Source organism: Oreochromis aureus, linkage group 23, assembly GCF_013358895.1.
Source record: "Oreochromis aureus strain Israel breed Guangdong linkage group 23, ZZ_aureus, whole genome shotgun sequence".
In the NCBI taxonomy this organism is placed as follows: domain Eukaryota; kingdom Metazoa; phylum Chordata; class Actinopteri; order Cichliformes; family Cichlidae; genus Oreochromis; species Oreochromis aureus.
In genome coordinates, this window is record NC_052963.1 from 41,136,289 (window position 1) to 41,208,377 (window position 72,089).

Consider the following 72,089-nt stretch of genomic DNA (forward strand, 5'->3'; position numbering starts at 1 on the left):
TGCTCCTCCTACTATGCCTGTCTCTGGTGCAGGTGTTCCTATTGCTGGGGTTGAAAAGCAAAGAAGTAAGAGGAGGCTGTACTGGTTTCATTCAGCTATTGAGCTAATGGTTCCTCATTCACCACCCACACTGCTTATTAGGCCCGCTCTAAATAACCAAAAAAGAAACAGAGAAGCAGCAGCTATTCACAGACTCCACACTATGTATAACTCTGATGGCTGCATGAGCGGCATTATCAACTCTTCGTGTCATTATGCGATCAAGTGGTTCTCAGTCATCCAGTGGCCTGTGTAGTTAGTACTTGAGGGAATGAACACCCCTTTGGGCCCCTCTAAAGTGTCTATTGTCTCTGTGTAAAGAAAACCCAGATGGAGCAGGGGGCCCTGTTGTAAGAGAAATTGTTCATTTATTAATTCATGCTATCAGGTTGCTGGGTTTCATGTTTTACAAAATGCGCCAGGATTGGGCAGATTGGCTATCAACACCAGCTGTCCAGACTAGACTGACTAGACTCCGTCCCCTCCTACAGTTCCTGATGTACCAACCTATCTGCACTGATATCTGTTTATCTCTGCTTTGCTATGCTTTTCCACCCTCCCCATCTCTTCCTCTTGTGTGCTCTATGGCATTAAGGTCTGGATCAGGCAGATGGACTGAGCCATAGATCAATCCAAGAGATCAATTCCTCCCAGACTGACTGAGAAGATCTGTGCAGACTGACAGACATCTGACAGGTCTGATCCGGTCCAGTCTGTGCTAGTTTTCTCTTGTTGTGTATCGACTTTGTTTATCTTGGTTTGGTTTAAGTCCTGCCTGGTCTCGTTCACGTCTGACACATTGTTGTTGCTGAACAAGTGCCAAGTCATTAATCAATATTTCAGAAAGAGCTGCCTAGTTGAAAGAAGGTATTCCAATTTACATACACCTTTGATGTGCTTTTCTTCCTTTTTTCAAATTCATGTCTTGTTTTTGGGCAAACCATTTTAATTGGTTCTACAGGTTGTTATAAACATAGAAATCAACTACAAAATGACAGATAGCTGCACGAATTGAATGAATGCAACAATAATCACACAACACTACCTTGTCTCTCTCTTCATTCACAAGTCATTAAGTCAAAAGACAGCTCTGCTAAATGTCAAAAAGCTGCAGGGGGGGAACCGCAGACAGAACCTGGTTTCATTGTTATGCTCTTTGATTATACACAGGTCAAGTGGAAAGTCTATCTTCATCCTCTGAAAATAACCTTTTCCTTCAGAAAATTGGCATGTACTGCAGTTTGCGATTGCTTTGTACAAAGAGAAAAGACTGCAGATAAATGAGGATACTTTTGCCACTTATCATGAACTCTGATATTCTCATTTTCTCTCCATTTTCATCTCTCCTCAGACAATGCTCAACAAAAGAAAATGCTGACAAAAAAACAGCCTGTATGTTGGATTACATTCTTTCCCACCTGCCGGACACCCCCATTTCTGCAGCACTGCTTGTTCTAGGTCAGTTTTTTGATGATAGACAGTGACAGAGTTGAGTAGAGCTTCACGGTTCCTGCCTGTCTTCCGGCTGCAGTGTCTGGTGCACGTTTGATGTAGTCCAGGCTCACTGCCGGCCTCGTCTCTGACTGTTGGCCTACGACACCAAACTCAGACAGAGTTGAAATCTGGAGGGGAGGAAGGAAGGAAGCACACTTCCAAGACAGTCAACACAGTTAGAAAAACAACAGCCAGTCATCACTCAGTCAGTGCTTATACATTGTGGCATAGTCCAAGGTTTTCGCTGTTTTGTTTTCAATGGATTCCAAAAAAAGAAAAGAAGAATTAACATGATAAATCTTCCTTTTTAGCCACACTAGCAGTAGGGATGACATCAATGTCAGTCTAACAGTTTGTTCAAGTGTGGAGCTTACTGATGGATTACCATTTAATTTGGTAAACCCATGTGCTGCAGATGAATATTCTTATTGACTTACAGTACAGGTCAAAAGTCTTCAGCCACCCCTATTTTCTTTATGTTTTGCTACCAAGAAGACAGACTTTCTAAAAGCAGTTTAGAGCAATAGTTCTCCAAGCTTTCTGGAGGTCTTTCATAGTTCTTCTTTGGACATGCTGCTTTTTCACTCATTTTCCATTCATTCTTTCTACCTGATGATTTTCAGAGGAACGTTTTTGTTTTATTAAGCAACTCAACATTGACCTATGAATCACTGAAGCATAAAAAGACATCTAATTTGTATCTGCACATTACAGGCAACTTAGCAGTGAATTTCTTTTTTTTTTTCAATCTTTGTTACTTGCAGCCTGTTGCACGAACAGACAATTTGTTTGATTTTATTTCATTATTTAAATTTACTGAGTGAATAATTTATTTAGTTTCCAGAAATCCCAAAGATAACATAGTTTGAAAAGGTTGAGGTATGCACAAGTAGACACTAGACTGAAGTGGTTCTTGCACGTTGTTGGCAAATACATCTTTTTGCTTACACCATTTGCAGGTTTCAGCTTTCTCTGGCTGGGGCAGCACGGTGGCACGGTGGTTAGCACTGTTGCCACACAGCAAGAAGGTCCTGAGTTCAATTCCAACATCAGGCCGGGATCTTTCTGTGTGGAGTTTGCATGTTCTCCTCGTGTTTGCGTGGGTTCCCTCCGGGTTCTCCGGCTTCCTCCCACCGATCCAAATTGCCACTAAGTGTGAATGTGAGTGTGAATGGTTGTCTGTCCCTGTGTGTTGGCCCTGTGACAGACTGGCGACCTGTCCAGGGTGTACCCCGCCTCTCGCCCTATGACAGCTGGGATAGGCTCCAGCGCCCCCCGCGACCCTGAAAAGGATAAGCGGAAGCGAATGGATGGATGGATAGCTTTCTCTGGCTGCTCACATGTACCACCCAAATACCACGATTACTGCTGACTGAGCTCTACTCGGGTTGGCTCTTCCAGTCTAATTGCTGTTGACACATGGGAGTGTGTCAAAAAGAGGGGGTATTCCATGTTACTGCTAATACATGGAGCCACAAATTCAGCAACTAAGTTTACTAGAGACTTTATTTATTCCAACAGAATGACCACCAAAACCCTAAAAACCCTAGAAACTTCCTCTGCACCCCGCCTACTTAATAATAACCAAAATGCAAATACAAACAAAATACAATTAAAATGTTTTAATTATATAAAAAAAAGGAGGGCAAATATAACTGCACCAAAGAGCAAAACATTTAAATGTGGACTGTTAAGCATTAGATTGCTCTCATCTGATTCCTTGCTAGTATAACATTTAATAATTGAGCTAAATATTTTTTATAATGCCTTAGAGAAACCTGGTTTCCAAAGAATATATATACTGAAGCACAGTCCGAGGAGGAGGAATGGATGCAATCTTCCACTCTGACTAATCAATCAAACAAAGGCCAAGACATAGTTTTAATTCATATGAAAGCTTAACTCTTAGCATTGCACACCCCAATTAGAAAACACAAAAAACAGGTTTACTTGTTGTTAAGTACAAGTAAAAGTAGGCCAGCCCTTACTAAAAGTTTCTATCTGATTTCTTAGACCTGTAATGTGATTTAGTGGTCAGTTTAGATTATATAATTACAGTGCGTGATTTTTAACATTCGTCTTCAGTGCCCAAAGACTATCTTGTTAATAGTATGACATTCTCACTCTGTACGACTGTGGATACTGTGGCACCTCTGTAAAAGAAATCAAATCACACTGTTTTGACTCCCTGATCTAACTCACAAATATGCACTTTAAAGCAGATGATTATGAAGAGAAAATGACATTGCACTCATTTAAAAGATCTTTGTTTGGCCTGGAAAAATAGGTTATAAAAAAGCCCTCCATAAAATTGGTCACTGATAGAGGAAAACAGGAACAAGTCCAGGTTTCACTGTAACCAAGCTGACAAAGAGTCATTTCTGTTGAGCCAAGTATTACTGCAACTTTAACTAATAGTGATGTTATGACTTATTCACAAATAAAATTTTAACCTTTAGGGAAAAATATTCAGTCATCCCACAGACATTAAGTACAATTTTAATAACTGCTGATATTTATTAAGACTCTTAAATAAATATCAGTTTTTCTAATTTCAAACTTGAATAATTTCTTCCTCTAAATTATCACTGTGTCTATTAGACCCCATTCCCACAAGACTGTTCAAAAAATGTTACCATTAATAAATACGACAATTTTAAATACTAGTAATTCGTCTCTATTAAATTGATACATACCACAGGCCTTTAAGGTGGCAGAAATTAAACAATTATACTTTAAATGCCATCACTTAACCCAGATGTCTAAGCTGAGTATAGCCCATTTTTCAGCCTTCCTCTTATATAAAAGAAAACCTTGAAAGAGCAGTTGTAAACCAGCTAACTGATCATCTGTATAGAAATAGCTTATTTGATGAGCTTCAATCAAGTTTCAGAATTCATATTACAAAAACAGGACTTGTGAAAATTACAAGTGATCTTATGGCCCCTGAAAGTGGGGTCATCTCTGTGCTTGAATTGCACAGCAATTAAAATAAAATTTTTAAAATAAATTTTTCTAAAAGTAGAATCGCAGGTAGAGACTTCAGCTTCTAGGTCACTCTGTCTGGAACCAGCTTCCAGTTTGGATTTGGAAGACAGACACAGACGCACTCTTTTAAGATTAGACTCAAAGCTTTCCTTTTACTATAAAGCTTATAGTTAGGGATGGATTAAGTGACCCTACCAATACTTGCTCGTAGTGGGTTGTTTGATTGTTAGGGTTATCTCCTTAATACTGTAAGGTTTTTATCTTACAGTATTAAGCACCTTGACATGAGTGTTATATTGCATAAATTTACCTGAATTTAATTTCTTTTTCAAAAGATGGGTAAATCAGCTTTAAATTTGCACAATTTGGACTAAATTTAAAGAAAAGCATCATTACAGGAAGCATAAGAAATTGCTCCTCCCTAGGACTAATAATGTAGTTTTTAAGCAAATAAGAAATTAGTAAGAAATTATGTTTTAATGTTTGCCAGCGGCTTGAGAATCTACATATGCTGTTATTGGACGGAGACCAAGTTTTTCATTAGGTCCTTAATGAGCCGCATACGTCTGAGTTGCCTGTAGCACTAACCTTTAGAAGTAAGTAACTGCTCTTGCTCTGTGTATTTTATTCATTGTGGCTCCAGTGAACTTTCTTCACAATTTTCTGAAATTTAGTGTTTGTGGAAATGTTTTACTTGCTAAAAGAAGATTAATGTCAGGCTTCCAGGTTTACTGATATTTAAAAAAAAAATAAAATAAAATAAAACAATTTTCCAGTTGTATCCAAATGTTAGAGCCATGACAGCTCATTCCTCACACAATGTCTCTTGTGTTTGTTTTTTTGTTTGTTTACTAAAAAAAATAATAAAACTGGGCACATAAAAGGACTTTAGCTGAAGCAGTAATGAGAACACATATTACTTGTAATTTCAGAAAATTAGCTAGCTTAGTGAAAAGATGGACACCAGATGGATTCTTTGGTAAATAGTCTTCACTGAGACTAGAAATAGAAGAACCAGATAACACATCTCCATAAGTACATAGAAAGCAATATTAAGATGCATTATAAATCCTAAAATCTTTGTGTGTAATAAACAGTCAACGTCTACAGCATTACTTGGTGAGCTTTAGAGATGCTGATAGGCGTATGGCCTTGTTTGTTTGTCCTTTGGGTAGTCCTCATGATCAAGTTCCTTCTGTTTTCAGTCTTTATGCAACGCTAACCTAACCAGCTGCTGGCTGTAGCTCAATATTTAACCTACAGCTGTGACAGTGATTTAAAAAAAATCTAAGAAAAAGAATTTTACTAAAAATGGTTTTAAAAAAGGCACGTGTACTTGGAGAAAAAAATAAAATAAGAGAAGGATTGCTTGTTCCTTAAACACCAGTGGAAATGAATAATGGTAAAATAAACAAACTGAAAAGATTATTGCTAAAATAAGGCACAAGAAGTCCATGTCCAGGCACTCAAGATAGGTTTAGACATATAATAAAGTATGTTTATTTTAGTGTGCTAGAGTGTGCTTTACGATACACAGGTTCTAGCTATATTTTCCCTGTTGGATATGGATAGAACCAGGATATGTCCTTCAATGTTCATATTAAACAAATATGTAGAACTGCTTTCTTGCATTTGCGCAACATCCCTAAAATTAGAAACATCCTGTCTCAGAGTGATGCCAGAAAACTAGTTCATGAGTTTTAATTGTAAAGTTGTAATTTGTCAATATCCTTATGGCTGGAACAAAATATTTCTCCATGCTAATAAGCTCAGAAGAGAGGGGGGAGCAAACTTTTGAATGATCTCTGTAGAACAGAGGGCACAAAACTAATGAAAAGAAATAATAAAAGAAAAGTTGCAGCTGCATGGTGTCATCGAGGTTAACAACACATATTGTACTGAGCAAAAGCTTTACAAAAGTGTCACAAACTCAGTTTTTTAATTTTTATTTATAATTAAATGCTGGCAAAGTTAAAGCAGATGTATGAAGAAATCCGGTTGTCTGTTTTTGCAGTAGCTACAGTACTGTGCAAAAGCCTTGATCTCCAACACCACCACCATGACAGAGCCTCTGCTGTGTGTTACTCCTTTCCTGACTACCTCCATACACATTGGAAAACATTTTGAACCAAAAATGTTGAATTTGGATTCATCATTATGTAAGTGACTCCATAGTGTACTGTGTCAGGTTTTTGCTGCGATTTTTTTCCCTGTTTCTTAAAGACATGTCTTTCAGATACTGTTCATGTGCTGTAGATTTATTTTTACATCTGCCACTTCTTCTTTTTTTGTCCGCCACTTGTCCAGTTTCCTCAGTTTTTTAAGGACTTGTATTCAATGTACGAAATAACAATGCACCTTTATGGAAATCACTTTTTTGGTGCAAAAATATAATTTTATGCTTGTCAAACTGTTATTGTTGGTGTTTTTCATAGACTTGTGTTTTGTGGCAGGCTCCAAGTAACAAAGACACCATTTAAAATTGGTTCTTTGCTAAGTTGTCTGTTATTGTAGTCACAATAATAATTCATTTCTCAAATTAGATACCTTTTTTATGCTTGATTGATTGGTTGATTTATAGGCCAGTGTTAACTGGCTTAACAAACAAAAAATCCTCTGAAAAGTTTGAAAAGCCAGAAAAAATTTTGCTCAGGGCCATTTTTTCAAAAACAAAAATGTAAAAACTCCTTCAAAGCAAAATATGTAGAAATAAGGGGTGGCTCAAGACTTTTGCACAGTATTGTACATTTACTCTTTTAGGTGTTAATGTTGTTAAAGGCCTTGGCAAAAATATATGTTGCGCACAGTAAGAGAGATATAAGTATACTGTAAACATGAACACTTGTATTCTCGGCTCATTTAAATTTTCCCCGCAGTACAGCTAAAACTGTCATGTGATGAAGGTTTGGCTGGAGGTCAGGGTGAGTCACAAAGCAGAGCAGGCTCATGTTTCCTGCCAGGGGAGTCAGAGAGTGTTTCATGCTTCCTTACTGGGACAGGAAGTTGAGGGGTAAACAGAGGGAATCCCAAACACTGACGAGGAAACTCCACAGTGCCGTCCTTTACTCACCCCACAGGGACTCTTGCGTCTACCTCCTGTTTTTCTTTTTTTTCTCAGTTTCTCCCCTAAACACACACACACACATTCACACACTTGCACATGGATGCATCACTAACATCTTAAGTACACATGTGCATGCACTGTCCCTCATACCCTCAGTTTGAGATGAAGGATTGTTGTACACCGTCAGGCTGAGATAAGAATTTAAATCTCATTTGTTGTTTAAAGATTTTTTGCTTTGTTCCACTATGTTACTTCAGTGTATTTGCTTGAGATTTATTTTGAAATGCACATCATAAAGCGTGGTAATTTGAATAAGAGTTTGTTGTGACCATTAGTGGGCACAAGAAAAAAAGGAGAGCTACAGCGATATGCTTTGAACATGATCACCTCATGATGCAATTATACGCAACGTGCCCTTTCTAAATTTTCCGGGGAATTAGCCAGGTTTCTGAAATGTCATAGCCATTGTCCACCTTCGTGGAGAGCTTTCTCTCCCCTGTTAGCATGTGACCTTATTTCTCTTATCTGTCGCAGCCATGCAAGCCCTCTGCTCATCTGTTTATGTGTCAGTTGCTCATGGTGCACCATAATGTGTTAGGTAGAGTCCGGGGCTAAGGTTTTTTTTCTGGGTTGAATACATAATTGCTTTTTTATTTTAACAACATTGTAATACTGCAATTTGCAGGAAGGTGATACAGAGCCTCCCTCATGTTTGATAATGATGTAAGAGGTTAGTTATAAATGTTTTATATATCTCAATGTATCCAGTCAAAATAGTCATTGATTTAACCTGAAAATTTGTAGATGGGCCTGTGATAGTGAATATACATACCCGTAAATCACACACCGAAATTAAAGTATTTTTTCCCGTAGAATTTATATTGTAAAGGATTTCACAATCTCATCTGAATTATTTACCTGTGGGTTTTATAGAGAAACAGGGGAGCAATTATTGATCTCAAAGATTTAAAGCCTCTTGGCTAAGCTAAATGGAAGCACAAGATGGTTAGTAGAAGGAGGTCTGTTATCCATTCTCAATAAAGAATGTCCTGAATAAATCTGCAGGATAGAGGAAAACACGTGTGTTTTTCCATTTAAGCCATTTCTCAAAATGTACTGTTACCAAAGGCCAAACACTCTGGACTAATTTACCAAAGAAATAAGATCACTTAAGCACTGACAAACCTGTCACAAAAGATTTTTAGGGAATATGTCTTTCATGTCAAGCTTCTTACACTCTTCTGTGTTATCAAGTACATCTTGGGCAGCAGATGTTAAAAAAATAATCACCCTTATTAATCGCCTCCAAACATATAGTAGTAATGGTTCAGACTGCCGTGCTTACATGATGATGATCTAAGGAATCATGCATGTGGGTCAATGAGCGCCTGCCAGGGATTCACAGAGGGTTGGAAGGGGGACAGGACAGAGCACAGGGATCAATACATAATATCTTACAAATTGAATTCGACCGAGATCGACCCAGAGGGCGTGTGTGACCGGCTGAGAACTGTGGACGAGTGCACAGTAAATCCTACTGATCAGTGCAGAGAGGTGGAGAGGAGGGGGTGGAATAAGGGTGGGGCAGCAGCTCACAGGGGTGTCTGCTCAAGGGAAGGAGGCATGAAGAGTTGGGTTTAGAGGGGTGATGGAGAGCAGCGAATATGGGGCATGAAGGGTGATGTAGTGAGGGGCAGAGACAGAGGTAGTATCGGTTTATCACCTCCAGTCATGGGGGTCACTCACTTCTCCCTGTCATTATCTCCAAGAGGCTCCAACCTCAATCTGTCTCTATAATGGTGGGCTTGTTTGGAGTTTTATAGTCTCATCCGGCTATTCAAACGTCTGTTTGTGTCTGTGTGTTGCGTTGAGTCTTTTCATGTGTGCTTAGTTAGAAATAGGCATTAATCTTGTATTTCAAATAGTCAGTCAGGGTTTGGGTAAAAGTGTTAGATAAATACCCTGATACCACATTTATGTCTGTCCATTAAATAGAAGGCTACAGTCAGCTGCTATCTAGTTTAACTTAAGCTAAACAGCCTATTCAGAAACATATACTTTATTATGTTGTGGAAAAAAATGCTAAATGCTAAAAAATAGTGTTTTTAGTATATTGATAAGTGGTTGCTAGGTATGCATAATTTTACTTTTGTGGGTACAAATGAGATGTCAAAAAATAGGATGCTTTCATAAGGTGTTGCTTATGCTTTCAAAGGCTAAAAATAATAAATTTTATTCAATTGCTAGATAGTTACCTGGCAACGTAATGGTGATGTGCCAGGCAACATAATGGCATCATGATATATCATGGCTAATTCAACCATAATTTAAATTTTGGGTGCGTAAATTGGTTGAAAAATTTAAAATAAAATGGCTTTTTGAGGTGTTATAGCTCAATTTGAGCAAAAATGCTCATTTTAGGTGGTTGCTGGGCAACATTATGATGTGATAAGAGTCATCAGCCTTCAACCAAAGTTTGGTTGCATCATGGTAAGTTGATGGTGATGTGAAAATTATTTGAATCAGTCTGAACTGTCTCTATATGTTTAGTCAACATGTGCCAAGTACGACATCCCACAATGAAGTATGAAAAACTGTTATAATAACAGGCTTTTCTCAATTTCAATATTTGGAATTTTAATGGTTAAATTTACCTCTAAGAATTTTCAATAAAAACAACTTTTTCTGAAACAAAAGTTATTCTCACTGGAGCAAACAACTTCAGTTTCACTGTGTTATTCTACATATTACCTTTTTTTAAATTCTAAAAACAAAAACAACCTAGCCTGCTTTCAGTTTTGTAAATGTCACTTGTTTTTCACAGAAACCAAAGGGGAAGTGAGAACCATAAAAGGTAATTTACCTGCACAGCATCAAACACTGTCTGACTGCTCATGAGCAAAGGCTGGGGTCAAAGTGAAAAACAATCTGTGCAGCGGAAAAGCTTGAGTTCAGTTTTAACCCAGAGAGCCTATTTGGTATTGCCCCGGCTCCGGTGACACGAGGGTTGATGTGTGAGTGTCGTTTACATGGGAGGCTCTGCATACAGCGGGCTTGCTAAGGTTGAGGGCACATTTATTTGAGTCTGTCTAATTGACATGTTGGGATCGATGGGGGAACAGAAAGCCTCTCTACAGAGTCTGCCAATACAGAGCCGGTCCCCTGGGCCTCCACATGCTGGGGCCCGCCACCCTATCAGTCACAACCACAGCACTGAACTAAAAGACACCGCTCACCCTCCAACCACTCACCCCCTCCCTGCATCACTTAACACACAGATGGAAACAGGTACACACATACTGGGAAATAGAAACCGAACCAGACACACATACGCACACAGACAATCAAACACACAAAATCCCTATTGATCATGGCCCCCCTGTTGTACCCGAGGCCCCACGCTGTTCTGGAGGCGGGGGAGGGCGGGCAGCATAGCAGGAGGGTCCCGGATGATCCACTGATCCCACCATGGACAATTGGATCACACTCAGTGGTATCTACTGGAAGGCTGCTGATGTGTCACTCATAGAGAAATAAGAATGTCTCTATTTTACACGAATGTATAAATCTGACAGTCAAAAACATAAAATCAAAATAAAGCATAGGATCTGTTTAGTGGTAAGTATAAATAATATTAAAAAGCAAACCAAAGAGAGAATCTGTGAAATGTTCACACAAGAAATACAAAATTTCATCACATTTAATGTTCATACCTTTCTAAATCCATAAACCAACTGGGTTTAATCTGCAAGAACAATCAAATAAAGAAAAAAGTCGTGCATTTCTATTTGCAATATTTGCATTTATGATATCAAAAGATTTAAAATTGCCCATCCATGACAATCTCCTTTTTATCAATCTTCTTATCAGGCCTATGCACTGCTAAACAACAAACCTTTTGGACAGGAGAAAAAACATAATCTGTGCAGTAATATATATTGGCAAAGGACATGTAGATGATCATGATCGGCTGACACACTGATTCAGATGTCTTTGAATTGGTTTTTCAGCTGGCTTTCACACTTTTAATGCTTGCCTACACAGAAATGTAAATCTGCACATTTCATATCTTCTGTTTTTAATCTACGTCACTGTTCAGTTTATGATCTCCAGCATGACATTTCTAAGATGTACGCAGAAACTGAGGAAAATAAAATTCATTTTAATTTTTCTTTCATTTAATATTTTCTGTCAAGAAACTGCTTGACCGAAAATATGTGTGTATATGTCCTTAGTATTCACTATAAATTTGACTTTCCTTTTTTTTTTTAATGACCCTAAGATTTGAAAATAGGTTTCAACCAAAAGTATCTTTTGACTACTGCTGACCTGACAGATTGTGTAAAGCCAGTCAAACAAAACCACAATTTGGCAGCTCAAGTGCTGAACCTCCTGGATCCTATGCACACTGCCACCGAGACAGATGTTTCAACGTATGGCTCTTTTCAGAGATTTACCATCATAAATCATAACCTTTGACAAACATGGAATTATAATACTGCATATCCAAGGCTCCAACACCTGTCTGTCACCTTTTGGAGAATTATAGGAAGGAGGGTGAAGGGTTTGGATGATTATAGGTCCGAGAAAGGCAGATGTTTGTCAGGAGGAGTAAATGCGTGTGTAACCGGAGCTCAGCCTCCCATTATACAAGCCACCCGTATTTGCACTCACATATATCTTCTCTCAAGCCTCTTTATTTTCTATAAACACACCCACCGACACACACTTATGTCCCCTCCCCTTTTCCTTCTTAAAAGTCATCTGTGGATTTAGCATTGAGGGCCAAGTGAAATCAGACCCCCACCTTTTCTTTAAACCTCCAGCCTAATAAACGCCAGCAGCATTAAAAAGCAACAGCTAATTACAAAGGATAAGGTCACAGCTCAGTTGTACAGACGAATGGAGCTCTGGAAATCTGTATGGATGCAGAGTCTTTAATTAGGTGGCGAGGGGGACAAAGAGAGGAAGATGAACGAGGCCATGAGGGCTCGGGATTCTTTGATTGGCAACAAATCACCTGCTTTGACAGTGGGTGGCCTTTGTTGTTGCCTTGAAGTTTTAGTTTTATAGTGTTTTTATTTCTGAGATTCATTTTAGGAACAATAATGACTGCTGAAGCCAAATGGGTCAGCAGAGTGAGTAACAAGATAGTTACTGCTATAAATAATTTAAAAATGGCTCACCAGCAGAGATGGTTGAAAAAATAGGATAAATGTCTAAGCCTGGAGGGCATTGAGGACTATGACATACTGCATTTGTGTCCTGACCTGAAAACTGACAGCATGTGTGCTTCTGACATTTTTTTTTAACTTTGTCCATAAAGTGTACATGCACACCCACAATTTCCTAGTTTGCATCATGTTTAAACTGCTTTTTTCCTTGTTAGTTTTTATTCTCTTTATTTTTATATTTATTCGACTGTTTTCACAGTCTCTCTTATCATTGTGATAAAGACATGCTGGCATCATCAGCATGAACTGAGAAGCAAATGCTTACTGAGCTACTACTTTTGTAAACAATAAGAAAAAAGAACCAGTTTGCTTCACACACCACTAATCTGTAAAAGTGAGAGATGCTGGAGTTTACAAAGGAGTTGTAACTATAAATTTGCCACTTGCACGTGAACCATATGGTCGCACTTTTGATAATGTGCCATTGTTACAGCCAGTGATGTCAGTGCTGCTTTATAATCATTGTCCTTGATAGTGGTGAACATATGGGGATTTTCCAGTACAATAACTTTCTTAAAAGGGCATAGGCCAAATGGGGTTTTTTAACATTTTTTTTTTTTTTTTTTTGCCTTTTTGAGGGTGCTGGGGGTGGGGGGTGCTTGTGTTCTTTTTTTTTCTGTGAGCATTCGAAAGTTCTCTGTATTTTTCTTTTGCACTGTGTCTGCTTTGCAGCTGCAGCGTTATAGTCGTAGTGTACTAGAAATGACGTCAAGACAGTGAAAGAGGCGAATCTCCCTCTCTGATTCGGGTTTCAGTTTGTTACCATGGCAGCAGCTGCCACTTCCTGCCAGAGTGAGTCTTCCTGTGTTCATTCATTTTTGTGTGTATGCTCCAGAGGCGTTACGAAGCACAGTGTTTACATTACCATATATGGGGTTTTATGAACAATGGGCACAGGGCTTCCCCCAAAGCTAAATAAACACCATTAACTGCATCCACACAAATACACAGTCAGAACACATATGCATGCTCAACGGTGTGCACACACATACACACACCAATAGCCTTTTGCATGCTCCTTATCAGGCATTCAAAACTGCACCCATTTGTGCACAATTATCTCCACTTAGAGCTAAATGGAATGTAAATGTGTATCCTACTTGACATGGTATTTCAAGGGACTGTGGAACTAAAACTAAAGCATAAAGCAGTTTAGGTTGGGTTAGAGTCTGTTATTTGATCTTAATGTTAATTATCCAGACGTTTTTGTAACCACATCAGGGCAATCTATTTTTCTGCCCCTAGCACCCAATAAACAACCATAATGTCAGCTTTTCTCCTCCACTTATTCATTGTCGCTCCTGCAGTTGAGTTTGTTGCTCTTTGGGGGAGGTTTGCAGTTCACCTTTTCTCAGTGGAAACTGTCTTGAACCCACGCATACAACCGGTGTTTCCTCACTACATGCTCTGCAAGGTATCAAAACACGACTGGGGTTAGAGAGATGGCTGTCAAAAAGTATTTGGGTTTAAGAAGAAGCTTGAATCCCTCGGAAGAGTCCTTTTCTACATGTTAACTACTGTCCCATATACTTTAGAGTGATTAGCAGGATCCCTGCCTTGGCTGTTGTCTCAAAGGAAAGGGTAGACAAGATCTGCTTAGCTTCTGGCTGGAGAAAGGCCAACTCATTTACATTCAACGCACGAGGCTGCACGCACTCTGGCAGTATCCATGACCTCAGCTGTTTCAGCGCACTGTAAAGCCATCCCATAACTCATAGGGCCACATTCACTAATGGGGGCCAAGGGTGGATGGATGGGATGGTGGTTCAATAAATGGGGCAAGAGGAATCGAGGGTGCATTGCAAAGAGGAAAATGCAAAAATGCCCTGCCTGCTCTGGCTGCAGTGAATACCTGTTGGAGGGCATCCAAACCACCGGCCTGCCCTTTTTCATTGAGTGCTTAGCATGAGAAATCACTTTGTTTGTACAGGAAGCATGGCCACAGAGCAACAACAGTATACCTTTTACAATTAACTCAGACACAGGTCTAATTAGGCAGCTAGCCCGGGCATCTACAACATGTGAGGGTCTGGAGAAGCATGCTGAGCCACAGAGGAGACATAGTTTGTACATATTAATGCTGAACTGTGCATGCCAATTACACAGTCACTGTCATACCTGTTAGGATTCTTTAGGATACTGTGCAATGCTTTTTTACCATCACATGAACAGACTTGCTAAGTGCATGACTTGTGGTGCATAGGTTGTATTTTACTTTATAGGCTACAGTCATTTGCAATGCAGACAGAAATGAGAACTAGAAGCAGAACTAGAAAAAACTAGAAGTTGAGCCAATTTCACCCCCACAGCTGCTAAAGGTCACTAGAGCAACTGCTGAAATGTATGTGATCTTCCTCTTAGAAGAAAAGGAGGTGGAGGACACCAACAAAAGGAGCATTTGACATATGACACCTGCCAGAAACCCCCAAGTGCTAAATCTGTGAGTAATAGCAATGTCCAAGGTGAAGAGAGCTTCTGTGGGATTGCCCAGCTGAACTCTGGGAAAGAAAAGAAAATGTGCTTGATTTAAATAATTACAGACCAATGCAGATGTCTCCTGCTTGGTCTTGAGCTTTGATTTAAATATATTTAGTGCTTGATTTGAGTTTTCCCTTGGCAGAGGAACAATTTAACAGGATTGAGAATGAAAACACAGCAAAAAAAAAAAAAAAAAATGCAAGGCATATCGCGGATAAGTGATCAACAGATCTATTTCTTCCATCTCATTATCGGTAAATCTTAGCTGTCTGTCGCTGGTGACAGGAACTCCACTCTGCATTTAATACCTAATTCACTCACTTACACTAAGTCCTCTCATAGTCTTTGAATAAATTGCAGAGAAATTTGATAAGAGAGTGTCCTCTCTGAGCTAAGGGAGCTGGTTTTGTAGTTAAGCAGCTTGATCCATGATAGATCAACAATTTCCAGTAGTTTATTTTATTTTCTATTGAAGTTACTGGTAAATCTGTTGTTTGCATATTTTCGATAAATTTTTAAAATTATGCATTATTATGAAAAAGGTTTGTTTTTATTAATAATTTCACATTTATGAGTAAGTTTTACTGCAATGTGTCTAGTGGCTAATGTTATGTATAGCTTTTGAAAACAGTTTTGGGAAACTGGAAATTTTTGGAGAAGAAGACTTGTGCACAAAAAATAAACAAAATGACATTTTCTCAAGACATATTTTGATGGCGACAAAGGTCCTAGTTCCAATCAAACAAGTGCCAGTCCCATGCTGGGGGGTCTTAGACTGTTCCCGTAGGATTGAGCACAAGTTGTACCATATGCCTGGCTGGGTGTACACATCCTGTTTACACAGTTTCCAGGGTTTGTTTCAACCATGACCTCTGTGCCAGGAGTCCCCCGGGGTCACGAGGTCTAACTCTTAGGTTGACTCCACAGCGATGAGGAAAAACAGCTGAATGCTTTTTAGTGTAAAGTCTGCATGTGCAAGGCAGTTACGGCTTCTTCAGAGTTTCACAGAGTAATCATTGTGCATGTATGTGTGTGTGTGTGGGTGGATATTACTCATATTGTGGGGACCTAAATTTGTTTACACAGTAGCACTGTGGGATGTAACTTACGAGAAATAGCACAAGTCTCCATGTAAATTTTGAAGTTGTCCTGACATTAAAATGTACATATGTCAGTATGGTTTGCTATGCAGATGAATCCATTGTGTGTGTGTGTGTGTGTGTGTGTGTGTGTGTGTGTGTGTGTGTGTGTGTGTGTGTGTGTGTGTGTGTGTGTGTGTGTGTGTGTGTGTGTGCACGCGCAAATCCTGAACAAGATATCAAAGGTCCTCTTCACAGCCTCACAGCTGCATAAATATCCATCAGGTAATGTTCCAAACAGAAAGCCATTCTTCTCTTCAACTGTGCAGGGAACAAACAAAAATAGGCAAAAGACAACAAGGTCCCTGCTGACCATGTCAATAGCGCTGGGTCTTACTGCGGAGGAGACATAGTGACGAGCTCTGATGTTTGTGCCCTGACCTGACGAAAAATGCATCTTCAGTGTGTTTGCTCCATTACTCTCGTGTGCAGATGGTGCTTTCAGCAGAGCAAAGAGGTTGTTTGTTTTCCTTATGTAGAAATGATAAAAGCATGCACTTAAACGAGACAGCAAAATGCATGAAAACTAAACAGAGAGAGTAGAAAGAGAAGATTGGAGGAAATATTAGCTTTGAAATTTATTCCAGTTCAGCTTTCATCCTGTTGTTTTGTCCAGGCATCTTAATATGATTTACACTAATTGCACTGAGAAAAAAAAAGAAAACTGAGTTTTTACATTTCACTTTCTGGATAACACAAACTGGATGTGGCATGTATGTGACATAGGTTAGGTTTAGGGCTGGAGTCAATGTCAGAACAGGCTAGATATTTACACCCGTTTCCAATTCACAATCTCTTTATCAAGCTCCAAGCACGAAATTCAAAATGCCTACAAGATCTTAAAGTCGTACACAAATTGGCACATACTAAAGCCACATGAACAGTATGTGAAAAGTAGTCATTAAGTACTTTCTGAGCTTATGGAAGTGTATGCATGCAACACTTGCGGAGATAAGAACACATATATAGTATGAACTTTCATTATGACTGCAGGCTATATGATACTTGCCTTCTTACAGCATGACATCCTGGAATATTTTCCGTTATGCTTATGTGTGTGTGTGTGTGAGTGTGTGTGTTTGCGTGTGTGTGTACGTTTCTTTTTATGTCCATATGTGTGAGTGTGTATGTCTTTTTTAAGTGATGGGAGGATACAGCTGAGCATGTCTTATCTTAGATCACAGAAAAACGTGTGAAACCCCAACTCTGCGGAACTCCTCTCAATCCCAGAGCCACAAGGTTTCAGTTTGCGGTGGCAGCTGAGGCCCTGTCTCTCCTCTTTCTGTCTGCCTCTGCCTCTCTCTCTCTCTCTGTTCTTTTCTATCTCGAAAAAGAGTGACATCCACAGACAGCAAACTTGCACATAGCAGCAGAAAGGTGTGGAGGCTGAGACTGACAGTCAGATGCAGTCAGAAATAGGCAGTGACTTCTCAGAAGAGGCTCTTGATAGTTGCAGTATGACTGGAAGCCATGAGAATTTATCAGCGCGCTGCCACACTTCTTGCTCATGTTATATCCAGTAAGATGTAAATCAGTAAACAGTCAGAAAGAGCAGAATCAGTATGAAGAGTCTGTTAGCTACACCTGCAATATTCTCTGTAAATTTGTGTCAACATTCTCACTTGCGGTTTGTTTTGTTTGTCTCACCTAACTGACAGATGGCGGGATAACCTTCGCGTCAAAGTTGCACTCGGCAATTATAAAGTTTGGTTCTTTGTATTTTGCTTTATTTTTAGCAGCTATGAGGAAATAACACATCGACCCTTTTATGCAAAGCTCAAACCCAATTCCAGAACCCAATAAAAGCATCAAAATCTGAGATAAGCCACACTGACTGTTGTACTGTTGTTCCTTACTTTTACCATGAATATGAAAACTGTTGCTGTCTTTAATAAAACCCCAAAAGCTTTATTTTTGCTTATTGTAACACATGGGCTAAGAAGCTCATAGAACTTTTTAAATGCTATTTTTGTATACTTTTGTTACACAAATAGCCATGACTCATAGATTATTTGTCAATCATTAAACTAAAACTTGAAACTAACACCTTTATCGAAAGCATCTGGTTATATTGTCATCATAAATGAGTCAAAGCCACATATAGTGTACCACCCCGCTGTCTCTCTGCGTCTAATCCAGGCAGGGCAGAAAATATATTAACACAGTGCTGGAGATGGTGTCCAGTGAATGCGTCACTTACTCATTTGTGAAGTAACACTTACATAAAGCTGCCCTTTTTTTTTTTTTTTTTGATAAAAAATGACTGACCCCTGAATATTTGTGAACCTACCCACACCTCAGCATGCAGTAACAATGGTTAGGGCCTCCCTTTGGTCCCAAACAGCTTCATTTCTTGGATGCCTTTGTTTTGTGGATTCCACACAGTGAAACAGTCCTTGACATTCAGCTCCATGGCAACATGACTGCATCAGTAATTTCTTCAAGTTTTCAGCCACAAATTGCTCATCCCAAAGTTGGAACCCCTGATGTCAAGTGGGAGGAGCTACTGCTAAAAAGTCACAGATTTACAAATGGGATCTACATATTCTGTCCACATTTCCTTCTGGTGGAAATTACCCCTATAAAATGTTAAGTAACATTTGGGTTTTAAACCTCTAGGAAGGGGAGCTGGTCGTTTTGTGATGAAACTTGCAGTTTGGGAATCTGTGAGATCTGTGCTTTCAGCAGAAACAACGTTTTGCCAATTGCACGCCATTAAGTGAACGGGGGAATCTGTACTTTGTGTTCACAACTTTTCGCTTAATCTGTTTACCTGCTCTTTAATTGTTTGTTGTTTTAGCTGTGTTTGGTGGTCATGGAAAATGTCTTGTGGGCTTTTGGCTAAGATTCTGATGTTTCTGTGGATACCATGGATGTCTATTTTCAAATAGCAGACCCGGGGGCAAAGCCTGTGAAAGCAGATGTTTCCCCTGTGAACCCCAATACTGGGAGAATTGGGGTTCTCAGGTTAAGAAGTATTCATGCTTCTGAAAATGCTCTCCATAGTTTAGGAAAGGGAGCTTCCTCGTTAGAATATGCAGGAAGCAAAACGTGGCATGCATTTACTTGTGAAAAGTGTACCAGACTATTACTTGGTCTGTTCCCACCATGTGACAGCAATCCAGCCTCAAATGGACTTTGTACTAGGAAGCTGGCAGGTTTAAGACTGGCTTTTATCTGACCAGGCTGACTCAGATATTTGCATTCTCACATGCAACTCTGTTGGGTGAGTCCTAGAAGAGTTCAGGGTTGCATGTATGAAACCAGCTTATGTACTGCACTGCTGCAGCATGGCTGGCTGATTGCATGGATACATTGTTGTAAAAAGGTTTCTAAAAAAGCTTACAGTGTCTTTGCTGGTTACATATTTCTTAAGAATTGCAGACAGATCCGTGTTAACTGTGTTGACTCAGTGCTGAAAAAGTATTCACTGCTTAAAAATAATTGTGGTTTCTGTTTCCCAAAACAGGTTGAGTGAGAGAGTTTGGGTTTGTCACTTTGAAGTTAAAAAGCTATGTAGACTTCTGTGACGCTCAGAAAATAGTTTGCTTCATAATAGCCTTGTGGGTTCAAGACAATGCTTGGATCACCTTTTAAAAGTCTTATTTTATCAAACTATGCTGTCCCTGCATTCACCCCAAGCCATAGACGGAGGTGTTTGCTTTTACTCGGAAGGACACTAAGTAGGAGGATTTTTTTTTTTGTTACGAGAAACATATCTGCAGAAAGAGGAAGGGAGGCAGACAATTAGAAAAGGTCAAGGGACAGATTTTTAGTCCTTATCACTTTTAGAATGAAGGTGTAAACAACACAAAGCATCATCTCTCTGACTGGAAAAAAAAATTGCTTTTTAATTGGAATTACTGGTTTTGTGTGTTAGAAATCAGAGATAAACATCAGTCTTTTGCACAAAGATCCCTTTTGCCTCAGCAAGCATAAATGTACAAATATGAGTTACCCCAATTTCATTTCAATCATTTTGACTTATGATGATGTTCGTTATAGCATCTGAAAAGAAACACCATGCAACATTTCACAGCAGTATGCTGTGTTATTGGGGCTTTGACTGACAATAGGTTTGTTCTTTCATCTTCCTTTTCTCTTTCAGCTTTTTCTTAATGCTCCAAGTCAAGCTCAGTTCTCAGCCTCACTGTTTACATAAGCAGGAAGCTGCTTCAGAACACCTTTTGTTGTTAGTACATGTGTCAAGAAGAAGGCTTCACACGAGGCAAGTCTCCTTCCACAGTCTGTCACTGCACTTCCATATTCTGTCTCATCTTGAGCTGGGCGATACTCACAGATGTGGGGAACATTTCTGTAGGCTCCCTTAGTGAACCTCCTCACCACTTCAGCTGCCTTCCAGCCACAAATTCAGACCCTTGGTTCCACTGTCTTCACTGCCTTCAACAGTGAACAGTGAAAAAATTAAGCCAGTGCAAAGCCCAGAAACCTATAGTGTCTCAACTGGCTAATTGAGACTGGCTTCAAAACCAAGTCCCGTGTTAGTTTGCATAGATTTATAGTAGAAATGAACATACCTACACCCTGAAATGTAAAGAAGTTTTGGTCTCTATGGATAAGCATAGCAACTACAGGAGTTCATTTTTTATTTACACATAATTAACACTTAATGTTAGTTGTTTTTAAATAATGTTACTGCTTTGATGGATAGCAAGACAATTGTGTATACCTGCAACTGGTTAGCTCGACTTCATCTTCGCTTATCTGAGTCACTGAACGGGGCCTCTCGAGGTGTTTGTCATGTTGGTTCTGGAGCATATATTTACCTGATAAATAATATGGCTTCCTCTGTGGTTAAACAGCAAGTTTAAAAAGTCGGCGTTCCAATTTCAGCAGCACTTATTTAGGATGTCTGATTCCCCTATAATGTCTATTAATGTAGTTAAACAAGCTTGCTAGATAGCACTAGTTGCACTCCAGTTTGTCATCTACATATGGTCAGCTCTCAGGTCAGTGGGGAGCCCCTGAGCACTGACAAGCTTTATACTACAGCAGTGGCAATGTGCAAAGTTTGTAGTAGTAGGCAGCAATAGAGAGCTGAACTTGCTATGGAAAGTTAACTTGCTTCTGGGAGTTAACAAAGAACTAAGAAACAAGAGAAAGAGGAGGAAAAAGTAAGGTCATGACGATTGAAGCAGGTAATAAAAATCAAATATAAATATCTAAATCTATTCTAGCTGTAAGGGGAAGAGATGCTTGAATAACACAACTTCCATCACATGATTTCTTTTGTTTACTTTGATGATAACATTAAGCAGTGCAGCCTAGAACATAGAAGCTAGTAGTTCCAGTATTAGCACTTCATAGCCAGTCAGCTTGGTCTTTGGTATCAAAATGAACACTTTGCCATTTGGAGGGTAACTGTTGTTTTATAGCAGCGTTGTTGCTGCTTGTAGCGTCATATGTTTTATCACACAGTGGTGATGAATCCTGGTTGGTGGGTCTCCTCTTTGAAATTTTGCCCAGGGCCCCAACAAACTCAAGAATCACCAGTGTAACTACTTCTGGCTCTTTAAAATGGGCAACAACATATATGATATATGGGTCTTCGGGTCAACCAGTTGCCAAAAATGCTGTTGCTACCTGAACACTGCATGTAGACTTCCCTATTTTTGCACATTATGTATACAATACAATAAATAGAATAGTATTTATATAGGGGGGGGGTTATACTTTTACTTACACACTCAAGGTGGTTTAAGACTATAAGGGGAATTCACCCACTAAAAACTCAGATTAACACATAGAAATGCATTTGGATACACCGGTAGCAATATTTTACCAATGAAATTCCAAGCTTTTCATATTTCGTTCACATCAAAATACCTCATGAAACAGATCTCAGATGAAAATCACTGATTCATATTGAAGGAGTAAGTAATGAATACTCATGGAGACAATGTGATGTACTCATTTTGTTATTTATTTATTACCTAAAAAAAGAAAATGTTCTATCACAAGTCACACTGAAATGTATTGCTTAAGAAAAAAAAATATATTCATATATTTTTTTCGCTTTTTCCATTTTTTTTCTTTTTCAGAAACACATTCTGTTTCCATTATATTCCACCAAAAAAAAAAAAGTTTCCCTTTCTCGGACATGAACATCAGCTGCTGCCATGTCCCAACAACCTTTTCCACTGATTTTTTTTGTCGTTTTTTTGTTTTTTGTTTTTGTTTTTTTAAAAATGCACAAAGAAATACATAATTCACAGTTACCATTTTGGTTTTATAAATTAATACAGTCACACATGTGCTACACCGGTCTAGAGCTAGAACATTGTAAATTGTATTCTTGAATCCTGTTATTTTCAATAGTTGGCTACAAGAAAGAACAGGCAACTTAAATGACGTGATCAGAATTCCACCAACATACTGTTTTTAATCCTCTCTGTAATGCTTTTGTCATCTTTTTTTGTTTTGTTTCATCTTTTTGAGTTTTACACAGAAGTGAGGCACACACAGAGTATAGTTCATACATATACAAAAAAAACAAAAAAAAAACAACCCAAAATGAACATTTGGGAGGGGCAGGGGTTTAATTGTCCTTTAAAAATGATGGATCCAAGGAAACAGGAAGTGCATGTAGTCTTGGGAGTCCTTATAGGACCTTTTATTCTGAATCTGGGCTGTTTCTTGTCATCTACGTTCTGTGGTGTAAACTTCCTCAGATAAAAGTTACACAGATTTATAGCTTTTTGCAGCTTGTTGGCAGCTGGGGACTGGGTTAAGAGGGATGTGTGGTTTGAATAACAGAGACCAACAAGCATGGCAACACAATGAAATGGGACAAAGACCATATCTGAGGAACAAAATCTACTTTTGAAGAGTATTTGATTCACTCAAACAAGCTTTAACCCAAAAATCTACGACTCTCATTGCTGCAAAATACTACAGTCATGTGTATCAACCAACAAAGTGGGGAAAAAAAAATGAATAACAAGCTCAAATCTGACACTGACACTGCAAGGGCAACATTTTAAGGCACAGAAGCCTTGACATAATAGAGACTCCACCAGCTAAAAGCACTAAACGACAGATGCCCAGTGTCCTCGGTGACAAAAACGGTGTCCAACATCGATATGCACAGAAAGTTTAAAAAACAAACAGGAAACATTCCCACCCCCATGTGTCCCCAAGTGTCTCATTTTTTTAGTGAAAGGTAAGGCCACTTAAAAAAAAAGATGAGGTTCACCAAAAAGGTAATCTCTCACTGCAATCTCTGGGAGTGCAATCGTGGTTGGGTGGTCAATCAGACAGACAGATAAGAGAGACAGACCAGATGCTTCTCTTGAGTAGGTTTGATAGACAGTACTGTAAATCCTCAGGTCTGTTGTTTCCCTGTGAGAATGCATCCACGCGAGCCTCTGTTGGCATTCAGGCTGGGAGGAGGGGAGGCGGTTTAACAGTTTGCAGGCTGTTTGGGTCCTTGAGAGTCATGGGGGATAAGAACCAGCTTTTAAGGAGTTGAGAGAGAGAGTCAGTTGCTCTTTGCTCATCATCACATCATCATCTTCACTGCGCGCAACAGAGTTCAGTGCTGAGCAACAAAGCTTAGCCCACACTTAACTTCATCCGTTTTGGTTTTGCGTCGTAATACTTTAGCAGGACACGGTTGTTCTAACATTGAAAAAAATTAAACGTTACAAAAGAACCTAGCCAACAAAAGCAGCATTGTTTATTTTCTTCACAAATTCATGCATGTTGTTAACCTTCATTTCCACAGCACCAGTTTCGTTTTTTTTCTTCCATCAATAGAAAAAAGATCAGCGTAATTACACACTTCTGCATGCAAAGGAAAGTCACTTTTCCCTCCCGTGTTTTTTTTTTTCCCCCACATTTTAAGTCCCCATGTGTAGCAGCAAAACTGTGAAAGGCCTAACCTGATATGTCAATGAATGTACTGGTGGAGGCACTAGATAATGATGCTGGATAAAGACCCCATTTCGTCTCCCTCTTGGCCAGTAAAAAAAAAAAAAAAAAAAAAAAAAAAAAAAAAAAAAAATATAGAGGCATCATTATGAGAACTTGTGATAAAAGGGACACATCAATTGGGCATCAAACTGGGAGCCAATTTGCTTTTTCATACAGTCATGTTGCAAAGTAGTGGCCCATGCGCTCACGGCAGCTGAACTTCACAAATTTGAGAACGTTTGAGAGAAGACAACTGGACAAAAACATAGGATATTCTAAAAATCAATTTACAACAAACTTACACACACACGCCCTAACAAGCATTTGCCAATTGTCACATTTATGTACACAAACTCGAAATCCCTCAGTCCCTTCAGGTTTGTAACACATGAGGTTGGCTGCATGAAAAATGATCTTTCTGTAACTTTTGTTGTGGCTAGACAAAAAAAAGAAAAAGTCATGAATGAGCTAATGAATGATTGAATGGATGCACATATTTGTTGGTAGTCAACGATTTGACTAAAGCCACAAAGGGCTGCTGTTTTTTGAAAACAGCAGATAGGAAGAGAAATAAAAATAGATTTTTTTTCATATACATTTTAAAGATTTTAAAATCCTCTAAAGCACTTTCTGTTAATATTCATTTATTTTGTGTATTCATTAATCATTCCTATCAATACCCTATGTCACTGAGGTTGATATCAATACTTCCATATTTATTATTTATTCTATTTCAGGCCCCACCTCCTCCTCCTTGCACATTTTGACCAGCTGTTATAAATCAAGAATATGTGCAAACTACTTTGAACTGGTATATGAAAACCTGAATGCTTTGTGAACAATGCTACATATTTTTTTGTTTATAAAATATAATAATATGCTTAAAAGTGGAAAAAGAAAAGGTTTAACCACCCCGTAACAGGTAAAAACTGGACTCTTGTTGATGAGTTTTGAGATCAATTAGAATGCCCACTGAAATAATCCATAGTCCGGCAGTTCTGCCCTTCTTCTGATTAGGAAACACTGAAGCCTCTGGTGCTCCTGTCCTGTTATGTCCAGTGTGGATCTCTTCATTTCTCCCCAGAGTGCATTTAAAAAGAAAAAAACAAAAACAAAAATTCTGAAAATACCACCACCACCACCCACTGAATTCTGCTATACTCAAGTACAGGTATGGTCTCTGTACTCATACCCCAAAAAAAGTCTTGCACACTGTTAAGTCCAGTAGTTGCCAGTCCAAATCCAAGCATCACAAGAAAGTTCTTTTGCTAATGTTGCTGTTTTATTTTTTTTCACAAGGTCACCCACGAAGGGCAGAATGAGATTAGAGTCTGCAGGGAGCCTGTTTTCATGTGACAGATGACTGTTGCAAGGACAACTTTGATTTCCTCTCTGAAGTTACATGTCACCTCCTGCAAATCCGCTCCCTCAAAATTATCTCTAAGGAAATCCCAAGCAATGCTTTGCACATCTTTGAATGCGTATGTGGGAGCAGTTGGTTCAGGCCATGACGAACTCGGACTTCAAGTCAGCCTTTACATCGGGCTTCCACACGGAATCGTCAAAGTCCAGGTCCAGGGAGCCCTCGCTGGACATGCTGCTGTTGCTATTGCTGCGTCCGGCCTTGCGGTTGGGCAGCCACTGATAAGGAGCCCGTTGGTCCCGCCTGGCCTTCCTGCGCAGACGCTTCTGCTGCATCAAGAGCTGCAGACGTTCCACCTTACACCTGGTTGCGCGGTTCTCTGTCTGACGTATACGATCACCTGGACACAGCAGAGAAGAGTAGAAAGACAGTCAGGTATTTTTCTTTACATAGCAAATGTTTTTTTGTTTTTGTTTTTATTGTCTTTTCTCTTAACAGCTCTGGAGGAACAGGGGGTGGGGGGTTAATATGTGTGCCTGTGTAGCTGATGATAATGCTAAAACATGCTAGGCTCTTAACCTTGGCTCACAAATGCACACAAACACACATCCACCATTCACACAATGTAACATTGGAATCTGGTGGTTAACCTCCCCCACAGAGTATAATTAGCCTCCACAGTGCTATTTCATCCCCTTATCAGTGAATGGGGGAGACCTTCTCAAGGCTGAAATACCTACTAGGGTCAAAAAGATGCAAACCCCTGACAGACATGATACTTTCTGATAGCTGCCTATGATATTTACAAACGTAATTACCCATGGCATGCTTCAGTGACTGGATTTGCTCCTAAGTGCATTTCTAGCTGTTGATGTGCCTATAGGAGAGTCTAGTCTCAAGGGAGCGGCCTTGCATTGCACCGTGAATGCTTTCCTACACCGGCCAAGTCGAGCCTAATTCCATTTATACGTATATTCAGGGCCTCAGAAGGAGGGGAAAGCAACCGCAATCTATTAGCTAGCTCCATTAGTATCTGTCTGGGAATTAAATAATTAAATAATGGGCTAGAATGTCAATAAACCGAAGCACAGCGGCCATCCCTGCGCCTGCTGCATGCACCGCAACACACACAAACGTTCACATCCGTATTTGGGTACATCATGTATTCACACAAAAATACATACACTATGTGCACACCCGTGCACTGAACTACACACAGCTGCACACAATCACAGGTGCACAGACAGACACACACACACACCCCCCAACAGCCGCAGTAGCTTTTAACGTGGATCGATGGCAAATTAAAAAGACCTATTGATTAAACCTTAGCTCTAGTGCAGCCATCCATCTCGGGTCCAGGACAACGCTATTGGCTTTCAATAGAAAATGCAAGCGAATGGAAATTGTAAGCAGGGAGAGAGGGAGAGAGACGAGCGGAAAGCAAAGATTGTTTTTTTTTTTCCCCTTCCATTTTTTCTTTATTATGGCTTTAGCTTCCTACTCTCCACTCATTGACCTCCCCCCCACTCCATCTATTCTACCCCTTCACCCTTTATACACACACACACACACACACACACACACACACACACACACACACACACACACAGAAAGCCCCTTTTCTACCCCTCCCTCTTCCAGTTCTTGCCCCATATCTCCCTAGAGACAGCTAGGTGGGGCAGTGTGAAAAAGAAAAAGGAGGAGGGGACAGGCAGGGGACTGGCGGTGGAGGTGGGGGTTGGTGGTGTGGGTTAAGGAATTCCTACCCCAGGGGCAAGGGGGATAGAGAAAAGGACAGAGGAAGAGGGTGGAGGGTAAAGGATCAGCCGTAGGTGTCAGTTTTCCAAATCGATTGTGCCCTCCTCTGCTTCCCCCCCCCCCACCCCCTTCATCGGAATGAATTCCGGACTCTGTGTGGGCTTAATTTACCTCTTTCCCTCATTTGCTTATCGGGTCGCGCAGCCCAGAGCCTTTTCTCCAGCAATAAATATTCACCACTGTCTACCAGTGCATACTAAAGTAAACTGCCACTAAGCAGCCTCAATGGTGCTTTTTGAAAACGAAGGATGTGAATAGCGGCTCAGAGTTAACAGAAACATGTACGTCTTCACACAGCCACACAGGCAGACTTGGTTTTTCCACTTCCTGTCAATATGTTCTGTCCTGATATAAATGTATGCGTGCATCCAGATGCTCTGTACGCTGTGCGTGAGGGCAATGTGTCATCAGCAGAGAACGGGGGGGTACACCACAGGGTGGGTGGGGGATATGGGGGGTGGTCTTCTACATTAAAGCCATTGTTCTGCTGCCTCAGCTCCATGTGACATCCATATATTCTGCCACAAGGCTTTGTTCCCTCTCTGGTCCCCCTTCTACACCTTCTTCCCCTGCTCTGACTAGTCAAAAGTGAAACCGCCCTTCAGCTTTGTCAAAATATGGCCATAAACAATGAAATGGCAGAAAGCCAACACATGCCCACATAGAAAATCTGTTTGTCTGGAGTGTCTCTGTTTAAATCCTGCCTGTATTTCACTAAGGTAGTCCCTCAGTCATGATTTTGTTTTTTCTAAAAGGGGTAATTTACCAAAACGGCTCAACAATATGAAAGAAAAAAAAAAACACATGCGTGCACACGCACACGTACACACACACACACACACACACACAGTGTAAAGGGCAGTTTGGTGGTGAGGCAGGAGGTCTTGGCCTTTGGCTTGGCAAGAGCTCTGGGAATGCGCTTGGAGCTACACTAAGTGTGTGTGTGTGTGTGTGTGTGTGTGTGTGTAGCCATTCATCAGCGTCACTACCGGAGCCCTGGGCGGCTAGGCCGGACACAGCTGGCCACAGGGATCTCCAGACTATGTTTATGACACTAGGGCTATTATTAGGGCTGGCTAAGAAGGACAGACTATACACACACACATACACAAAGGTTGGCCTGGAGCCTCACTGCAAAGACTAGAGCTTGACGTGAGCACAATAACCTTGGAGAACCCAAAGAGGTGACTAAAAGACATAGGGAATGAATTGTAGAGCAAGAGAGAGAATCCACACTCGTACACAACCCACCGTGGCACAGAAAAGACGGATGAGGAAGCAACTACGGATCTTTTCTTAGACACAGTGGAAGATTTCAAACAGAAGATGGGTCAAGGGCACCCAGAGGAAGGAAACACCAGGCTCTTTTTTTTTTTCCTCCTCTCTGTTTTTAACCACTCCCCTGCCTGCCTTTCACACTAAAACTCAACCTGAAGCAGCACATTTCTCCCTCCCCAAACTCATCTCCAAAGACTTTGACACAAGCCTTGTAGTAAATAGAGTGGGCACTGCAGAGAAAGGCAGAAAAAAGACAGAGAGATAGAGAAAGAAGGGGTGATCTATGAATAATCGATGCGTCAGTTTTCCTTGCCTTTGAGCCCAGCCCAGCAACACAGCAAGGACTGAGATAGGGAGCAAACAGGAGGGAGGGTGGGAGGAGTAGGTGGGTGGAGGAGGAGAGGCAGAGGATGGAGGAAGAGAAAAAGGGAGGAGGGGCTGCAGTGTGCAGGACGGAGAGGGAGATTAAAGGAGCTTCTCCTTTTATTGATTGTATAAAGATTGGCCTTCATTTGCAGTTGTCTTATTGCTGTTGTTTGTTTGTTTGTCTTGATAAGTCTTGTGATCTTGCAGAGAGAACATTGTGTTTGCTCAGCATCCAGGGAACCAGGGGAGAGAAGGAGGGGTGGACGGACACAGAAAGAAAGAGGAGGGAGACAAAGAGAAAGAAAATCACATTGCAGCAAAATCACTCTTGGTTTCTTTTAGCATCTCTGTGCTTGTTTGAAGCCAGTCTTCATTACAAGTGGGAATAATAGTGGCACATTTAACATGCAAAAATACTGTAACGATCCTGAATCAGAAAGTAAATTTGTTTTTACCCTTTTATTGTGTGAAAATAATAATATGTTAATAAACTGCCACTCTGCCACTACTGAACATCACTAATGTTGCACTTTTGCTTCCTCTTTTACCTGGAGAAGGTATAAATTAGTGCTTCTAACATGTGTATGCAGATGAAATGCTCCGCATCTCCCTGACCTACCAAAGTCAAGCAGTAGCTCAAAGTCTGCAGAGCAAAGTTCAGCCGTAAAACCAACCCATCTGGAAATAAATAACCTGCCTAGCTCTACTTACTAGAAAGCAAAAATTAAACAAATCGGACATATTCTTAAGCAACCAATCAAAGTGGAGCTAATATGAGCACTTTGACAGCTGCTGAAAGGGCACTGACAGCCCTGCAGGGACACAAGCTCTTCAATGACTTTTAGACTTCATTTGCATTCTCTCTCTCTCCCTCTTGCTCTCCTTGTCGACAATGAAAGGGCACCTGATGTGCTTGGCTGGCTTTGCTAGGTATCTCTGTGCTGTGCTGCATCGCTGGGGCATTTGTTGCGTTACTGGTGCACGTGTGTCCCGGCAAATGTCTGTGTGTGACGAGAGGAGTTAAAGCCTGCCAGTGGATAATGCGCCATGCCTCGGCTAAGCAGGTCAGGGTTTAAATACAGGACGCAGTGAGGTTAAGGGCAAAGACTCCTTCTATGCGTCTCCCTCATTCTCTGCCACCCTCCCTCTTCCTTTGGCTTGCGCAGTCCCAGCCTGCACAAAGCTAACATGACCTGACATGTCAAATCGAAAAGGGTTAGGAGGTGGTGAAGGGATGTGGAAGAGACACAAGAGAGGAAGGGGGTTCGGAGAAGCTTCCAGAGCCAACTTTGCCCCCGCTTTGCCCCTCTCTGTGTGCCTGAGCTAAGCCAGCTGCAGTGGGAGTGAGACTAAAAGGCAGCCCTATAATCCCATAGCCCTCCCCTCTTTTGTCCCACAATGGTTCAGGCTGGTGCCCTCTATACTGCCCCTGTCCCTGGCCCCCACACAAAGGGTTAGACTGGGCAGGGGGCTAGTGGGCTGTAGGGGGGATGCTGGGGAGGTCCAGCCTACTCAGCAAAGGAATTTAGCTAACAATCAACCTGTCAGGCCATTCTAAAACCCTCCTGTTCAAATTCAACACAAGTCCTGGTCTAAAAAAAGCCCTAGAACTCAGCAATACTATATAGCAAAACCATGAAACCAAGCTAGTCGCCACAGCCTTTAACCAGGAAATTTGTGATGGAGTGTGTGTTTATATTTATGTTCCTCTTCTTCACCAAAAGGTAAAGGCTCTCAGGAGACAGAAAAGCTATGTGACATTTTCAAGAGGTTCTTCAACCCAAGTTTGGTTGCGCACACATATTCAGGCAGCTGGGAAGCATGGGTTTTTGTCCTGTAGCTGAATGAAGGCAGGTTTCTGTGAAGCAGAGTTAAGCTGCGGTGTTAAGTCCAGTAAGTCTTCCATCAGGTGTCGGCTGATAAGACCGACTGAGACCTCTTAGTCATCGGCATACTTAGAACACCAACTAGAGCAGGATACAAACAGGCACATGGCCCCTGTCCACACAACACACCAGGACATTCACTGTCTCACTGTGCTTAACCAGGCTTAGTTGGACAGGTTACCATTCACGGCTTTCTGGAAGCGCATATTGTGAGCAGGAAGTTGGTTCAGGCCAGTTAAATTGGAAAATGGCAGTAGACAGGCTATTCTTTCACTCTTTGCCTTTGGTTAATGAGTGGACAGTTGGTGGACTGACGGACAGGATATAAACACCCATATGATGAATGAATGAATGGAGGCTTAGTGTTGTGGTTTTAACAACCCCCATCTTCCGCGTTGTCCTCCTCCTCCTCTCTCTGGCCTCGAGTTCACAAAGCAAATTCTTTTCAGAGCTGCATTTTGGAATAAATCTATTTAAAGGCCAAATGAACACAGACAATGTATTGATGCACAACACAGACATGGAAAAAGAAGGGGGTGATTAGGAGGAAGACAGAGAGATGGATTTTACAGACTGTTTTTGGATAGCAAATCGGGTGGGGGCAGTGGCATTGGGCTGTTGAGTGGAGATGATGAGAAATGACAAGACCGGGAGAAGAGGGGAAGGGTGGGGGTGAGTCAATAGGTGGGGGCAGTAAAGGAATGGTCTTTCCTGAGTTAGGAAAATAAGCCTGTGTTATTCCAACTGTTCACTGAACACTTGTAAATGCACTCAGGGTGATGCAGTGAAATACTGGACATTCCCAGCGAGTCAGTGTTTAGAAGCGACAACTGAAATACTTCATTCTGCTCACAACTAAAGGTCAGAAAACGAGGAACAAAGCCAGCCTACAACAATAGGTATGTATGCTCTTGCTTTTTCCAAACAGAAGAAAACATTAAACATTAATTAATAATTTCTACAATCCTCCCCACACGACAATTCTACTAACGCTGGTAAATTTTGTGCAAATTTAGCAGCTCATTGAAGACTAGCTTGAGATAAGGAGGCAGAGGACAATGATGTTTTCCTCAGTGCACTCACGCCAAGCTTACAATGCTGACTGGATGTTATCAGCGCTGGACATCTGTTTGACACACAACATCCTGTGTCGCTGTAAGGAAAGGAGGTTTTAAAACATCCCAGCCCAGTCCTTAAATGGCATCATCTGAACTCTTGCACCTGCCTCGACCAAAGTCTCATGGGTATGTTGAGGTCTGTACATGCCCAAGCTGCAGCCCGTATTTAGGAGGTAGGCTACATCACCCCAAACCTCTTCTAATATAAACACAGCCCAGCCCAGGCTTGAAGGGGTAAAACCTATCCCCTCAGCTCACAAAGACAAAAGGCAACTCCATTGCCTGACAAGTGAAGCCTGACTGAACAGGTCTGGAGAAGCTAGTATTGCATTACTAAGAAGACCCCCCCCCTCCCCCTCCGCTCTCTTCCTCTTCTCTCATCTGCTTCAAAACCCCAGAGACACATATGCATGACTGTTTTTGTTCTTTAATCTGACTTTTCTGTTCTCGCTTTGTCAGTATTTTAGAGATGAAAATAAGCACTTGAAAACAATGATGTAAAAGCATCCCAACAGAACTGAGCTAAACATGATGTGATATGAGAACAGAAACGAAGACAAAGATAACAATGAACTCTTCAGTAGGTTGCAAGGCAAATGCAGAACTCACTGACGGGGTCTAAACTGCATGCAATTTTACACACATATGCGCACACACATTCTGCCAAAGCTGTGGCAACTGCAGGAACATCTGCTTCATAAGGGCTTCAAGGGATGCACAATGACTTAATGTGTGAGGGGGTGTTTTTGTTTGTGCTCATGACATGTTTGTATGTGCAGAAGGGGAGTGGAGTGGAGTCACTCACCAGGGGGTTTGCACATGCGAATCTGGCTCTCGCACTGCACAAGTGGATGCAGAGCTGGAGGAGGGCTGCTCGGGCTGCCGGCAGGCACGGAGGTAGCTTTGGCAGAGAGGCCCGTCATGCCAGCAACTGGAGGGGAGGGAGGCGGCGAGGGGGATGGGGAAGTGGGCGAACCACACTGGGTCTGGTAGCGGAGCTGGGTGAGGGAGGGGGGCATGCCCTGGTAGTGGCGTGTGGCGCTCAGGAGGTCATTGAGAATTTGCAAGATGGTACCAATATCCCGTCTGGGACGCCCATTGCTGTCCTGGCAGTTTGGGTGCAAAGTGCCTGTGAGAGGAAGCAAAACAGACCAAAATAGTATTATGTTTGTGTGTTATATTTGTTTGTATAATGTTTGTATATCATTTGATTTTTTTTTTAATCAAAACATTTAAAACTGGCAGGCGTACAAGTCTAAAACAAAGGCCCAGCAGAGAAGAAAATGTAAAATTTTTGTGAAGTTCTACTAAGAGGCATTAGCTGGATCTCACTATGTGAGATCCAGAGATGCCAGGTCTCTCTTGGAAATGAGATTTTAAATCTCAATGAGATTTTTACCTGAATAAATAAAGGATTAGATGTGCAAGGTTTATGCGTAAAGTAGCAATAAGTCATAAGTCAGTAATGGGAGCTCTGTTTTCTCACCTGAAAAAGTCCCTGAGAAGACTCCGGGAGCATGGTTGACAAAGCTTTCAATGATTGCGCCGGGTTTACGGGAGCGTGGTGAGGAACTGGTGCCACTGTTGGAGCTGTTGGTACTGCAGTTAGCCTGAAGGGGGGGGGGGGAAGAAAACTGTTATTAAAAGAGCATAAAGTGAGACCAAACCCCAAAACATGTTTGAGGATACAAGGGCATATGATCTATTAGAGTAAAAGCTGTGAAAACTCAGAATCACTGTTTCAGGAGCTCCGTCAGTGACCTTTACCCTTTACCTCTGGGTGTAACTACCATTTGCACAGTGTAATTAACCTCTGCAGTTAAGGCTGATGGTTATAAGAAACCCCAGACAACAGGAAATTTGAGCTTGCTGCCATGCCATATATTTTAAGACTTAAGGTATTTGGTTACTTTACTGTGATCAAACTAAAGATGGTCACCTCACAACTTCACTTTGGCTTAACATGGATTGCTCAACTGACATCTGAAAGCGAAACTGAAACCCCAAGAAAGCGCTTTGTGTGCGTATGCATGTGTCTTTTTGTCATGCATGTGAAAGCCTGATGAGGAATAGCCATATCCGTTTTCTCACTACTAAACTGGCCTGTCTCCTTGTTTTTCCTGTAGTGAACCATCTCTCCCACACAGTTCGCTGATATTTGGTTACCATTCACTATTCAAGGAGGTACAGAAAATATAAACAGCACATTGGGTTGAAGAACAGAAGTAAGTGTGTTTCTGCCTGTGTGTGCAGCTGTTCATGAAGTTATCCTAAGGTAAACAAATGAGCATAACGCTGAAAGATAAATGACAACACCAGAACACTTTTGCTCCTATAATTTTAGCCCACTGCTCTTTACCCTGGGAAGACTGAGGTCATATGAATGCTGTGTTCTCATGGTGTATGCGTGTGCTGGCTTGTTTGCATGCATTTGGGGAGCACAGTGTACTCCAGTGATGAACAAATGTACTGTGGTTTGGACACACGCACACACAAAATCACGTGTAACGCTTCTCCAGAGCTGACTAAACCACGGGTTCACCCTTGTGCTACAAGGATGTCCCATTAATCTAATTGATTTAATGGAGAATGATTTAGTTGCGAGGATGGCACTTGGGTCAAATGGTTATAACCCATCCACTCTATCGTTCTCATGGCAGCCCAAGTGCCTGTGCCTTTCTTATGTATTGTAAAGATGTACCTACTTTTACCACTGAACCCTTTTATTTGAGAAAATAACATAAGACAACATCTTACCAATCCTTTGCTATGATTGGCTATTATTAAAGAAAACGAAAAAAAAACACTACTTAGAAAGAATTATAAGAATATTTTCTTGAGGCTTACCTCAGGGCAGAGGACTGGGGCTACAGGGCTGACCTGGCCGATCTCGTGGCTGGGTTGGCCTGAGGAAGGCTGGTGGTAGTGGTGGTGATGGTGGTGGTGGTGGTGATGATGATGAGCGGGCGAGCGGAAAAGACCCCCAGGGACATGGGATGGGCGAGGGGAGTGTGGTGGAGGAGTAGGGGGGCTACAGTGAGCAGAGGAGGGCGACTGGTGGTACATGGGAGGAAGGGACTGGTGGTGTGTGGAGGGCAGGGGAAAAGAAGGGGATCCTGGGGAAGAAGGGGAGGAGGGGATAGGGTGAGGATGGGACAAGTGGGGGCTGGGGTGATTATGTGGATGGTGGGGGTGTTGATGAGAGTGCGGGTGAGTGTGGGGAACCCGGGGCTGTCCCTCCGAATTTCCCCGGGTGATGAGGTGCCTGTGCTGGAGTTGGGGACCACCGGACTGCTGTGCTGCCAGCTGGAGCTGGACAAACATCATGTGATCACCTACACGCAGCGCCAAGGTGAGGGGAGAGCGACCAGACAGGAAGTCACTGACCTATTGATAAAGAAAGGGGAAAAGGGTTAAGTGACTCAATGTCTTTGCTTCTATGCAAGTTATCAACACAGCTTAGTCAGATGACAAAGTCTAACTTAATATATGATGCTCTATATCCAGATTTAACGCCACTCTGGTATTTACAACTGTTCCCTGTAAAAAATTATGGAACTAGAAAGGCTCCCCATGCATACCGACTTCCTTCTTAGTAAATGAACAATCTGGGCCATGGATGCCAGTTACAGTGCACACAACAGCTCTTTGAGCTACCCCTCTCACAGAGACACAGACACACCACATAAGCTCATCGTGCAGTCAAACACTAGTCTGTAATAGTCGTCCATTTACTTCTGTTGGCAGGGAATGGATAGTGAGGCCTACTGGAAAACACACATACACACAAATAGAACCCACTATTCCTTGCTTCCCATTGCCACTCAGTCCGTTCTTAGTCAGCAGGGTTATTCAGCTCAAAGACAAAGGCCACCCTTCTGTTTGGCCCATGGCCTGAAAAATCAGTCCCACATTTAGGAAATCCACCCCGCCTGCATCTCAAACACAGAACAGTCAATTGTCTGTGAATCTGCAGCAGATCAGGAAGGGATGCCCATGTTTGGAGCATTGGCAACAGCTAACTGGAGCCAAGTGTGGGGGGCCTTCAGTGACCCACCCAAGGCCTGGATGGACACACACACACACACACACTAACAAGTACAGAGTTGTCACGACTCGGTTGGAATATTCGTGCTAAATAACAAAACCTCTCTTGTCGTCCTCCTGTATGCCTGTGGCTCTCATGCTGTGTATTGTGACTTGCTGCTGAAGCCCAAGCAACGAGAGTCTGACATGTATTTATTTACTTTTTTTCCCCCAAGTGAGTGTGATTCAGGAGTCACAAAGCTTCAGTGGGTCTTGAAGACTCAGCAATAATGACTCAGGTTCTCCCTAAATGGAAACAAGCAGAAATGGCCAGCACTAGCAAATACAAAGTGACGCCCCTGTCCAAAAAGGTTTCAACAATCACTACTGCATGTGTGATTTTAGTCCCCAGAGAGAGAGGGAGGACAGAAAAGCCGAACAGAGCACAGGGATAGATATATATAAATAACAAAGCACAGAAAATAATATATAAAAAGGCAAAAAATAAAATAAAATCTGAGCAAAGGCCTTATATTTGGAGTGTCCTTGTAAGATGCTCGCCTGTAGTTAACCCTCTGAATCACCAGGCTTTGCCCTCCATCACATCTCTCTCTTTTCTTCTGCTTATTTATTTCTCTATTGACCGCTGCCTCTCTGTTGCCAGGGTGACCTTTGGACATTGGTATTGACATGATGTGGAAAAAGAGGATGAAGGGAGAGGAGGGGTAGGTGAAAAGGGTTGGGATGATCTGATGGCTACAGCTCAAATTGGAAATAATCAATTGGTAAGGTAGCAAAAATCAGAATAAAATGCGCTGCTGGATAAAGGGAAACTCAAACTTCTCAGAATGTAAAGTCAGCCACTAATGACTTATTGACAATCCACACTCACCACGATTACCCCATCGTGGTGAGGCTATACGCTCAGCAGGCGCGAGGTGGGGTGTGAAGTGAGGAGGAGAACAGCGCAGGGGGCTACATGTGACATCGCTAGGAAACTCCGTACATAAAAGGTCAGGAGAAGAGGTGTGCATGTGTTTGAGACCTAATGGGGAGGCCTGCTCCAAAAGGTGGGTGGGGGTGAGACAGAGAGACAGAGATGAAGAAAAGACCAGAGGAGGGGGAGGAGACAATGACTGTGTCTGTGACTGACAGCTGTCAAGAGTAAGTGTTGACAGTTTGTCAACCCACAACACACAGACCGGCATGCATACAAATCGAAAGCCCCAAGGGAGATTGTCAACCCAATGTTTAGAAGGTGGGGGGACACCCTCTGGGTATCCGTTATAGACCTCTGATCCTAGATCCAAATATATTCGGGCTGAGTCGACGTCCAGTTCAAACAGGTTACATTTCACTCTTCGCATCAGAATCCCGTTTCCAGAAACCATGTGAGATCAGGTTTTACCTTCCTGCACGGATCTGATTTTATCTTCAGAGAAAATGCAACTGCTGCTAAACGGATACATGTTGCTCAAATTTACGCTGTGACATGGAGGGGGAGGGAATGACCACCATGTTTTCTGGGTACCTCCACAGCTGGACAGAGTGAATGTCAGAGGGTCAAAATTTGCATGAAACCAAAGGAGACTGTAAAGCTGTACTTCTATTTCTTTCCAAGAAAGGAACATCCAAGACGCCAAGAGCTAAGTACGAACAGGATCTTTGCTTTATCACTCTGTTTTTCTTTGTATACAAGCACATGCGAGCAAAAGTGAGAGAAAAAGACCAACTGTGATGACAGCAAGACAAACAGAGAGGAGGCTTGATTACCTTTATAATGACTGGGGTGGATTATTCAAAACCACAAGACAGAATTCATGTACTCCTACTGAGTTTCCCAACACCACATAGCAGGCTTCAAATTAGCCTGCGAAAGAAGCAAGCTCGCTTCCTCACACTTTTTTTTTTTCCTTCTTTCCCTCTTTCCCGCCTCCAGTTGATTTTTGTCACTCCAGGTCTCAGAGTCTCAGTCGTTGACTCATAAAGTCAATTTAGAAGTTGCTCACACAAACCTTCACATGTATATGAGAGCTAAAAATGTGTGTGACCATGTGACTCATATGGGGTCTCCATACATACACCACCCACCAGAACCTCTTCTTTTAGGCACGAAATTAAAAGGCCACAAACCCACACAAACACAGACATCTCATTTGCAGGGAAAATGACAGGGGACATCTCAACTACTATAATTCCATCGGACACTCTCATATATTTGTGGTTGGCTTTGATTTCCTCCAGAACATTATCAGAAAGACCCAAATTAAACGTTCAGGTGTGGAATTCCACTCGTCCAAACCAAACAGCTACATCACTTTCATCTGACACGCCGTCTCCCTGACAATTCCCGAAAAGGAGGGCGAACAGCTTGTGTAGCTGGGAGCCGGGAGCTGTGGAGTGGAACACCTGAAATAGGGCCCGTTTCCTAAGGGAAGGGAGGAGGCGGAGGATGATACAGTGCGCCCTGCCTGCCAGAGGCTAGATTGGCGAGAGTGATCGTGTAACAACAAGCCTTTTCCAGACGGACAGAGACTATGAGAGAAACAAGGGGAGGGGAGCGCGTTAGAGAGTGCATATATATATGTGTGTGTGTGATGGGGGGGGGGGGAGGAAAAGGGGCACTGTCTTGCTAGAGAGCTGGCTAGCGAATGAATCCCAGAGGTCTCGGGTAGAAGCTCAGCTCCAGTCCAAACATGCCTGTCTGCTCTCAGGAGCACAGTCAAGACAGCCAACGTGGCTGGCTACCATTGACGTCAGGAAAAACACCAGATAGCGCTTTGTGGATCATCACAGGCAAACAAAAAAGCGCTTCATAGCTTGTCTTTAAGTCTGCAACAGACCTCCAATTCTATTTCCACCTTGGTCTTTGCAGGACGCTGTACAAATTCCAGTCCTTTATGAAAGCAACTTATAAAGGAGAGCCATAGGAGAATGAGACCCCGGGTTTTGTCAAGGCAGACAGAAAGAAACCAGCACTCCAGTGTTCTCCTTCTAATGAAGCAGCAGTATGAGGAGTTCATGCCTAACAAATAAGCCGTGCATTTCCTGACCGTAAACATAGTTGATTATACTCACCAAAAACTGCACGGATAAGCTTATTTAGCAATATACAGGTACTGAAAAATGGCTCTTTCATTTAGTAGCCATCAGACCCACCTCTCTAACAAGTGACCCCAGAAACAGTGCTCTCAGCCATTTTGTTTTAGTTGTTGGGTGTCCAGGAGGTGGGGTTTGTATGATACTTTGGTTGCTATGCAGTAATGGGAGAGAATATGATAAGGGGCAGCTGGGCGAGGAGGGGTGGAGACAAGATGGAGGAGAAGGAGAAGGGGGGGATGGCATGAAAGAAGGAGGGAACAAGGATGGTAAGGGGGGATGGGGATGCTGGCAATGAGGGTAAGGTGTCAGAGTAGTGGTGGTAGTGGTGGGTGATGAAATATTCAGTGAGAGTGCGCCTCTGGCTCCTTCCCTCTTTTTTTTTTTCCCTTTCGACATCTCTGGCTGACAGTTTTATTTATTGGGGTCCCTGTGGTTCAAGGAACTCATTTGCAGTCGTTCTTCCTTTGCACACTAAGCGAACTAAGGAAGGGAGATAAGGAGTAAGGGAGGAAGAGAGAGGCTGAGAGTCTAAGGACGGGTGAAGAGGGAGAGGGAGAGGGAGGGAAAGATAGAGCGTGCTGCCAGCACTGAGCTGACATTCATGAACAACTGAGCAGCTTTGTGCTGGGGAAAAGAGGATAGAGGATTGGAAGGCGGGACGGGCGGGGGAGGAGAAGGAGAAGCTGCGAGAGGAGGAAGTCGTCTCCTCCAGCCATATTCTGGTTCCAGTGCAGCTGCTCACCTGCTGGACAGCGAGGTGAAAGGTATGGTTCAAAAACTGCTTATTAACCTGCCAATCGATCTAAATGTTTTGATCGCACCAGGACGCTATTGATAGTCTTTGGGTAGACACGCACCAGCTAAAGATGCAATAAAAGGCTCTCAAAAGAGAGAAGGAGAAAAAAAAATTTAAAAAAAAAAATCAATGACTTGCATCATCCCCAAATCCTAAAGGCAGAGGGGGTTGAAGCTTCAAAGGCACCATTAGAAAGATAGGCATCTGTAACAGTACCTGATAAGAAACAGAGGGGGGTGAGTGGAGAAAAAAAAAAAGGAACAGCTGGCCATCATAGAATATGATCGGCTCCGTGAAAGGAGAGATCAGAATGGCAAAGTTCAAGACGATCGGGTTCCTGCAAAGGCCACTCCTTATAACTGGCCAGAAAAACTGAGCATATTCACCTCTTAGTCTCCAGCTATCAAGATCCGGTTTAAATCAGGCAAGCAACACCAAAGAAATCTTCACTTACTCGTTTCCCCGCTGTTCACTTTCCTCTCACTCCCTTGAAAGCCATTTACACCAGCTGATTAATACAATTTAATCAGGATCCTGTTCTGGCAGAGAATGACTTCACAGCATTTTCTGTACCCGGTGAGACAAATTTGTGGATACTTGGGAAAAACAACATCATACGAAGCAGCGGCAAATGAAAGAAGAAACAGCATCACATCTTTCTGAGATAAATGAAGTGGGTGTGGGGAAATGGAGAGGTAGGTATAGAAATTCTGTGACAGATGGAGGAATGTTAACAGAAAGACGGTAAGTAATTGCAATGGTGATCATGCAAAAATGCTGTCTTTTTTTTTTTTTTTTTTTTTAAGAGGTTTCTCATGTCCTCATTACGTTTTTGTAGGAATGACTGAAATGACCTGGCTCTTTTGAACCCTGCACCTCTGCCAAGAGCACCATATCCCTAGTAGCACTGGCTTCATTAGTCTTGGTAGTGGCTATCGAATGTGATATTCCTGGCCTCCATCCTCCCACACAGTAGCCCCACTAGTCACGATGCCTGCTACTTGAATCACAAAAGCACTGTATCGCCGGGGAATGGAAAACGATGACGGTCACGACTCAAAAATGGAGAAGTAAGTCTCCCCTGGTCGCTCAGTGAGGAAACATACAAAGAGAAACATTAAAAATGGATGTTGGCACATGCGCACACCCACAGAAACACATGCAGCGAGATGAATATACATAATAGGACAATGAAATTCCCTGCAAATCTAGCTCCCTTTTGACTGCCCCACAACATACCTTGATTCCCTCCACCCATCCCAGCACTTCCCCTCCCACTATGCATTTTAAACATCACAAAGGGGATTACACAGGTGCAAAAATACCGCATGATCAGCCTATTAATGCAATTTTCAAGGCCAGGATTTACACGAGCAGGGACTGAAAAGGCCTTTAGATCAGCATTGTTTTTTTTTATTCCATACACGATTTGATTTACACATTCAGCAACAAAATTAATTTCTGTAGCTTTCATTTTAGGTTACAATAAAGGAAATTTCCATTCTAAAGAGCAAAGACTCTGTCTCTTAAGCTGCATGCATATAAAAAGCCTTAATTTCAATAGCAGTGAGAAGGACAGAGGAAGCTGGGGGTTGTAAAAGGGGAGGAAACCCTTCATATTGACCAACAGGCAGACTTGGTCATTCTTCAATTCCTTGCACTCCCAAATCCTCAATACAATTACTCTCCAGTGATTTCCAGTATTATCAATCCTACTGATTAACTGACATCAAGATAAGGTGATGTACAGGGTGCAGGACTGCAAAGAGAAACATATTGACCATTTGCATTGAGCTGTTTTACACAATTGTGTACATAGACACAGACATACACAGGTCCAAAGTTCATTTGTCTAAAGCACTACTTTTTAAATCCTCTTCTTCCTAGTAGCACCTCTCCACTTATCTCAATTTTTCTTCCTTCATCTTATCTTCCCTGTAATCTCTCATCCATGTGTAGCCTTCCTGCCCACTGTCCCAACCAATAGCACTTAACTACACAAACACAAATACACATTACTGACTGACTTGTGCAAAGCTCTCCCTTTCTTTTCTCCTCCACCTGTCAAGCCCACTGTGGCAACCCCTGAGGGAGGGATAGCAGAGGAAATAAGGAACGGGTGACCCCAAGGTGACTCCCCACAGATTGTTAGAGCCTGTTAAGTTTGCGTCTGTCTGCTTGTAGACACAAAGACAAAACCGTGCCGTATCCCGGCCAGAGGAGAAGGAGGAATAAGTGAGGGGGGGGTGCATGAGGACAGGAGGTGCTTGTCGCTGGGAGCGAGAAAAGTAGAGCAGATATGTAACAGCGTACTCCCCTGGGATACATGGAATGGCAACACACAGCCTCCTGAAGCAGACTGTGTTAGTGTTCGAGGCAAAATTTGTCAATCTGCAGCCTGCCGAGCCTCGCTCCAGCTGGGTTGCACATCGATTTTGAAACCAGTATGCACCACTGTAGCTGCACTCAACAGGATTTTGGAGTTTGAAGCCCTTCTTTGCCCCCCACCCCCCACCTCAGTACTACCACCAAAGGAACTAGTCATTTTAGGATGTGTCTGTCCCACAGGAACTGCTCCTTTAGAACTTTCCATTATTGAGAGGGGTTGAAAAGTTGGTGGGCACAGTCCTGAAAATTTTCTGAGCTTGATGCAAACTTGGCTAAATTCAAAAACAAGCCAATTAAAATCTGCTCTCTCAAACATCACCGTCAGCAATCTAAAAATTCACCCTACAGAAAGACAGCAACAACTATCTTGGCTTGCTCCAATGAGGTCACCGTTTTGGTATCACCGATCCATAGTTACATAACTTATATTGTTTTGGAACACTCAGAATTGACATCACCGTCGAAGCTTACACAAAATTATTATGTCACTTCCAAGAGTCCGATGGAGCCCAGACGGCACTGGAAGGACTGATTAGGGAGAAGGTTTGAGTAAATGATTGTCCTACCTTGTGCCTACCCTGACTTTTTGAAGTGGAAAGGTGACTAATCATTGTCTTATGTTTGTCAGCTGAGCCGGTGTGGTGTTCATGCTTTAGGATGGGAACAAAGAGGTGGCTGCATAGGGGGGAAGGGCAATGGGGGTGGGGGTAGGGATGGTAAGGGTGACGTCTGGTTGGCTTTTATTCTACCGTCAATGTGCATCAATGAGAAAATAGTCCCTGTGTGTTAAAGGGCCACATAATCAAATGCCAAAGTAGATGAAGAGCTGATGTTGCTGCCTAAATGTGACTAGAAATGGTAAATATTGCTTTCACTACTTGTCATAGAAGTATACATTTATTTTACAACTAGGCTCAGACATTTTCTCATTCTCTCATCATGACCATAAATCCTCTTAAATATATCCTTTCAATTTGCTGTGTGTGTGTGTGCGTGTGAGTGTGTGTTCCCATGTATGACTGCAAATATAAGCTGTACACACAGCCGCTATTTAGCAGACAGAATGAGAAAAGAGTAGTGAGTAGTGCAGGCAACTGTATTTTGATGGGCTGTCAGGAGGCAGTAGCTTAAATCAGCTTAGATGTCACGCAAAAAAAAGTCTAGGAGGATGCCAGAGGAGGAATTAAGGCAGCCATGATTGTCCTTGCTAAAGAAGTCAGCCATCACGGTCAAAGTGAGGCAGCTCGCCGGACTTGCAAACCACAGCACATTTAAATTATAGTGCCCTGGGAGAGCTCCTAAGCAGAAACAAGAGAGGGAGGTGAAACATACGAGAATGAAAAAAACCAAACATTTTAATCATTGCTGGGTAAGAATTTCCATTAAATGCCCCCCACCCCAAATTCATGCCACAAGAGCCTGAAACAGCCCTTGGAAGCTGTCGTGCGCTGCATGATTTGTTGGCTAACAACCTGGTAGCTGAAGACTTCTTCATAATCCCGATAAAGGAGAAGACATACGGTGATCTGCTCAGTGCAGCTCGGAATCCAATCTGGAAATAAGACCTTGCGTGACCAAAATATTTGAAGGGGTGATGGCTTATTAGGGGTCCAGGGGTTTACACCCAACTCTTGTATGCCTTTTTCTAAGAACTAACCCATACCTCCCTCAGGCTATTTTTGGTTGCATGGGCATATCAGTTATCGTGTCAGACACTTTTAAGGGCTAAGTGCATTGATTGATTTTTGATAGCCCCAGAGTTAGAGAGGAGATAGGAAATGAGGGAAAGCTTTTGTGTTCCTATTTTTCTAATCTTACACAGATCTGTAATCTCTCCGCAATCTATATCATTCCATTTCGTTTCATGAATTATAAAGAAGAATCAATTTCTGTGGATATAAACACACTAAAGCAGCTTTACGCCTTTTTTGTGTTTTACTGTGACATCAATCTCCCGTTGCCCTTTATTCATTCTGTACCCCGGCGATTACCATTTACAGTGAAATAAATATGTATGCAAAAGTGGTGTATGTGGTAACGTGTGGTAAGCATTTCGTGAGAAAAACGCAAGCACCTGACTCATAACGAATCTAAGTATAATAAGGTTACATGGACAGGGAGATACACAGGAAGACAGGCAGAGTGAGAGATCGGTTCCTCTGGGTCGGCGGTTGAATTATCATCTGCCTCTAGTGAAAATGACAGTCACTCTTGGCTACCCAGCAAAGGCGTACCACATGATGGGCAAGGCTTGCTTCCAGCCCACTTACAGTGTGACATACACACACACATCCAGTAACAGACACGCACACATCCACTTACACACACCTACACACATGCAGTCATCTGCTGTCAGTGCTACGAGATGCATGCTGAGTTCTCTCACACACACACACACACACCAAGGCTAGGATTTCCACCATAAAATTATCAGCAGGGCAAGAAGCCATACTGAACCACACTCTGCTATCACTGAGCAGCCCACATCATCTGATAATTATTCCACTAAACAGCGTTGGGCAAATTCTTCGGGATGTAACCGCTGTTAAGAGTTCAGGTAACTCCTTACATCAGTGTTTTTGTTTCACCGTCTTGTACCGTTCTGACATCACACGGTAGTACATTGCTGATACACTTACGTACATCTCAGTGTTGCCCAACTGTACAAAAGGAAGTGGATCTGAGTCAGTCAGTCAGCTGCAAAGTGTGTCATACGTCACACTGTTGTCTGCGAGCGTTCAGCCTTATCGCCTCTCTTCTCGCTCGGTTTCTCTCTGTGGCCAGCATGGAGTCTTTTTTTTTTTTAAACTTCACACTCACTATTGATCATTTTGGTGAGTCATGCCGCTCTGACTCAAATACATACTGTACTTAAGCAGGCCTACAGAACTGTTTCACTGCAAGCACAGGGTGTAGGCCTCACTTGGCCTGTGCATGCACACTAGGCTTCCAGGAACCCTGTGCTAATACTGAGTGAGAAGACTGTCATCTGATGATCCAGCACTCTGTTTATGAGTGAGTGAGACTACAATCAGTCTCCATGCAGCCACAGCACACTTCCTGGAAACTCGCCTGTGCGTGTGCGTGCTCGTGTATATGTGCCTGTCAGTCAAGACCGTGAAATACAGAAGGAGTGGAGAGAGATTATAGATAAAGGCGTAAACAGAAAGATGGAAGTAAGTGCTGGCCCTCTCAACAGCACATAAGTCCTTCTTGTGTGGTGTTCGCGCTAGCTTCCTACAGGGCTGTGCATGCATGCACACACACAGTATCACAGATGTTACTAGGATACAGGAGGGTGTTGTTGCTTATTATGTTCTAACAGCTCACACTGGTTGTCTAGCTTGGTTTGGCTTGTTTAAGAGGCTGAGATTAGACAAGCAAAGAGGCTTGCGCAGCCGGCTCATCCCATGTCCCTCTCTGCCATATCTGGGTGTTGCTCTGTGCTTAACTGAAGCCTGCACCTTCTTTAGCCATAATGCAAATATGCACACAAAAAATTTGGAGTTCAGTTTAAGTTGCAGGATACCAACTTTTGCTTTATCAGCCTTAATTTAGGCTCAACAGACACACAAACGCACACATATTAATCCTTACCTGAGTTTCTGTTAGGCTCTCCAAAGCTTGCATTACTGACTGTTCTGGTCTTGATGCTTGAGACTGCATGACAGAAATAAAATACAAAGTGAAATATGGCTAATGTTTCAAGTTCATTCTTTAGATTTGGACTCCAAACTAAAATAAATTCACAGCAAGCTGAATCCATACCATTAATCCTGCTTCAACTGTTGGCACAAGTGTTAACTTGCTCCCATCCGAGATGCCTAGATCCTGGAGTTTGCCTGAACTTAGTCGCCTGCAGGGGTTAGAGAGAACAAGATAATTAGACTGTGCTGAGAATATATTCTCTCTTCAGACATACAAACACCCTTCAGCCAGGGGGTGCAGACCGACTTCAAAACTATTTTGGAAAAGAGCTGTGGGTGTAAAGCTCCACGAAAGAGAAGTATTGATTGCGCTGTCATATTTCAATTTCGAGTATAGTAGAGCTTGACAAGTGCTCGCAGTGGATATTTGGCACCACTGCCACTTGCCTAAGTGGAGGTAAGAATTTTTGTTTTTTTCTTGGCAATATCAGTTGCACAAATGAGGAAGAAAAACTTCATGCTGAAACCAAAACCACAACATATTAGTTGTATAAATGAAAAGAATGGCAAGTACTAGAATTGCATGGGAACCGTTCTTAGCCAAACTGCTACGGCTCTGTCAGCGATTATGAAAGTTAAATCATGTGATACAGAACACATCACATTTCCAGGGCTTTACTGCTTGATGTCTGGTACGGAACAGGAATGCTTGCATCTCAGAGCCAAATGATGCACAATGAAACATTCACACTCGTGCCTGGCCGTTTGCCTGCTTTATGTTAGTGAAGCATGTTTAGGGCAGTCTGGTCTATAGGCATGACCCAAATCTTATGCCACGCCGCTGAACAAAGGCCGTCAGCCCCGACTTGCTGTAGGTCTACAGTTTAAGGCGCAGGAGGGGATTAAAAAGGGGGTTTTCAGGTTTTAAAGGATGATGTGATTTATTGGGTGATTACAATGGGTGGGAGGGGATGGGGGCTGAAAACAATGCTGACTGTTTGCATGTACTAAAGCCCCCCCTTTCTTTTTTGCATAGCACCACCTGCACTATTGTGAGCTCATTTAACCTGTGCCTGATTCATTTCATAGCTTCATAATGCTTCGGGTTCTGGTTCGCTTTGAATAATAAAGAGTTTATCTATTCTCTTGCCCATGCAGCTCTGCTTAAACAGCAGCATTTTTCCAAGCCCTCGCGAAACTGGCCGTTTGATACCTCACACAAACACAAACTGCTGTTATTCTCCTGAATCTGCTGCCTATTGTCATGCAACTGCACACTCACATTCACATCCAACCACAAGACATATCCACCTTCGGTGCAGTACCAAGTCACGCATGAACAATGTATACCTGTGCAGTAGCAGTATAAATACAGTCAAGCTTAGCACTTCTGTGTGACTTTATTCATTAATGTGTAACATGTTTGATTCACGCAGCATTAGCAACTCAGTCATGCTTCAGTTTTTATAAGAACGGGGGACGAATCAATGCAAGTCTGCAGATTGCCTCGTCAATACTGTTCCAGTGACCGGTGAGTCCCAGCGCATAATTCCAATATTGTGCACCCTCACGGTCAATAGTTTCCTTGAACGTATTGATCACCAAAGCGGGCATATCTTTGCCTCTGAGGCTCCCGAGAGCTTAACCAGTTAAAGTGTAGTTTGGAAAATATTACCTCAACCCCGGAGGGTGGGCGCACCTAAAGTAGGTTTGTGCACATTTTGAACTGCGGACTATCCTAGACATTACGGCGTATGATGTCAGCGTATAGTACAGAGAGTCTCAAGTACCGGTTGGCTCTTTAAGAAATAAGTATGCGTAATTATTTTCTCTATCCGAAAACACCACGTTTACTAAACACGTTCAACTGCAATACATTTCTTTCGTGTTTACTCACGTTTCTTTGTGTAGCAGAGCGAGTCTCTCTTTTGGGACTTTGAGTCTTTGCGACAGTCTCCTCTTCAGTCCCTCCACGGTCTCCTCCAGTGGCAAGGAGAGCTCGAAGCGTGTGCCGGTGGTGGAGTGGATGTACAGATTCATGGAGGGTTCAGTCGGGACGGCCTCGCAGGACGAAGCCCCGCGACTGGTGCAGCTTCGGGCGCTGGGATGCTGGTCCATCCGATAACCTGTGCTCAGAGAAGGGGGGAGACAAGACGAGCAGAGCCGGGGAGTGAAAAGGGTGAGAAGGATAGTGAAGCAGATCCGTCGCTTCCACTACCGTCCCTTGATCTCCTTGCAAATCAAAGGCAGCATTCAGAGCTCTCTCTCTCTCTTTCTTCCTCTTGCTGCCTCCTTTTTTTCTCTCGCTCTCCGAGAGTCAGAATAAAACCCAGTCCGTCGTCTCTCCGGTCAATATCATGAGAATATCCCCCGAGGAAATTTAACTACACAAGCGTCGCGTTTCCCTTTGTGTGATCTTTGTCTTTGTTGCGTTTTCCAGCGTGCAAGCAAGTCTTTCGAAATGCTACATAGACGGGCAAATAACACACAAACGCAAGTATGTTGTCAGCAAAAAAATGGCACGGACGCTCATTTACGCAGGCAGTTACCTTTAAAAAAAACCAAACAAACAAAAAAAAGGTCTGAGAAAGAAAAAAAAATGTATAACAACAAATTCCTCTCGGATGTTTTATGCGCTTTTTCGGGCTTTGGATAATGGGACACGCGATCCGGAGCTGCAAAGCCTCGTGCGGCTGTAGTGAAAGGCTCTCCGCTGCGCACTCATACCCACGGCAGCCCCACTGAAATATCGACAATGAACATTGTCACAAAGTATCCCACTTCCACCATCGATAAAGTACGCCCACAGCCCCCGAGGCCGTCCGACCAATCATAGGAGAGCTCCTTCAGGACGCCGATGACCTCAGCCAATAGGAAGATGAGCTCGACACCCACGTGGAGGCCGAGCGAGTTTAGGCCATTCATAATAAATTACAGCACAGTGCAAAATATGCACCAGTACCACAGTATACTCAAATAAAGGGCTACATCGAGGGCCGTGTGCCTTTACAGCTTAATGGAAGCTTTAAAGACAATCCCCGTAAAAATGACGATTTTTTTTTTAAGTTAATCACGGCTGAATCATTCCTGAATTCTCGTTTCACGAGATACCCCAATTATAGATAATCTTTAGAGACAAATATGATGAGTGCCAGGTCACATCTCTAGAAGTAGCGCCTGTTTAAAGGGTCTCCTTGTGTGGGAACCGTGCAACAGGCTGAAAATAGCGATCATCATTAATCCCCAAAACGCCTATTTTGAAGAGATGTTTGACAGCAGCACATAGTGTGAATATACAACTGATTGCTTAATTTAAGCATATGTAGCTCACCATCAACTTTCGACACCGTTAGAGTAGATTTTTGATCAGGACTCGCTTTATTTCCCTTATAACAGCGGGCTACTTAACCAACAACACCAGCGTGGACGTGGCTATTTTAAAACCCTTGGAATAAAGACCAGATCCCTCTACTCCAAGTTATCAGATGTACTGTAACGACATTAATAGTGCTGACGCCACCCTCTTCCCCCCTTGACCTCAGAAGCAGGCAGAAACCTTTCAAGTGATCGCGAATCCTACGCAAATCCACGCTGGACAAGAGTAGGTTATTCTCGTCAGGTAAGCTGCAGTATATGCATGCAACACAGACTTCGGACTGCTGCTGCACGAGTTCTCAAGTCTGAGGTGACCAATAAGCTACGCGCGCAATATCCCTGAGAGAAGTAACCAGAGCAACTCACAAAGACAGACTGACTAAGAATATTTAAATTACCATACAGCCCAGAGACACCTAAAGCCTACACAGCGAGCTTACCTCTGCAGTTTCCTCAAACCTAAGAAGACACTTTACCATAAAAAAACATTAAAAATACTCGGTCGCCACCCAGTGGCAACGGAATCAGTTTTCACAATGAAACCATGCAAGCGATTCATCGTTTACCCCTGCCATATATATAAATATATGTATAAATAGGTTAACTTTGGAACATGCAGTTTTTAAAACCTTGTGCATTAAAGTATGGCAGCTTTTACTCGTATTGAGCACGACAGTCACCATACAGCACCGTATGATAAGATTTTTCATTCTCCTTCTAATCTGAGATAATTACCAACGACTTGCTGTCTTCTACTAATTATAATTTACAGGAACAATGACATTCTGCTGTCGTCAATAAACACGACATTAGGCTGTCCCTCAGAATTTACGCCCAATTGTCTCATACAAGCAGCTGACACGCTTCTATCGATCCGCAATTGACTCGTCTCTAATCAATTTCTCGCCAACACATAAAGCACATGTCAAACTTTACTAACACATCACCCGTAACATAACATACAGCTCAGCCGTGATAAAAATACAAAATAAAAATAAAGTGAACTCACCAATTACTGTGGCGAAAACTGTAAAGCTTCGCGGAAAAGTCGGCTGTTTTCCCGTCTCTTGCCCCAGCTTTGGCATGTAAAGTAAACCCACGCAGCGACAAAACTCTGAGATAAATCCAAACACTTGAATATCCACAATAACGTCTCAGTAAATTCTCTGGTGGCCCCGTGCGTGTCGTTACGCTGCAGACCCGGGCTCGGGGCGTCAGTCCTGGCCAGTAATGGGAACACTCAGGTCCCGAGATGCTTTCGTGTAGTCAGGTCACCGGTGTCTTACTTGGTGATAAGAGCGTAGTCGGAAAGGTGAGACTCCTCTTAACTGACGCTTCTCGGATATGGGTGGAGAGTAATGTTCTTCTTATGTCAGCATGTCATTTAAGGTGGCCTCGTTTCCCTGCTGCCACCAAGTCCAACTTGCTGTCGTCTGTGGGAAAGAATGCGCCTATAACGCAATCCTTAACCGATAAAGCTATCCAACTGTGTCAAGCACAGCGGCTCCCAGCAGCAGGAGCGACTTTTAAAGGTAGCATACACCCACAGAGACATGAAACCCGGACAGCCACTGACCTACCACCTTAAAAAAAGAGTCAATGAAATTAAATCTTTGGCTATATTGGAGGTGTTGCCAACCTTTGACGACATAGAGAAAAATGTCACCGGGCAACAGGTAAACACGCTCCCTGGATACGGCACACGTACGCCGATAAACAAACACCACTGGTCCTGTTTGAGGAATTAATGCCCTGCTGATAACCTAATGCGGATTCTTGAAGCGCACAATGTACAAAATGACTGTTTTAAACAAGAATGTAAGCAGTTTATTCTACGGGCTGCTGCTCTTTGGAGCAGAGATACCAAGACGTAAAATCGGCTAAAGTGTAATAATAAACTAAGTGTATTCAAATCGGTAACTATCTATTAGTTGCTTTTTAACAACTAATAGAACTCATTATTCATAATTGCCTCTTTCATAATGATACTTTATTAGATTGTATAGGCTATTGTTGCTTTGTAATTATTGGATTAACTCTAAATCTATTAATATAATTTTACATAGTTAACTTAAAAAAACATATTTAAAGTCTAGGTTGGCTATGGCTTTTAAGATAAAGGAATTGAAGTCTCTCTGAAGTGAAAAAGAAGGAAGTAGACAAATTTGTTTTTAAGTACGTGTGTAAATTTACTTTTCACTAGTGGATGTTGATATTGGTAGATTAGGACAGTCTGCTTTAATATGTCTGCGCAGTGATTACGTCTCTATGGTCAAAACTGTGATAATGATCACAATGTGGTCCACCTCAAGGACGAGCCATGTTTTGCAATGTTTCACTGACACACAAAAAAGAAAAGAAACGAAAAGAAAAAGCCTGACTTTGCCATCAGAAAATACTTAAATGCACCAATCTAGAACTGTCCTTCTTTTGTGCTTCAGGACCAGCACAGATTGTCTGTCTGATTACAGAGACACACTCCCACTGTGCAGGGGAGGCTGTGCCCCACCAGCATATTATCACACCGTCTGAGACCTGAATCATCATCATGTGTGTGTGTGTGTGTGATAGAGATAGAAAAGGCAGTTGTGTTCAAAAGAAACACTGGCATTATCTCCTAGAGGCTACATGAGCAGACAAAGGGGCCTGTCTTTGCTTGGCCCCAACAGCTCCCTCTTCTTCCTTATCTGTCTCCATCTTGTTCTTTCTCTTTGGGAGATGCTGACTCAGTGGAGCAAAGTGAAAGGAGTTGGTTAAACTCCCTCACTAACTTGAAACACAACCCTTTGTTTGGGTCAAACGCTTCACTTTTCAGCTTGTTTTGATGCTGGACTTGATGGCAGCTGCACATTAATGGATCTGTGTGTACACGACTTTTGGCGAGAAGGAGCTAATGTGCGCTGATGTTTGTCACCGTGGCCGCTTGGGAGTTTAAGTTCTTCTTTCAGGCATGAGATAGCTCGGCTGTGCTCGTCAGCAGGTCTGGCTGTCAACACAGCTCAGGTGATGCAGAACACTCTGACCTCTTTGCCCAAATTAGCCCTGGCAGTTGAGCTCACAATCTGACATGTTTGGTGACAAAGGTGCAGCTCTCTCTCTCTCTAATCCGGATCTTGGCATTGTCTTATAAAATGGGAGGTGGTTTTTTTTGTTCTTAAAAAAATTAAAGGGCATGTTTTGTTTTTCTTTAGTATCTAGGGCAGATCATTCTTTGAGTATATCATTTATTCTGATCTGCATCAACTCGTGTAGTATCTTCCCTCATTCTATCTTTGCTAATGTGACAAATCACAATGTGATTAAGTGAAAAAAAATGCATTAATGCACGAATTTATCATCGTGCAGCCTAAAAGCCAAATCTGTTACACTATATGCTGCATGTTGCACTACGATGCACATGGACAAGCCAGTGATGAAGGATATAGGAGCAACCCCCACATGCGGCCATCTCCGTGATAATGCATCACACGTACTTCTGGGAAGAGTTTATTGACAAGGGTGGAAGGCTGTGTGGGTGGGTCGTAAACATTTCACATCCAATATCAGATCTAGTGGGACAGAGCAGACCGTGTGCGATTGTATGTGTAGAAGTCAATGAGTCTGTGTGGGTCATGTGCAAGCCAAAACGCGCAAGTTGTTGTGTGAGAGACTCAGCATGTGGGACATGTGTGGGCGTGTGTGTGTCTGTGTGTGTGGGTGAGCAGCATTCCTATCCATCAAAGTCACCAGCGGGCCGCCCTCTGCCTCAGGAGAAAAATGAACCATGCCCAACGGACTCGGCCTACTGCTGCTCTTCTCCTCCTGCCACCATTTCCTCCTGATTCACCCTAAGTGGCTGTGAGTTAGAAAGACACACCCCACCACCCGCCGCCATGCTACATTCACAACAGTGGCACCGGAAGCTGACACATTCAGCGAGGATGCATGTAAACGTGCTGATTCAAATAGTGCTGGGAAGAATGTTACCGATAAGGAGTGTCTATGACTTATGGCTTAAAAATGTATGTCTAACTCATCCGCTCGGAAGTACAAAAATTACAAAACAGATAACTCCAAATTATTTGATCCCCGGTGCCACAAATATTACATTTGATCATGGAAAAAAAAATATAAAATTAAAGTATTTACATGTAATTATTGATAAGATGCATCTTTTGTCGAATAGAAGCGAGCAAAATTTGCATAAGCACAATTGTTTGTCACTTACTGAAGTGATGTAGAAAGTAAAGACGAGAAAATGTGTTTTCCTTTTTTCTTTAATCCTTTCACTTGTAGGCTGCCGTTGTTCTTTACAGTGCAGTGCAGTCAGAAGTGAACATTTGAATCTGACCAAGGTTTTATAGTACAAACGAATTCTAACCGTTCATACATTCACCCTGGACTGGTTAAGTCTGACCCAGGACTTGTAGGGGGTGCAACGTCGAATATTTCCTTTCCTTTCTTAAAATGATTTTCTTTTCCTGTACAAGGACGTAAATGTACACAACTTCTTGTGGGAGAAAACTGTAAGAACTGGATTTGTTTTTGATAGCTGCTTATAATCACTTATAAGCATTTTTGAGCTCTTCTAGTTGACGATATTCGACTCAAAGAGGGAATTAACAAGAACACAGCTGCACGTCATCTGGAAGTTAGTCTGTACTTATCCACATGAAAGCTGTGAAGTGTAATATCACTTCATTGTTTCCTTTTAACTGGAAATTACAATCAATACAACACTTCTATACTCTGGGCCACAATAGGAACTTAGTAACCTTAGTAACCATAGCTCTGAGGTCCGAGCGGTTTCTGTTACTGGCCCAGTGAGTGCATTGCAGGCACAAATAACGACCTTTGTGGGTCAAAAGACGTGTTAGACCTATAAAAAAAAAAAAACCCAAGTGCTTTGATATGAGAGGTCATTTATAACATGTTAGGTTTCACAAGTTTCAGTTTTATTTTTAACTAAATGTATTATACTGAAAAAAAAAATGGATTCAGGTCAAGATGCATTTGTGGGGTGGATTTTTCGGCAGTAATGAAAATTATAGTTTATCTGCAGAAAACACATTGAAATACACATTTCTAGTTGCACTTTGCTACAGATACTTTTTAGTACCTCTGGGATTACGCTACAAAAATAGCTACATCACTCAAAGTAGTGGTTAAATGCATTGAGATTCTTGTTACACAAGTACTTCAGATATAGTGTGGGGTTAAAAAAAACAGAGGGGTTAGAAGTTGAGTGGGACGGGTTTTGGTGTGGACGGGGTCTCTGATCCCACACCTGCAGAAGAAGCCCTGTTTGAAGTGTTGCTCGCTCGCCCTCCCGGCTCACAGCACAGATGATTGATGACACATCTTGAGCTCTGCTGCTTTCCACACATAAGCAGACAACGTGCCAGAGAGAGTGTTAGGAGAAAAAAAATGAGAGCGAGAGAGAGAGAAAGAAATTGTGCAAAACATGCAATGACAAGGGACAAGAAAAGAAAGTGTCACTTCAGACAGATTTAGTCACAGCTTACAGTAACTTCTGAACAGCCAGGCCAAGGACAAAACAACCAGACATCCATTTCCAGAGTCACGACATTCCCGACTTTTGTCCAAAAAAACTTTTTGTTGAAACTTTTCAGGAAACTGATAGTTTGACTTGCTGACTCTTTCCTATCTTAGTAAGAAAGAAAAAAAAACGGATGAAAAGAACCACAATATCAACTTGGGTGAGTATTATCAAATATATAGTACTGCTGAGTGAGTAAGTGAGAAAGTGAGTAACAACTAAATGCAACATCTGTAGCCTGAACAGTGCCCAGAGGCAGACTGACTGGATAAAATCCAAACATTTCACAATCAAACTCACTGTATTCATTCTCTAAAGACAGCACATTAATCACAGAGTGCATGTATATGTGATGAGTAACATTGTGAACTCTTTGTGCTTAGCTTCTGTATGTCATTAAGAACATGTTGGTCACCCCATGCCGAGTCAGCGCATTCCCAAGTGAAACATAAAGTGGATGAGGCATATTTGTGTAGAAAGTAATGTAATCAGAATACTCTTCCTTAAATCTTGTCATGGGGACACTTTGATACTACAGTGGGTTGATCATCATGATTTGGCAGACTATTTCATGTTGTAAACAAGTGATAGTTAGGTGTAATTGTCTTCCTCTGTCCTGTGCAGTCTGATTGTATGGTTAATTCGGTGGTTTTGGTTCAAAGATAAAATTATTTTTAACCTCAAAGTTAAAAAATCTCAACAGCAGGAGGTAATACTCATATGGGAGCACTGTCTGTTTTCTGTATTATTCTGTATGCAATTATTACCTAATGCAATATGCAGCAATTCAAGCCTTTGCCTTGTAGTAGCATAGTATTGTGAATCATACACCGCTGCGATCTGAGCCTGCACATGGATCCTGTGAGAGAATACGATGTACTGTTATGGCTTAGCCTATCAAGTTTGTAACAGGACACTTCACACCGCGTTCCATATTCTGTCTGCGTGCAGTGAAACATTAGTCTTGTTCACAGTCTGTCCTGTGTCGAGATGCTGCACGACTCACAGGACACTAGTGGTGCTGTACTGTACTTCCAAAGCCCAGATCTGGGCCTGTCAACCACTTACTGCACAACCTCATCCAAATGGTGTAACTTCAACACCCCCGCAAAGTAGACTTGATAATTGCTGCTTTTTACAGAGCTGGTCTGCTCACACTAAAAAGGCCCACAATAGGACAGGCTGGAACTGGGCTGAATGTGCTAAATAAGCTAATGAAATCCACCCACAGGACACAAGCCAGGCACGATAAGAACCTTTATAGTTGTGAAACTCGGCCAGGCTGGGAGGGTGTTAGTTGTATCTGTTTGTTTATTTGTCTGTTTGACAGCCTATGGCGTAGCGCTAGAGGGACTGGTGGTCCGACAAAGGTTATGTGTTAGCGTGGAGTGCAGAAAATAGAACAGAGCAGAACAAAGGAGGGAGAGCGACTGGAAAAAAACAAGAGTGAGAGTGAGTGTAGGAGAGAGAGACTCGGGGCAGGGATTGTGGGTGGTTGGGTAGGTGGTTTTGGCAATGCAGAATGGACTTCTTGCGTATTACTTCTGGTAAAACAAAGATATGACTTTTGCAAGAGCTCTATCCATTCACTGAGTAGTATCAGTTGTAAAAATTTCACCCTTTGAGGTCAGCGTGTGTAGAGGGGACACAAAATCAGTTTAAGAGCAACCTGTTATGATGTGCACTAGTACTCCTAGCACTTTTACACAGAAAAAAAAAACAGATAGGAGATAATAGCTGTGTGTGTTTGTGTGTGTGTGTGTGTGTGTGTGTGTGTGTGTGTGTGTGTGTGTACAGTACACACTGGTGATGAATACCAGATGCAGGCATTTCCTTTGTTGGTGCAAGCAAGTTCCGAACTTGCCAAATCGCCCTGCTCTCCTCCCACGTGGTTGAAAACTTCCACACACTCCCACACACTCTCTAGAATCCCAGCCCACTAATCCTCCTCCATCCTAGACTTAGGGGTAGCCAAAGCTGCAGGCTAATTCAATCTTGGCTGGCGCTGCATTGTTTTATATCTCTCCCGTTGTCTCTCTGTTCTCCACCCTTGGTCCTTCCACTCACACTCTTGCTAATTAGTTTTTCTCTCTCTTCTTCTGCTTTTACCCCCACGCCCCCCACCCAACTTGTTTTCTCATGAAAAGGACTTTTGTCTTCTTTCTTTTCTTTTCTTCTTTCTACTTTAGTTTTCTTCACTTTCTCCTGTTGTTTTCTACGCAGCAGCTTCAGTGCCCCCTGAAGCTGGTTTTGCTTTGCAGTTGATACGCAGTAATTTAAGCACTGATAGCGAAGGTCATTAAGGGCCACATGATCGGGCTGGCAGGCTGCACAGAGAGTTGATCTCATCTGTGACGTCAGTCCAGAGACGTGCGCAGCAGCTTTCTCCCTATCACATTCTCAAAATAGCCCTCCATCCCCACTGACAACGTCATGTATTCCCGTCTCCCTCTGGCTCTACCGCCCCCTTCCCTCTCATCCCTTTCTGCATTTTTATCCCCCCGCCCCCTTTTTTTCCACAAGTACGCCCCAGTTTTCCAGGCATTGCCACCCCCCACCTTGCCCCTTTTTCTTCCTCCTCTTGGCCGTCTCTCTCTCTTGCTCTCTTTCTCTTTCTCTTTCTCTTTGTATTTCACGATAACAGCACTAATTCCATAAAAGTAAGGTCATTGTACTTTGTCCCGATTGCTCTCTGTAAACTTAATGCTAGAATTTTAAAACAGGTTCCAAACAATCTAAATGAGGGGAACCTCCATCCAGACTTTCTTCTGAAAAATCATAAAATGAACATGCAAATGGACGCTACCATGACCTCCCACCTTCCCAGCGCTTGAAAAAAATTTACGCATACTTTGTTGAAACTGATGAAATGCCAGCATCATTTCGGAGACAAGGTGCATTTGGACACTGACTGCAGAATGCCACCAATGACGTGTAGTTAAATATTTACTGTGTATGGGTGGAAAGCTGGAAGCTGAAATGAGTCACACAGGGAAGGTTCCTCTGACCCTTTGTATCCACAGTATATAACTAATGATCAAAGGCGAGGTTTCAGTTTAACCCTATACAGGACTGTGGCAGCATTTGTTCAGGCATGACAGCTCCACAACCCACGCACTGGCTATCCTGAGACTGTCATTATCATATACAGTGTATCCTGAATTTACTGAACCAGGAAGGTTCTTTTTCCTCAAACTTTGACAGTGGCCACTGACAGTTTCAATCCAAGGTACATTGAAAGGCAGCTGAAATAGATAGATAGATAGATAGATAGATAGATAGATAGATAGATAGATAGATAGATAGATAGATAGATAGATAGATAGATAGATAGATAGATAGATAGATAGATAGATTGGTATTATGTACCCAGAAAAGTGCCATCAGATTTTGATACCTTACTGCGGAACAGTCTGATTGGCAAGTACTTCATTTTTCTGCATAACAATGATTCCAAACACACTTGCCAATGCAGTAAAAGCATACCTGGATAGAAAAACAGTCATGAATCAGGTTCCCCAGAGCCCAGACCTCAACACTGCTGAAACAGTGTGGAATCATCTTGACAGGGTAGGAATAAGAAGAGTACAAAAGGCAGCCAACATCCAAAGAAGAACGTTGAATGTCCTTTAACAAGCCTGGAGAACTATTCATGAAGACTACTTAAATAAATTATAAGAAAGCTGCCTAAGAGAGTTCAGGCTCTACTGAACAATAAAGAAGGTCATACTTTCAAGCTTGTTAGACTTTAAAAGCCATCCTTTCACCTCATATACTGTATTTCTATTTATGTTTGCAGATGTTTTAAAGAGTGACTCAAGATTTTGCACAGTACCACATTACTGATATCAGATTGAACTCTTGACTACTTACAAAAAGTTTCCAGCTTCACTTGAACATTGCTCCCACACTAACCGATTTCCACTCCACTCTGACAGGGGAGGAGATGCAATTTTCCCAAAGCGATCACTATTAACCAATCTATCTGCCTCAGTCTGATGTCATTTTAAATCACATGCATCAGCAATGCTGTTATATTGGGTTTGTGGGAGTTTTAAGAGTGGAACATGTTCTTACATTTGCTGCTCGGTAGCCACAGCTTGTTGGTTGCCTAAAACAAGGGAGCATATATCACTGTCAAGACACAGCTAGACAATGCTTGGCAGTAGCATTAGTCCAGCCCATTGCACTAACTGACTGCTGCTGGTTCCATGACAGCAACCAGCAGCAGTCAGAAATAGCCATTTAGGACTAGGAATAAGCAGAGCAGACAGAATTCATTAGGTCATATATGAGCCCTGCTGTTTGCTATTGCAGTCTTGTCTCTCACCAGAGTCCTGAACTTATTTCATCAGCATATCTGATAAACTTAATGACAACTAGCCTCACCTCACTCGCTCCACCAGGCCTCGGCCTTGTCTATGTTTAGTCATGTCTATTCTTTCTCTTTGATGCTACTTGATACAGCCAGTCAGCCAAATATGAGTTCACAGTTAATTAGTCAGTTGTATCTATTTATACTATACCAGCTGACGTGTCTAGTGTTGACTACTGCTTGTTAAAGATGTGTTTATTGAGCTTCCACGAGCGTTTGTGAAAAAATTATATAATCAGACACATTTCATAGTGGGTTGGCTGTGATATGCCAAGTTCAGTGGCAATTTAAAGGGCAATTTCAGACTACAAATGGGGGTGGAGGCAGGACTTGACTGGTACATAGTACATGCCTATAAAGAATTTTTCTTTTTTTTTAATATAATCAGGATAGCAAGTTAGTTCAAGCCTCTGAATGTTCTGTTGGTTGTGAAATATCTGTCAAGTATTACGTACAAAATTGTAAGCTGTTTCCACTCAAGTTGCTCTGTGTGATATTTAAAGAAAGAAATAAGTGGAAACTGTGTAAATCTAGATGTGACAAAGATAATCAGTATCATTAGTAGCCCTTTGAAAATAACCTTAATGACTATTCATAAATGTTTAGCCTCTGTCACTGACAGAGCAACAACACATTTAATAATTTACTTTGCTCCAACTTCCTGACTCTTAACATTATTAGTGATTTTTGATCCTTGAATTATAAGCATATCATAATCATTGACCATATTTTACATTTTACCATATAGTCTTGCTACATCCCTCATTTCTTTATTATATATTATATATAACAGCCAGACTGTCTTGTTTAATGTATATAGTTAGAAGGTCTTTCAATGTTTTTCTTTTTTAACATTTTGCTTCCAGTCAGAGTTTTGGGGGTTTTATTGTTAGTTTTTTTGTTTTTGTTGTTTCTTAAAACATTTAACACTGAACTATGAATCATTCAAGAATAACTCAAGTGATGATAATGAAAATTGTGTGTTTAAGAAATAGGAAAAAAATGCAGCAAACTGTCAGTATCCAAAGACAAGCTTTGGAATGTTCTTCAAGAAGCCTGAAGAACTATTCCTGAAGACTGCTGAACAAATTACAAGAAAGCTTGCCTAAAAGAGTTCAGGTTATATTGAAGACTAAAGGTCATACCAAATAGTTACTCTGAAGTCATACAAACTCTGTTGTTGCCTTATTCATGTTTGCACATAGATCAATAAATATCTGAACCAATTTCTCATTTCCAGCCGTAAGTCTCCAGTAAGGCACAGTAAATAAGTGTAAAACAAGGCTGTTGTAAATAAGCTTATCTCATAGTTTCTAATGAATGCTAGTTTGTTTTTAGACTGCTGTAAAGTGTATATTTTAATATGATGTTAAAATAAAAAATAATTTATTTTAGTGGTGTATGTGTTCACAACCAACATTAAACATAAGTGTCAGAATGAACATTAAACTAGAGTTTGATGAAAGATTTATATTGCTTAAATATTTCAACTAACTACATGCAGCTGTAATCAAAAGTTTATATACGCTCATCATGGGCATAAATGTTGTAGTAATTTTGGGCTTTTAATAACTTTAATGACTTGAGCTAGGTGGAATGATTGTACAGCATACATCTTTAATGACTTTAAAAAGCGTTGGCTGGACAAGTTTACATTTATTTGGGATTTTCTATAATCCACACAAGGTCCAGAGTATACATACACACCCAATATTATTTGGTTAGCAAACTGAACCTCAGCCAGATGCTTTTGGTAGCCATCAGTAAGCTTCTGGGATAATTTTAGTGGGATATTTGAGCACTCTGCTTGGCAGATATTAGAATAATTAGCTTCCTGGCACTTTGTGCAATGTACCAGTACCACTAGCAGCAAAACAACCCCACGGGATGATGCTAACACCACCATGCTTAACACTTGGTATAGTGTTGTAAGGTTTGAAAACCTCACCTTTAATTTTCCAAACATACCTCTTAACTGTATTGAAGATTTGTGGACTATGCATAAAAGCCAGCGCCATACCAGGAAACATACCAGTTCAAATGAACTCTGCCAAATTCTGTCAAAGGGAGTGGGGAAAAAAAAGAAAAAAAAACCCAGCCAGCATTATTATTACAGCCAAAAGGTATCACCAGATGATAATTAGCTTAGCTTAGACAAAAAACTGGAATTAACAGAAAAGAAGTAGAAAAGTGTGGAATTTACACATCAGATTCAAATTTTTATGTCCTCTGTTTTTGCAAAATTAAAGAAATTAAATATGACATGTTTGTAAATGAGCAATGAATGAAGCAATACGTGCACCAAACCAGAGAAGCTGTTCCCACTCTAAGCTAACCAGTTCCTAACTATGGTTTAAGACTGGTATCAATCTCATCACACAACTATCAGTGTAAAAGGGGATTAGTGTATTTTATCAAATGTCCAGCTATTCATTTAACATACTGGTAAATATGTGATATCAGGGTAAAAATCTCTCTCTTTTCCTCAGACAAATATTAGGGGATTGTTTGCTAAATCATTCAAGGCTTTTTCATCATACGTGGTATGTGCTTCTGCACTGGAAACCATCTGACCTTTCCATAGTGATTCAAAAAGCACTTTGCTTTTCTATTTGGAGTCATGGAAAACCACACCTCCCAAGCCTCCACGTGTGGAGTCAGTCACTAGCTACATTGAGAGCATGCCTGACCTGGGATGAACGCCTGTGGAACATGCTTATGCAGTAAGAGTTACATAGGCTGCAAGTTACAACACAGAAATCAAAAGCAGGATTACAATAAATTGGTTTTTGGTGACATTTAGAAAAGAGGATGTTGTGTTTTTGGATTTCTGCAGTCTACATTCTCAGTCATTGTTGTGCTGATCCAGATGCCTCTGGAAAAGCAAACTTAGAAGGAACAATACTAGAGTTAAAGTGGGGAAAGGGTACAGGAAGGTAAAACAGAACGAGGAATGTAGCAGAGGGTCACAGGGAATTTACAGGGACATCATTTGATTTGTAACAGTAACAGTATAATATTTATTGGGTCATATGTCAAAAATGACACACGTGTCTTGTGCAAAACCTGTTCAAATATAAACTGTTGTTTAAGCACTGTACTTTATCATCGTGACACTGTTGTACTATCTCAGATACATTGTTTGTAGTCTGTGCGTCATTACTCACTGACCATAACAGGTTTACAGTTGCATTCACCTCACAGGTCCTGCTGAGGGCCAAAGTTGGTCTGTGCATGTTAGGGGATTGTTTCTCGTTTCTGTTGTTCAAGGTGGAAACTAGCTTGCTGGCATATTTTCCTACAGTGACTCAGTGTACATGCTTGTGACCATGACGTCGCCATAATTCGTCCGTCACATTGGGTACAGAAGCAAGTGTCAACCGGCACTGATGGATTAGCTGATCTGGTCCAGGTTCGAGGAAGACACACTCATCATGTCATCTAAAAAAGCATTTGAGATGTTATCGAATTTCTATCAGTTGCATTCCTGCTTTTGTTGTGCAAAGCTTACAAGGACATGAAGCTTGTGACTTATCCAGATAGATAAAAATAGTACATGTATGATGTATGAAGACAACACAGATTGGAAAGTAGTATGTTATCATTCCAAAGTAATAAGAGAGCACCATATCTAAAGTGTTCATTCTGTAGGAAAAAAATGGTGGGGAATTTCACTCCAAACACATTTGACTATCCTCACTGTGTGGCATCAGACCATGGGGCATGTAGACAAACTGGCTAAACTTTAAAAAAATAAAGTTTGTTTTTCCTTTTCAGCCTAACTTGCATATGACTCAATGGATTAGCCTTCTTTACATGTACATGGCACATGCTAGCTTCCTTCAGCCAGTGCAAGTTACCACTTGCTAAAATGACACCGCTTTTTTCATTAAATCTGCATATAGGAAATGCCACATCACGAGTGTAATTTAAAGAAATACAGTGTTAGTTGGAAAGTTTCACAACAGTGCAGGTGGCAGAGCAGATACAATGACATGAAGGTTTCAACACAGCCCAAGAGGAAGGAAAGGCAACCCGGAGGTGCTCCTCTGGTGTTATTTACACTTTGCCTCATTTCCTCTTTTGGCATGTTGTGGCTGCACCCGTGTGTGTGTGTAGCCTTGCACGCACACACACACACACACACACAATGTGCAAGAGTATAACTGTGCAGTTGAAAGGACAACAAATAACTAGCTGCACTTTCATGATGAGTGTGTGTGTGTGCTCATGTGCACCAGTGTGTGAATGCATCCTCACGTGCCCAGGCACATCCACTAGATGTTTTGGAAAAAGGCAACAGAGCAGTTTAAACCAGCTGAGGAGAGTCTGCAGGAAAATGTGCTTGAAAAATCCCCAGGAGGCACAAAAACACACCCAGGGCCTGGCGCACCACATGGGAGTAAGTGATCTTAAGAGGAGAGGGGAAAGTGTGTGTGATTCTCTCTAAAAGGAAAATTGCAATCACCAAAGAAGTGACCAACCATGGAAAAGGACAATGGAGCGATTTCATGATATTTGCACTCAGGGATCAGTATTTGGTCCCATGTTTGGGAAGAACGGAGTGTCTAGGCTAGGATTGTGGCGTGTAACTGGTAGTACTTCTAGCCTTGTTCACAGCTACTCCTGCCCTGTGGGGGCTTTAGGGTGTATCATTACTCTTACATGAAATGTAAAGGTGATCAGTGTGTCTGCTATGGCAATTACTGTGTAATAACTAGGTTTCCAGAACATGTAAAGTAATATTATCCAACAATTCTTGTTGTAGTAATGTGGTAATCTTTGCAATAATTATAATAGTGATAATGTTTAGTTAGCTGAATGCTAATATTAGATATATGAGTTAAGGCATACCATAACTCAGAGCTCTATAGACTAATACAAGTTATGTACTGACAAAAGGCTTTAGCTTAATAAATGATACAGTGGCCCAAAACTGGGGTGTGTCCTGTCAACAGCTAAAGTCTCAGTATCAGGGATAAAACCAGACAATTTTTATGTGGTTAGCCAGGCTGAGAATATAATTTATACTGGTGTGGCAGAGAAACTGATGTCTCTTTGATTGACCAAGTAGTCATTTTTTTTATACTTACTCTTTTCAACTTTCATCTTTTATTCAAGTATGACAGACATGTACACCATGGAGTATACAACAGTAAGCTTTTTATGCAGCCCTACATTTAAAAAAAAAAGATTATGTTTGATAAATTTTAAATAGAAGGCTTGCTGTTAAGAGGTGTTCATGTGGATACAGCAGTCTTAAAGAAATTACAGTAAAGCCAAGAGAAGTAGGAATTACTCTCTTTAACTTTGTAACAACGTTATTTGTGTGGGGTGGTCAGATGGTGGGCACACATTAGTGGTGTCCATGGCCACTCCTTGGCTCAGTCACTGGCCTTGCAATATTTCCATCCTTCTTGCTGATACCTCTAACCATTTGTTTCCTCATGAAAGGCTCAAGTTTTTGGTTTGACAGCTCATAAACTCACCATTCACAAGTCCATTTGTCATACATAAAATCAGAAAGAGAAGGAGACAGCTTGACTAGAAAAGCATGTCAGTTAATAATTTTGTTTCAATTTTGGTGACTTATATATATACACTTACTGGGGTTCTTCCACAAACATCCGCAAACAGCAGTCAGACATGCATCATGTGTACGTCTGTGTTTGGTTGGTGATTTAGATTGAGTCATGAGAAATGTAAAGCCAGACTGGACCTAAAATGGAGCTCCTTTTTTTTGCCCCATGACTAACCGCTGAGATTTGTCTGTTTTCAGCAGAGGCACAAAAGGCCAGACTACTGGCATCATAGAAACAATATATATATGTCTGTGTGTGTGTGGTTTAACCTGGTTCAACCGTTCACTATGAGATTCTGAAATCTTTCGTTTTCATCTGCACAGGTATACACATTCAGGCTGTACTGTTTGTATATACTGTACACACAAGATGGGTCCCACCCAGCTGATGCACTCCCTTGTAGCATGTGACACCTCGAGTTGGAATGCCAAACAGCCACAGTCCTCACTGTCAGCAGGAAGGCAGATATTTTACACATCTTTCCCGGCGAAAGTGGGCTTCACATTTTCTCGTACAGACACGCACAGATGTGCCGCCTTCACTTTTTTCTTTATTCTTCAAGGGAAGATTAAATTTGCATTGCCTTTTGTTGACAGCTATTGCATCTTTTAGTTTTTATTCATGCATACTGCTGTAAAATGTGCGTGAAACCACTCAAATCTGCTAATTAGAGCCTTGAATTGACAAAAAGGAAAGAGTAAATGTCTCTTTTCGGTAATGAGTAATTCAGTGAAGATCATCAAAGCGCTGCTAAACTCGAAACAGACTGGGGATATGGAAGAACTCCAAGCTCAATTTAAGCAAATCTGCAGCATGTTTTTGCCTCTCATGTAAATGTGCCCCACCTGGTCTGCTTTTAGGAAGTGAGTGCAGTTCCGAGCACAACAGACTTTTTTGTGTCTTGTTGCATTGGTATGGCCCAGGATGTTTCACGGCTCCGCAAATACATCCTTTTTTTTGAGTTATTTTTTGAATTCTTTAAAAAGAAAAAAAAAGAAACCATAAGTGGCAGATCAGCGACCATATCGTCCTTTTGTATACGCACTAATTAATCTTCTAGGTGCGTGTATGTGATACTTTTATACCTGCGTGTCTTTGAGTTGGCTGCTCATTTCTGTGTGAATATGCATAGACACATGCATGAGAACAGAAAAGCACTTTTCCCCTCTCCCACAGAAATACTCAGTGCAATGATTACCTGCCTTGCCACTCAGGGGGCCATTTGCTGTTACCACAAAGCTGATTATCTCACCTCTACAGCAGGCTGTGTTTGCAGCTTTGCGATTTTTCTCCCAAATGCCCACACTTCTATTTGTAGAAATGTTACCTAGCTGGCACAGGCAGAAATATATTTGTGTTTGTGTGGATGTTTGCGTCTGGGTGAGTGTTTGCGGCAGCGCTTGCCTGCGTGTGTGTTGTGTGTTTTGTGGGTGGGTGGGTGTTTATGTGGAATGGAAGGCTGTAAGAATGGAGGAATGGATGACACAAACAGGGCAAAGTGGTGGGAGGCTGGTGTCAGGGCCCTACTCCCACTACCAGGCTGGATGCAGTATCTGACAGCTGACTGAGAGTCTGCAGGCCCCCTCTTTACACAGACCCACCAAAAGGTCAGCACTTCAATCAGCTCCACTCTCTGGATGCTTCTCTTTCTCTCTTACTGCTGCGAAGCCTCAATCTGCCCCCTTGATACACACTTAGCCATGCTTGACCATATCTCACAGGTGGAAATTTTCAGGTTTCGCTTACAAGAAAGCCGCCCCAGAATGTGTTTATGTATCTGTACCATTTAACAGCTACTGTATATTAAAGCTAGCTCCAGGGCCGATGATTATGCACACTAGATGATATGTGTAATTTTAGTGCACTTTGGTGTGTGGAAAATTGACATCCTCGTAGCTGGCTCATTGCTCAAAGCGTTTAAATTTTCCAGACCTTTAATTTCCTCTCGGTTCCTTCACAGGTCTCTCATTTGCCTCCACACATCAGGCGCTCTTAATATCCTGTATTCTGCTACCTGCTGCTGGGAAGCATCTACTTTCCAAGTTATCAAAATTGCAATTTCAGTACTAATTAATATAAGACTTCTGGTAACTATACAGCACAGGCAACATGAAAACAACTTATAAATAGCCTGTTGCAGTTTGTTTTTTCTGCTGAAGATGACTTCCTGTAAATAATTCAAGCTGTGATGTGATACCTCTTGTTTAAATGCAACATTTGTGGGACTTGATCATAGTGTCTCAGTTGTCACTCCCCCTCTTACGCACATAACTCCCTTATTATTCACCCGATACATTGTTTTATTTTTTCATTTTTTTCATTATCGAGCCTGATAAATTAACATTTCTCCCAGCGCTGTCAGCTGCATGAATTATCATTAACACGATGAGTGAAATGTCAATGGTGGCGCATGTGAAGTGTGTCCCGTGATTTCATGAGGCTAATAAGAGCACCGATATAAAGAGAGATGAAGAGGGTTTAGGTTTGAGAGTCTCTCAACTCCGTTTCAAGTCTGATGAGGTTAAAGTCGCTCATGTCCCAATCCACAAAGCCGGTAACTTAGCCTGCAAGAAGTCATGAAGGAAAATATCACACCGTGTCACAGCCAGTGTGTGTCATGCTGGAGCCTGTGCCAGTACATAAAGAAAATCTTGCGCTTCGACTCTTTCCATTTGCTTTGTGATTCACCCTATTGGCCACATTACTACAATGACACATGCTTGGACACAAGCCTAAGTATTCCCTGCTTGTTTTATGGGGTCGCACATTCAAAAGTAATTATGTTATTTCATTGTTATTCAATCTTATATTTGTTCTGTGCTTCTTTAAAGCTGCTCTTTTAATTGTAGTATCCATGTGATCAAACAGCCAAAGGTCCAAAGCAACATCCTGATACTGAAATTAATCCATAACTCAGTTCAACAAAGATAGTGACTTGTGGACACCACCTAAGAGAGCATGGTAACCAGATCCTGGATAAATAGCAGGCAATGAAGGACAAGTTACTAATACTGAGAGTATGACTTTAATTCATAAAACTGCTACTTCAGCTGATCTTTGGATTTCAGTAGGGATGCATCCATGGGCTACATCGACACATTCTTTGTGAGACATGTTTACTTTTGTGAACCTGAGCCAAAAAACAAGAAAACTGGGACACTTGCTTCATTAGAGGAGGGCAAGAGATAAAAATGCTGTGCAGTCTGACATAAAGTGTGACACCAGATCACTCGCAGCTACAGCGTGTTAGCATCTCTACAGAGCTGCACGTATCATTAACTGCTGAGAGCGGTTTGCTCAGCTAACATGCTCCAGGTAAAGTTTACAATGTTCTCCAACTAACCAGATTGCACGATAGCCTGCTAACGTTTGCAAATTAAAAGTAAACAGAGCTACTGGATGACGGTGATGGGAATTGCATTTGGTTTGTAGATATTACATTTTCCTAACGGCAATAGTTAGTTGCAGTTTTTTTGAACAACCAAAAGTGAAGTAATTCCACTCAAAAGCCACACGAAGAGCAGCAGCCATTCTTTCCTGATAAATGGTCTTGATTATTTAAACAGATTGTTACACAGTAATTCTTTATGAATCAAGCTGACAATGCCGTATTTCCAAACAACACCACTGCATTGGAGCAAGCTCTTTAGAAATTACATCATTGCTAAACACAATGATTCACATGGGCTGGTCCCTTTTATTGCCACTGTGGTTGACTCAGTAAACGCAGCCCAGTGAGCTCTCCCAAAGCTTCCAGCTGCTTTGTGTTAGAGTACCACTCAAACATGACACCGTGGACTGTCATAGTGTGTATCATGTTATTCGCTCCTGGGTGCAGACAGTGCAATCTTTTAATTACAGTATGTAGCGATCCACGGGAGATATGCACCGACTTACTATCACAAACCTGATCTGCTCTGAAACACCACCAAATGGCTCTTGAGTAAGGGCTCTCACTGGATACTCTTCGTCCTTTATCAGTGCGCTGCACTTCACTGTTTCTATACCACCGAGCAGCACTTAAACACTTGGGTCAGGCAGTTCATTTGTGAGATACTTCAGTAGTGTGTGTAGCTGAGGAAGAGGCGAATGTTGTGAAACTCAAAATATTTCACTACAAACTCATACATCAGAAGTTTGTAGCAAAACTAAAACTGGAAGCACTATGAACCAAAAGAACTACTTCCTCATTTATAGGGCACAGCTTTCCAGACACGACGGAACATCCAGCTGTTTTAGCTGCACGACAGCACACGTCAAGAGAAACGAGTTCGCTTGGAAAGCACACTGTCTTTTTCTGCTTCACTTTTCAGCACGAGCAGCGTTAAAATCTCAGAACACAGACACGATGGTGCAGCTCTTGGTTTCAACATCCTCTATTATAAATCTGGATTAAAGAAGTGGTGGTTTTGACATAACCAATTCATCTTGTTTGTCTGAAGTGTTACTCAGATGTCTCCAAGCCCTGAGGCTAACTGATGAGTTTGTATATTGTTCATGAGTGTGTGTGTGTGTGTGTGTGTGTGTGTGTGCTGGGATGAGAAGGTTTTGATGAAAACGGCAGATTAGAAAGGAGAACAAAGAGCAGGATGTGTGAGGTTTTGTTGACTGTTTCTTTTCTAAAAAAAAATATAATAATTAATCAAGCCAAGTCTTCACAGCCTATTTTAACTCTGCTAAAAACAAAGATATGACAGTTTTGAAAAAAAATTGTGTAATTTGTCTTTCCTCATTTTTATTCTGTACTGGAAATGATTTATAAAACTTCCTGTTCCTGCTTTTGAACCTTATGCAGCAGTTTCACCATGCACATTAGTAATCATTAGAACATTTCTGCGTAAATACTTTTACTTACACCATACTCACACTTCTTGAGAGCCTGCAAGAGTTTTGACATTCAAAATAAACCGGTTGTGGTTTATGCTCTGAAAGCCTTAAGTGGGCACGTGAGTGAGGTCAACGCCTCCTGGAGTGAGTCTGGTTATGAAACAAGAGAAAGGCCCAGTTTTCCAAAGAAGGGACAGCAAAAAAAAGAAAAAAAAGAAAAAAAAAAAGACTTTTCCTGGCTTAGTCATGTAAGCCTGAAGTCATCACTCACAACAGAAGAGCCCTGCCAACACATTTAAATGAAGCAACAGAAGTTTCCAAATAACTCAAACCCACACATGGGCAATGCAACAGTAAAATGACTACGCTTTCAAATCCAGGAGCTACCACAAATATTTCAAGAGACCCTTTCTTTTGAGGCTTTACAGTAAACAATTTCCTCCAGCCTTCTATGAAAAATATGACAGTTCCTTCCCTGAAACTGTGGTTTGCTGGGAAGTAGAGGAAAAATTTGATTATCCAAAACACTGTGTGAACTACATATGTCTGCTGCCCTCAAGTGGCAGCATACAGTCATTACAGTCATCAGTCGCTATAAAAAATGAATTAGAAAACCCCCACACTACTTCTTTTGTGAAGCACTTTCCACAACACATGACAACTATTTAATAATAGCATGTAATTGCAACACACTGCTAACTTTGTCTTTGTGCACCAAAAATACTACACGTGCATTTTTGCAGCATGAGAAACCACCACAAACTCCTCCAGCAAGTAATTCCAAATAAATTTATTTTTAATTTCATCCACTGTACAAAGTAAGCATGGAATCTTCTGGACGCTGACGTGACTGAGCTGGAAACACAGATGGGCTGTCGATTTGCATCCAAACAACAGAAAAGATTACCTAGGAGGGAAAATAAACAAGAGCTTGATGAAAACAAAACCTAATGCTGTAAGTGGTCAGTAATTTCCTGTTAACATTTCCACTTTTGATATTATTAATTGTATGCAGTCCTGCATAATTATCCTGTTAAACCAAACAAATTCCAGGACAACAAACAGCGCATGTTAGAGGAGTTGAGAGGTCGTACCACAAGTCTACTCCAGAGCCTTGACAATGGCTTCATTGGCCTCTATGCTGATCTGAACTTCTGCCCTCGCTGCCTCGTCAGTTGTTCCAGCCAAATCAGCCTGGGCCTTCTCTAGGTTGGTTCTGGCTGCCTGAAAATAGAAAAAAAAAGAACGTGCGACTATTTAAAAAAAACCCAAAAAAGCAACACTATAAGACAACGACAAAAGTCCAGCTGCATATTTTTAAAGTAGAAACATTTATAGATTAGTTATTTTTCCCTCTTATGCCACATTATTATAGTAGTGTGCAATATCAAATACACCCTCATCATCTGTGACTATGAAAACATTTCAAGATAGGTCATCACCCTAAAAAAAAATAAATCACCTGACCATAAAAAGTAGCGTGTGCAAAACTCTAAATCATCCCACAAACCCCTTTGAGGATGACTGGGATGTAAAAGTCAGGATATCAAGATGGGGAAAAAAAGAGCGAGTCGTAAGTGAGGAGAAAGACGAGCAGGGAAAATCCCCACTGCCTCTTTGCTCTGAAAGCTCCATTTGTCACAGTCGCGATTAGAAACGAGAAATGCCAAACATAGCTGCAAGTTAAAGGTCTCCCAGCAGGGATTTGACACATCTGCTTTAACTCAACAGTGACTGACCTTTCCCTCCTTATTAACAGACTGGACCCATGTGCATTGTTACTCCAGAGTGGAAGGCGATGAGGAAAAATTAACTCATTTACTGCTATGAAGTCAACTTGACAGTGACTCTGGCACTGCCCAAGGTCAAAGACGCGACACCTTCGAGGCGAGTGCATGATAATGCAGCCTAGCATTAACAAGACTGACATTTAAAAGAGGACTCAACACTGACGTCCGACTGAAACGCCGATCTGATGGATAATCATCAGCTGGGAGGTGCCGAATGACCCAGCAGATCAAATCAGAAGAAAATAATGTAGCGTGGGATCAAAGGATGGTCTCTGCTGTCAAAGAACACGATCTGGGTGGATAATTAGGAATTATACAAGCCTGAACAAATTGAATATATAGATACCCATCACACAAACCTCATTAAAGCATAAAAGAGACAAAGAATTGACAACCCACTTATGAATACCACTGTGTCAATACTGGTGACACTTAAAGA

At 41.7% G+C, this 72,089-nt stretch overlaps 2 protein-coding genes across 2 annotated transcripts in view; both read right to left on the minus strand.

Annotated features, from left to right (window-relative positions):
* Positions 1-22,359: 22,359 nt before the first annotated feature.
* On the minus strand, positions 22,360-51,124 carry midn (midnolin). The gene is made up of 8 exons (XM_031749646.2): positions 50,547-51,124; positions 48,060-48,288; positions 46,284-46,371; positions 46,113-46,175; positions 35,051-35,590; positions 33,690-33,813; positions 33,009-33,332; positions 22,360-26,134 (listed from the first exon to the last, which is right to left on the minus strand). Exons 1-8 carry the CDS (start codon positions 50,620-50,622, stop codon positions 25,872-25,874), a joined length of 1,707 nt encoding a protein of 568 aa, XP_031605506.1. The 5' UTR covers positions 50,623-51,124; the 3' UTR covers positions 22,360-25,871.
* Positions 51,125-70,633: 19,509 nt separating this feature from the next.
* The window catches only part of atp5f1d (ATP synthase F1 subunit delta), a 6,088-nt gene continuing 4,632 nt past the window's right edge, over positions 70,634-72,089 (minus strand). The window contains exons 4-5 of the mRNA XM_031749649.2: positions 70,955-71,084; positions 70,634-70,767 (exon numbers count right to left, since the gene is read on the minus strand). Coding sequence (XP_031605509.1) covers positions 70,962-71,084 — 123 coding nt within the window. The 3' untranslated portion in view covers positions 70,634-70,767; positions 70,955-70,961. The remainder of the gene's footprint in view (positions 70,768-70,954; positions 71,085-72,089) is intronic.

What these genes read in the sequence shown, in the direction of transcription:
- midn (XM_031749646.2), bottom strand. Translation starts at nt 50,622, where the DNA reads ATGCCAAAGCTGGGGCAAGAGACGGGAAAACAGCCGACTTTTCCGCGA. An exon ending in AGTTTTCGCCACAGTAATTG is followed by an intron (nt 48,289 to 50,546) that starts GTGAGTTCACTT and finishes CTCTGAGCACAG; the next exon opens with GTTATCGGATGGACCAGCAT. An exon ending in CAGTTGAAGCAGGATTAATG is followed by an intron (nt 46,176 to 46,283) that starts GTATGGATTCAG and finishes TCTGTCATGCAG; the next exon opens with TCTCAAGCATCAAGACCAGA.